The sequence below is a fragment of the Homarus americanus genome, unplaced genomic scaffold (assembly GCF_018991925.1).
Source record: "Homarus americanus isolate GMGI-L3 unplaced genomic scaffold, GMGI_Hamer_2.0 scaffold32871, whole genome shotgun sequence".
NCBI lineage: Eukaryota > Metazoa > Arthropoda > Malacostraca > Decapoda > Nephropidae > Homarus > Homarus americanus.
This window is the reverse complement of record NW_024748870.1, coordinates 3,064,647-3,136,735: the sequence shown is the minus strand read 5'-3', so window position 1 is coordinate 3,136,735 and position 72,089 is coordinate 3,064,647. Positions and strand designations below refer to the sequence as shown.

Below are 72,089 nucleotides of genomic sequence, written 5' to 3'. Positions count from 1 at the left end.
TGCTCAACCAAATCATTTGTTGGTCGAAACAAAACACCCAAACTGATTATTTCCAATTGAACGAGTTGAACTGAAGTTACCTCCCAAGTTACAATATAGATCATATTTATATTACCTCACTAAGCCAGTCTACAATTATAACTTACATCTATTAAAATTCTTACAATAATAGTGTAGCCTTAAAATTAGGATGCAAGAACTATACCACCTACATTAAGAAAATTTGTTAAATTGACAAATTATAGGCAAGTCAAATTTTATATCAGATTTGCCCACTTACCCATTAAGTTTATCACAATCCCAAGTAGGGCAGCAATTTCCGGGCAACTCCTTACAGTGGGGGTGCGGGGGAGGTGGACATGGAATTCTCACGCGGCGACAATTAATTACGCCATTGTCACACCGACACAACTCACAAGCGCTCACAAACCATTCAGAGCCCACAGGATGGATTATTCCATTTGAATCAACGCAGTAGTCGTTCTCTACTTCATTACAGTCTTGATCTGCAAGATAAAGATCAGTACATATTGAAAGAACCGAAATTCTACCTGCTCCGACCTGTCAGGTTCTAACAAGATATTACAAAACCAAACAAGAACTCCTTTATTAAATTATCGTAGTCCCTCGTGTTTCATATATTTTCCAAAGTATTCATTATAATAATTACACAAGTGCAGGGTTTACACGAAGACGCCATTTACAAACGTTAATCAGTTAGAGCACTGACATTTATATTCCAATTGCCCTTTTAATCTAGTATATTAGAGATGCAGCAAGGCTTCTGCCATAAAAGTATAGTAACCTTAAAGCCCTTGCTAGTTTATTGGAGCAACTTGCTAGTAAAATTGCTCAGTTTGAATTCAGACTTAAAGCTGCACGCATTTTGAACGGTTTACGCATTCCTCGAAATCAAATTTCGAAGTACTGCACAAATATAATCAAGACTTATCCAAAGTTAAATTACACCAAGTTTAATTGACATTAACCAAGGATATGCACACAAAACATTAAAGTCGCTTACCATTACTCGTGGGAGGATACTGCACACTGACCACCACAGCCTCAAGGTATGGAGTCGAGTTAGTTACCTTTGCTGCACAAACCAAATCAGTACAGCACTCTGGGAAGGACTCTATTACACTTCCCCATGTGTACATGGCGTGGTTGTAGCAGCAACCTGTTAATACAGAGTAGGTTTTAGAAACGATCTTAAACATCCTATGGTTTGGGTTACTAGCCTTTCTACTTGATTAATTTGTTCATATTACCCACTGTTATCATAAAACAATTACGATGGAAAAACACTACACGACCTTAATGGTCATTCACTCTAGTCGAGTTATACTGCCAATGCAAGTCACCACACAACTCACTTTTAGAGTAACTAATGAAAATAAATTAATCCAGGAAATTAAGGGTAAATGTGGTTAATTTATGAAGCCATGCCTTTTGTGGTTATTAAAACTAGCCTTTTCCTCACTAACCTTTCGCTACATTGCGACACACAGGACAGCATCCATATTTATTACAGCACTCGTTGAAAGAGTCGGAAACGAATGGGTAGATACAGCACTCGTAAGCTCCCAAACAGTCCAACTTAATTTGGAAACTACCAAACCCTGCAAAAATCAACAGCCAGATTAATCTTCAGCAATATGTTAGAAATAATTTAGTAATTTAATGCATTAGTACATAATATAACTCAACATGTAATAGATGGGTCACCTTTGTGGACTAGATATTCGTCGCATTTGGGGCAGCAGCCTTCGATGTTACAACAGTCTAGGAATTCTTCGCTCAACTCCGGAAATCGGCAACACCGGGAGGACGGTACACATCTCTTTTCTATGTTGTGTTCGTCATCCGTAAGCATGTTATGGGGTTCGTCATCTGCAAATACGCAACGCTTTACTGTACAGGGTTTTTAATTTTTAAGTTGTAATAGGGCTTCAAAACCATACGAGCATTGAGTTAATTACAATTATGTCTAATTTATTTGCAAGTTAAAGAAAATGAACTTCACAGCAATTTATAAGTTGAACGGTATCTTATAAAATTAAACATTAAAATTAACATTTAATGTTCAACCACGGAACGGAATCCGATATTGTAGGTTGGACAGATGAGGAAGCCACAAAACCAACTAAAAATTGGCTCGAGTTCAAAGTTATACAGAAAACCCGTCCGGTCACCGTCAGCTTAATAGTTTAGACATACATAGCCAGAAATATAAATGTCTCACCGGAAGAGGGTTGGGCAGAAGTAAAGAACGACCATGTCACCAATAGCAACAATGCCATAGAGACAGCCAAGGTCGTGGCCATCTTCCCTGGCAAGACAATGGCAAATCTGGAAAGAAAAGAGTAAAATGTAAAACAATGGCCAAACTATAAATAAAACCGTAGAATATAAAAACCCAAATTAACAACACACATTAGTAAACAAATTAAATATAACAAATCCAACAAAAACACTTAACCCAGCTGACCGAACAAACCTTGAAACAAGTCTTGTGACCGTGTTGCTGCTGGCTGGACCAACAACTGACTTCCTCATTGCGGCCAGATAAAACGTTGGCTCCGGAACTAATTCGAGCAGCAGTTCATCAATCCGGACACCTGTTCGATCCATAGCGTCCCTCTTAAATTTGTTTCGAAGCAACTGATCTCTCCATTCATCCAGATTTTATAATAATTCATTAACATCTGCGATAACACAAGAATATAAAATGAGTTTTAATTATACGTTAAATTCAAAGAACAAAATTCAATATAAAAGTTCGTACAACAGACCACGTATAAACTTAATCTTATTCGAACCGCTTGAATCACTGACTCACACCTCAGAAACCACTGAACCTTCGTAACCTTCGCTCTGATTGGCTGGCGACAGAAATACTTTTATAAAACAAGCAACCATCTTAACAACCCATAACTACCGTTGGCCTACTCATCTTCCACCCACACACTGCTCTTCGTAATACAAACAGATAACTGTAAATTAGATGTTACATATAGATATTTGGTTCAATAATTTCATCATAATTCTATAAACATAAATATAAGATTATAATTTACCGAGTTAATAAGAGACGATAAAATATACTGACAACTACACGAAATAATGAACAAGGAAGAATCTACGGAAAAAATAGCTATGTGGATTAAATGTTTTTGAATGAATGTGTGAGAGTTTTGATCATGCTGCCTACAAGGTTTAAAGAGTTCACCTCTTTATATCACCCCAGAATTAACTAACATCGTAATGCTAAGCCTAAACTAAACCTAATTTAACATATTCTGACATCATAACATAACTATACCTAACCTTACATAATATAATAAAACTATACCTAACATAATACAATAAAACTAAACCTAACATAATCTAATCTAACCAAACCTAACGGGTAGTAGGCAGCTACCAAACAGGGAGGTACTCTGAATTATTATTATTATTACATTTTCGCCCCCAGGCCCCGATGTGGGCCTGTGACCTGTGCCTGGGTGAACTAATCCCCGCAAAAAAAAAGAATAAATAATCTAACCATACCTAACATAATTTAATAAAACTTAACCTAACATAATCTAGCCAAACCAAACCTAACCTAACCCCTATTTAGCGCTGGAGTGCTTAATCGTCAGGTGAAATAAACGAAGGTTCCTAAGTTTCATGAAGTTTGTCTTGTATATGATTTTTATTTTTATTTGTAAATTAATCGACTTGGTGTCATTGCATTTTTCTTTTTAAGATTTTTGTCCGCATTTGGATTTGCAGAATTTGCCGGGATTTTTTTTTTTATTAAGAAATCATAATTGTCAGTGATCCAAAATTCGCACAGTAGCATTTATGGAACGTGTGTGTGAAGACATATATATTGTCTCTGTAAATACACAAATTATGCTGTGACAATTTCCAAAACACACCTGATTTTTTTTTTGGGGGGAGGCGTATAACCTTCAATAAGTTCTGAGGTTCAAAGTTGGCATGGTTATTTTTCAGGTGTACAGTGACACACACACACACACACACACACACACACACACACACACTATAAAAGTCTTTCTTCACACACACACACACAACCCCCCAGGTAGCGTTAGGGTAGTTAATCTGCAGGTGAAATAAGCTATGTGTGTAATTTTCAAATGATTCCATGACTCAAGTCTACAGTAGATACACGATTTGGCGACGTTTGACGCACAGAGAACGGTGATGACAAGTTACCACTGAACAAGATAGTTATGTTAATGAGTGATTTGATATGAAATGCTGTTCTTGCCGCGACTAGTATGTTAACATTAACGAATCTTATGTTAATGTTGCACCAAGAGCCATTATACGAAGTTAAAATATTTATATAAAAAATGTTTACGACAATGTTATCAGGAATGTGTCGGATGGTAGCTAAGGGTGTGAGTACCTGAAGGGTCATGGATTTTATAGTTGTTACATAATAGTGACAGGATGAGTGTGTGTGTGTGGGGGGGGATTCCCGATACAATATATCTGTTTATGGCAAGGCGTAGTAAGTTCCCTAATAAGTCAAGTGCCAGGCCTGTATGGAGGAGGAGGAGGGAGGGGGGGTGACGGCTGGGGACTGTGCTGTGGTAGGATAGGCACGGTGGGGGTGGAGGGAGGGGGTGTGACGGCTGGGGACTGTGCTGTGGTAGGATAGGCACGGTGGGGGTGGAGGGAGGGGGTGACGGCTGGGGACTGTGCTGTGGTAGGATAGGCACGGTGGGGGGTGGAGGGAGGGGGGGTGACGGCTGGGGACTGTGCTGTGGTAGGATAGGCACGGTGGGGGTGGAGGAGGGGGTGACGGCTGGGGACTGTGCTGTGGTAGGATAGGCATGGTGGGGGTGGAGGGAGGGGGGGTGACGGCTAGGGACTGTGCTGTGGTAGGATAGGCACGGTGGGGATGGAGGGAGGGGGGGTGACCGCTGGGAACTGTGCTGTGGTAGGATAGGCACGGTGGGGGTGGAGGGAGAGGAGGGGTGGCGGCTGGGGACTGTGCTGTGGTAGGATAGGCACGGTGGGGGTGGAGGGAGGCACATATGCATTGTATTGGCAGTGTTAAGAGACAAACCTTTTCGTGGGAGTGGTGTGTGCGTCGAGGAGGAGGTCGGGAGGCTGAGGACAGTACCTAGCTCTGTGTACTGTTGATGTGTGAGTCAGCGTCAAGACAGTTTTTCACATTTTTACTTTAATGTTATTTATATTTATATTTATGTGGGTTATTTCAGCGTGGTTCAATTACCCTACTTAATGTGTTCAGTGTCGGCAGCTTGTCAGTCATAGCGATAGAGCCTTTACTTAAGTTCTCTGGGGTCAAGGTAACAGAGACCAAAGTCGACGAACAGTAAAAGTTGTAGTCTAAAAATATGTCTGGATTTTCGTGGTTTGTGTACGTTCTACAGTCTTCGTCATCCCCAGTTAGGTGTTGGGCGTCCTTGGCAATTCATAATAGCTTTGTTTGTGTGTAATTCTTGACAAAATTCCCTGGACAGTTTTAGAATTTAATTGTGGTTCATGTGGTTAAGGGAATTGGAATTACAACATCTACTTACTCATATACCGCCAAGTGTCCAGGAATTTATTGATGCAACTGTACTGTACATCTATAACAAGTTTATGTGCCGAGTTTAATTTATTCTTGTCTTATTTCTCCATACAATCAATTTATTGCATTTTACTTACCTATGTTATTATATATAAAAAAATATCATTTTCCCTATGAAGGATTGACTTACTGCTATCAATCACATATTTTATTGAGTGTGAATGATGTGGGCCAGCGAGACACACCTGACCGAACATGACAGGTTTTCTGCAAGTATTACCAGCTTCTTGATGTACTAACACTAAACCTGAGGAGGATTACTTTACTGGGAGACCTGTTCGTCGTGAGTGGCAGTAGAGCTTAAGTTAGGTTAATATGTCAACCGGTGATTTCATGCTCTCACTCATCTAGATCTGTTGCTGGGTAATAATAATAATAATAATAATAATAATAATAATAATTAATAGTAACGTTGTTGTTATTACCACCTGAGGACAAAAACATCGTATGCTATGTATACTAACGAAGTTTTGAAAAAAAAAGCCTCTTCAGCACCCCCCCCTCCCCCTAACACGCCCAGTCTATACTTTTACTTTTTACTTTTATCCTTTTCACCACTGATCAAGACTTCTCCATTGAGTAATATATGACTTCCGCATAATAGATAGTGCGGGAGATAAAGTGCAGCAGATATACGCGACTCGTTTGTTTAGTGTAATGGCGGCGTCGGCTGGCTGGCTGCGTCAACCATTCATGTCTTAAAATTTGCTTTACTGTTCGTTGACTTTAAAGTTTAAACCATCAGAGGTACAGCAACAAGAAAAATTAAAAATTAAATGTTGCTGCATACTTGTTACCAATGAAAGGTCAGTCGGTCGAATAAAAAAAAATGCAGAATACTTTCACTGTTGACTCATAAAATTGAAACTCCGTCAAAGATTCACTCATTCTGATCTGATTTTTAAACCGGCGAGTTTTTTACCCATGAGTGAACGTTTCTCTACTCCAAAATTTACCTACCTATATTATGGAAAACTAAACTGCATGTAGTGTACAATATAGTACAGTATAAAGAGAATTTGGATCAACTGAAGAATAGACACCCTAAACTTTCTGGGGGTCAGGTTAGCGTGAGGTAGTTGAATCACCAGGTGAAATAAATAAGCTGAGGTGTCTAATCTTCATGTATAAGAAGCAAGTTTCTAATCTTCAGGTGAAATAATTAGGAGTGTCTAATCTTCAGGTGAAATAATTAGGAGTGTCTAATCTTTAGGTGAAATAATTAGGAGTGTCTAATCTTCAGGTGAAATAATTAGGAGTGTCTAATCTTTAGGTGAAATAATTAGGAGTGTCTAATCTTTAGGTGAAATAATTAGGAGTCTAATCTTCAGGTGAAATAATTAGGAGTGTAATCTTCAGGTGAAATAATTAGGAGTGTCTAATCTTCAGGTGAAATAATTAGGAGTGTCTAATCTTTAGGTGAAATAATTAGGAGTGTCTAATCTTCAGGTGAAATAATTAGGAGTGTCTAATCTTCAGGTGAAATAATTAGGAGTGTAATCTTCAGGTGAAATAATTAGGAGTGTCTAATCTTTAGGTGAAATAATTAGGAGTGTAATCTTCAGGTGAAATAATTAGGAGTGTAATCTTCAGGTGAAATAATTAGGAGTGGTGAAATAATTAGGAGTGTCTAATCTTCAGGTGAAATAATTAGGAGTGTCTAATCTTCAGGTGAAATAATTAGGAGTGTCTAATCTTCAGGTGAAATAATTAGGAGTGTCTAATCTTCAGGTGAAATAATTAGGAGTGTCTAATCTTCAGGTGAAATAATTAGGAGTGTCTAATCTTCAGGTGAAATAATTAGGAGTGTCTAATCTTCAGGTGAAATAATTAGGAGTGTAATCTTCAGGTGAAATAATTAGGAGTGTAATCTTCAGGTGAAATAATTAGGAGTGTCTAATCTTCAGGTGAAATAATTAGGAGTGTCTAATCTTTAGGTGAAATAATTAAGGTCAATCTTGTAAAATAATTAGGAGTGTCTAATCTTCAGGTGAAATAATTAGGAGTGTAATCTTCAGGTGAAATAATTAGGAGTGTAATCTTCAGGTGAAATAATTAGGAGTGTAATCTTCAGGTGAAATAATTAGGAGTGTAATCTTCAGGTGAAATAATTAGGAGTGTCTAATCTTTAGGTGAAATAATTAGGAGTGTCTAATCTTCAGGTGAAATAATTAGGAGTGTAATCTTCAGGTGAAATAATTAGGAGTGTAATCTTCAGGTGAAATAATTAGGAGTGTAATCTTAGGAGTGTAATTCCTTCAGGTGAAATGAATGAGGAGTGTAATCTTCAGGTGAAATAATTAGGAGTGTAATCTTCAGGTGAAATAATTAGGAGTGTAATCTTCAGGTGAAATAATTAGGAGTGTCTAATCTTCAGGTGAAATAATTAGGAGTGTAATCTTCAGGTGAAATAATTAGGAGTGTAATCTTCAGTTGAAATAATTAGGAGTGTAATCTTCAGGTGAAATAATTAGGAGTGTAATCTTCAGGTGAAATAATTAGGAGTGTAATCTTCAGTTGAAATAATTAGGAGTGTAATCTTCAGTTGAAATAATTAGGAGTGTAATCTTCAGGTGAAATAATTAGGAGTGTAATCTTCAGGTGAAATAATTAGGAGTGTAATCTTCAGGTGAAATAATTAGGAGTGTCTAATCTTCAGGTGAAATAATTAGGGAGTGTAATCTCAGGTGAAATAATTAGAGTGTAATCTTCAGGTGAAATAATTAGAGTGTAATCTTCAGGTGAAATAATTAGAGTGTCTAATCTTCAGGTGAAATAATTAGGAGTGTCTAATCTTTAGGTGAAATAATTAGGAGTGTCTAATCTTCAGGTGAAATAATTAGGAGTGTCTAATCTTTAGGTGAAATAATTAGGAGTGTCTAATCTTCAGGTGAAATAATTAGGAGTCTAATCTTCAGGTGAAATAATTAGGAGTGTAATCTTTCAGGTGAAATAATTAGGAGTGTCTAATCTTCAGGTGAAATAATTAGGAGTGTAATCTTCAGGTGAAATAATTAGGAGTGTAATCTTTCAGGTGAAATAATTAGGAGTGTAATCTTCAGGTGAAATAATTAGAGTGTCTAATCTTCAGGTGAAATAATTAGGAGTGTCTAATCTTCAGGTGAAATAATTAGGAGTGTAATCTTCAGGTGAAATAATTAGGAGTGTCTAATCTTTAGGTGAAATAATTAGGAGTGTCTAATCTTCAGGTGAAATAATTAGAGTCTAATCTTCTGTGAAATAATTAGGAGTGTAATCTTCAGGTGAAATAATTAGGAGTGTCTAATCTTTTAGGTGAAATAATTAGGAGTGTCTAATCTTTCAGGTGAAATAATTAGGAGTGTCTAATCTTCAGGTGAAATAATTAGGAGTGTCTAATCTTCAGGTGAAATAATTAGGAGTGTCTAATCTTTCAGGTGAAATAATTAGGAGTGTCTAATCTTCAGGTGAAATAATTAGGAGTGTAATCTTCAGGTGAAATAATTAGGAGTGTCTAATCTTCAGGTGAAATAATTAGGAGTGTCTAATCTTTAGGTGAAATAATTAGGAGTGTCTAATCTTCAGGTGAAATAATTAGGAGTGTCTAATCTTCAGGTGAAATAATTAGGAGTGTCTAATCTTCAGGTGAAATAATTAGGAGTGTCTAATCTTCAGGTGAAATAATTAGGAGTGTCTAATCTTCAGGTGAAATAAGTTGGGGATGTCTAATCAGGTGATATTAGGTGGGGTGTCTAATCTTCAGGTGATTCCATTATTTCTATACTGTACTGAACATCTCGGGAAATTTTTCACATGTAGAAGCGACACGACGACACACAATAATGGAAACCCAACGTATCGCCCTGAGTGTCAGCAGTTTACGAGAGACAGGTGGTGGAAGCAAGGGCCGACACTGCTAAGAGGTCAATTCAGAATATCTTGCGGTTAAAACTTTGCTAATTTGAGGAGACAATTACGTATGCACATGGGAACACTGCTGACGAACTGGGCGTAGCGAGATTGGAAAGTATGGAAACATTTCTCTAAACTTGAGAAGATATATTTGGAAGAAATATTTATCCACTGAATTTAAGTGAATAAATTAATTATGTTAATTTTTTAAATGTTTAAATTAATTCTTTAAGTACGATGCCAACCCTTGGAGTACAATAATTTGATCCAATGAGTACGATGACGTAACCATTATTACTTTGCATACGTTAAGAAATGTACTCAGGGAATTAAGTCGTCATCCTTAAGGTACTAATGTGAGTGAAATTACGGAAAACAAATGTATCACACATATTTTGATGTGGTGTGGAAGGGAATTACATATTAACACCCATAAAACTGGAAACACCGACATTAAAAAAACATAAAATAAAAAATAATCTATTTCATCCGATCATTTGTTGACGTAGAAACTGGTTCGACCCGTAGAAGGGAGAGAATGACGCAATGTGACTTGTACAGCTTTCTCTCTACCAACGTCAGCCGAGACAACCAGAATATTGAAGAACAAACCTGGAACTTGGAGCGGGTAAAGAGACGAAGGAGTAGAAGGAAGGGGAAAAGGAAGGAGAGGAGAAGGGGGGGGGTAGATTTGTGGCTACTCATCCAAATTCTCAAGTAACTACAACTTTCTCCTACGCTCACTGCCTTAAGCGAATATCTTAATATAAAGTTAGAGCTTACTGGTATTCCGTAATTGGGGGGGGGGGGTGTTACCTTACTAACGCACATACACACAAAGTTTCTCTTCTACACTGGCGGGAAGAGGGAGACAGCAGGCTATTTCTTTTTCAAATTTTCAAAAGGTGTTACTTGGTATAGAAACTGACTATAGTGGTCCATGCTTTAACCCCTGAGTACGATAAGTTTACCCCTTGAGTACGAAGTGTTAATCCCTCGAGTACGATGACTTAACCCCTTGAGTACCATGTCCGCACTGAATGAAAAACTATCGTATTCAAAGAGTTAAGACATACATACATGCATACATTGTGTTAGATAATAGTGGAGGTGTGTGAGTGTTTTGACAGGTAGACGTGAGACTAGTGAATGGCTCAGAATAACAGTCACAGTCAATCAGTTTTGCCTCACCAGTATGTAGTCGCAATTGTTCACACGACTGGTGACAAAATCCAGACAATGGACATCCTGGCAGTGACCCTGAGTATTAAAAAAGATTATTACTCTTTATTTAATTTTCCCATTTATTATCACATCATACAATAACATTATTAAAGTTATACAGTATTATGATCCAGACGAAGGAATTACCATCACAGCTGAGATGACGTCACGGTGTTGTTTGGAAACTATTTGAAAGATTAAATTAACAAAATGGTAGATAAGGGGAATTAATAATAAAATGGATATATATATTTATTGTAAAGGGAAAACTTGACAATGAAACTACAGAACAGTAAACCTCTTAAGTACGATGACATAGCGTCTTGAATGTCTTCTCACTTTATATACGACGAACTGCTCTCTTGAGTAAGATGGCAGTGTACTCAAAGCAAGGGCGGATCCAGGGGGGTCCAGATCCCCCCTTCACCAGAAAATTACAATACCCTTTCTTTAATGAAGTATTGTACTCAGGCATTTTTGTATAGTAAAAAGTATTTACTATTGACTTCAGAATATCTCCTAATATCAAGTGCACATGCTTCAAAGTGGCCTCAAAATGCCCGTGATATTGGTCAGATTTTAAAAAAAAATCTTCGTAGGGGGGGGGCTAACAGTGCCCCCCAAAAAAAAACAGCTGGACTCGCTGTGCTCGCCATGTTCCCTCACCCACAACTTCTTGGACCCCCTCCCCCTTTTGATATTCCTGGATCCGTCCCTGCAGGGGTTAGTGGAGTTAGTATATTAGTGGAGACAGTTTTAGTAGTGGAAATAGTATATCAGTGGACGAGAATAACTCCCTCTACTGGGCAAAATGCTGGAGCTGCCAGGCGCTTGCCTCATAGCGGACACACAACCGTACAGTACCTAAAAAAAAAAAAAGACCATTTGTGCGTCTCCTAATCTCCTATGATCTGTTGTTGTAAGGTGTACGATCACATCTGGATAAGACACGCCTTACGAAATCTGCTTCAAATTCACATATTAGATCAGTAGAATGGGCGGTCATCATCGGTTGCGTGGTAGCCTAGCCTAGTTGCAGATCATCATCAGCTCCATAATAGCTATGTTGGGACGGTGGCCAGTAGCCGTCTCATGCTGACTCGACTGCACCTCTTACTGTCACCAACAAGAGCTCTACCTTTCTCTTATCACTCTAAATGACATACAGTCCTGTCGACTTTTAATAATTGAGGTGCATTACAAGATTAACAACTCCTTCACCTTCAAAATAAATTTTCTCCAACATGGGCACTACATCAGGGTTATTTTATGCATTATCTACGGTTCACAAGGTTAAATATCCCGCTATTAACCTCTGAATTTCTTCTATAGACAGTTTTAATCCTTACCTAAAACAAAGTGTTTGGTGCCTTTAACACCTTGTACCGAGAATGATCAGTTGTTAATTTTTAATCTTTGCTAAGATTTTTTTGAAATTTGGTGAGCTATCTGGCAAGTCTTCGCGGTCGAGGATGTGGCACACTTCCCTCTGTAATAATGGTAGTGTTAATGTATCCTGATTCACCAATGTACAATTCAAAGAAGCCACCAAGTTGTTCATTAGTCAATTTACTGAAAGAAAATTCGTATAATTAAGGACAAAACAGGAAACAACAACTCTGGGTATGATTAGAAATTGTAACTGGACTCGTTTGTTACATAATATACAGTATATTGTATTAATGAAATATTTCAGACAGACAGACGGTGTCGCTCCAGCACCTACTGTATTTATAGCATTTCGAAACGTTATAGTTAAGAAATTATCCATTTTCTTTTAAATTCGTTATCCATTGATTATGGCGATGATTGATTCATTCTTTACAAACTGACTGGTTAAACCATGCCGTGTTGGTGTGTTGTGGTGTAGGTGCGACAACTACCACGGTTATTTTTACCTTCCATTTTTGTTTCATAAATTCGATTCAGTGGGTGGGTCGCGATGACCCAGCAAAGTTATGCTTTTAATTTCTTTTTTTTTTATTTAAACTCTCTAGGTCACCGATACACATTGGGAGCCTTCAGCCACTCTACTTATTACTAGTTGTATCTTGTTATTAAATTGCGAGTTAATACAACAATACAATTGGTTTGAAGTTTTTTTTTTATTTGAATCAAAGGGTCGCGATGTTTCCAGATATTCAAAATTGGGTGGCACTCGAAAAAGTTTGTGAACTACTGGGTTAGTGAATAAGGTGGTCGATTGGATATTATGCTCGCCTCCTGTACTAGTAGTCAATGGTTTGAGCCACTACTGTCCCCCATCTAGCTGTATATAGCTTTACAAGTGCCGGCCACGGTACCCCTGTGTACCGACGGCTTAGTACACAGGGCCAATTGCAAGAACGGTTATGGGGTGTACGGCGCCATTTACGATGACCTTCTTGCCCTGGTCTTTCTTCAGCAATATCGCCTTTAACACATGGAATCCTGCACTTTTCGAAGATTTGGAGGAGTCTCGAAACAAGTTTCCTGGTGGGAATTATTAGCTAGTGCTGTACTCAAAATATCGAAACTTCGAGATCTCTCCAGAGCTTCAAAAGGGTGGTATAACTGAAACAAGATCAGGGCAAGAAGGTCATCGTAAATGGCATCGTACACCCCACGACTGTTCTTGCAATTGGCCCTATTATAGTGTTGGGTTAGGTTAGGTTTGGTTGAGGTATTACGATTGTTTTCCCACTATATATCTGATTGAAGAGAAGAAAAAATTGCGTGTCTGGGATGACTGTGATGTGTGTGGAGGTAGTGAAGGTTTGTTACCTGACCCAAGAGATTTTTGGGCACCCGGGGAGTGTGCTGCCACCCACCTGTGCGTGGCTCCGTCTGTGATAGTGTAGGTTGTGAGGTGGCCCAGGAGTTAGCTAAATTATATTCTAATTTGTCTGATACACTCCCGGGGATGAAGATGACGTTATATACGTATATCTACATCACCGATGAAGAAACACTCGAGCCTCACCTCTCCTGGGTTCCTCTCACCCGGCCACCTGAGTTCAATATTGTTTTGTTCAGGAGGTTTTCTTAGGAGAGAACGTGTACCAAACCTACTGCCTTCACTCACGGAGAACAGGACTCGTGTACAGCAATACCAAATGATGAGTGCTGTACTAAATACGTCAATATTACGTGAAATTTTCCTTATAAAGATGTATCCTCTGCACTTGTGGTTTGGACAATCTAGTATTATAGTCCGAGTAATACAAATGTTAGTGAGATATATCTTAAGTATATTTACACATGTTTACTTCACGTCAACCATTTTCACTTAAACACTTGTGACCATTTCTTCCTGATCCCGAGTAACAACCGCCCTTTAGCTGACACAAGTAATTTACCTAATATATGTAGTTATTTTTTTATTCTTGTGTCACTTACGTTACATCGTTCAATTGATAATACACCATAATTCTCCTCCAGTTTGGTTCTAAATTGGTCTGAAATCTTCCTAGACATTTTAGACAAATAAATGTTATTTTATCTCTCTGAGTTACAGCACTCAGTCGCTCAATAATACTGTATCAAGTTCCATGAGAGGCAGAGCAGCACCAGTCTACGCCCGCAACCAGTATAAGATTTGAAATCAGAAGTTAACTTTACTCTTTTTTTTTCTACTACAACTTTCACCAGTCAACTTCCTGTAACTGTTCTTCTTCCATAATGAATTAATATTTGATGATTTTTTCAGCAAAATTGACGAGTGGATTAGTGGATTATCTTTCTCATTCTTTTACCAACAATAAATTTCCCTACAAGATGTGTCACTAAATTATTGATAATGTGTTGAAGTCATAATAATAATAATAACAATATTTTTTTTAGTTCTACTATTCAGTATATACATAATATTTATAATTTAAGATACTATGCAAACAATGATACTGCCCTCACATGTTGTAAGGAACTCCTATCTACTTTGGCATGTTTATTAATACCATTGTTTAACTTACTGATAGCAACTGATGTCGGAAAGAAGCTCGGAAACGTTTTGAAATATCGACGTTGGTTCAAGCATTAATGTTGTTCTTGCTCATCAGTGTCACCATCCCGTGCATCATGCTCACTTGGGTCACATTTTCTTTTGTAACTTAAAGCAGGATTTTCTTTCTGGAGTGGTGGTGAAATTTGATATTATGCGTGAGGAACTGTTACCACATTGGATACGTGCGCCCCACCATCAGTTGTCATGAGTTTAGCATCTTATTTGACACATTTCACCACCCGACCCGCGTCGCAACTGTTATTCTAGTTTTTATCTTACGGTTTATAAATGTAACCTTGAACCATCACTGATGCATTCATGTTGAGTTTTACAGCATCAAGTCATAGTTCATTGTCGTTATCAATTATTTTGATTCACCACTAAGATACTACGCCCGAATTAAACAACATCTCTTGTAGAGGGTCGTCGTGTTTCAACCCAAGTTTTAAACTAAATGAGTCTTGAGGGAAACAGCAGTACAGTACTTAACAGGGTGGTGTGGCGGTAAAATGAACTAATTCCAATAAAATTAATTTATAATATTGGAATTAGTTAATTTTACCGCCACACCACCCCGTTAAGTATTGTACTGCTGTGTCCCTCAGGACTCATTTAGTTTAAAACTCGGGTTGAAACACGACGACCCTCTTCAAGGGAAGATGTTATTTAATAATACGGACGATGCATATACTGCACTACCCGAGCTCTTGGCGGGAACCAAAGTATCCCTGGAACATTTATCACGAGATTGACGTTGATAGGAAGCATTGGTCAGGTTAGGTTAGGGTCACGACCAACATCCTATGAACTTTTGGAGGTAAATTAACACGCTTTGTTACGCCTTAATTCTTCATCTGCGTTTAAGTATATCAACTTTTTCATAATAACCAGTTTTTCGTTATAGTTCATCTTCAATGTCTATCTGCTTTAGCTTGAGTGTCAAGTTTGCCACAACACTGTAGTTAGTTTTTCCATTATACGTAGTTCATCTTCAAGGTTTATACTTTTTAAAATAAAGTTCATCATTGATAATCTTGAGATCATCACACTGGCCGTTCATAATAAGCTAATTTACACTAATACTTAAACCTAAACAATGAAGGCCATCTTTTTGTAAACAAAAGACAACAGGCACCTTGATATCAATATTAAATACTACGTTAACATCAATATACTTCTTAAGTGTAATTATAGGGTGTTTTTTGTGTCGCATTAAACAGTTTTAATCTTGTTTGGTGTTGGTTGAGATACATCCTGCAGCTTGGCTCACCGGGGCCGTCCACTAAACATGATAGGGGCCGGGCTCAGTGCTAAACTGACTTTCTTCACTGAACTCCCGGGAGATGACTTTTTAAAGTAAATGTAGATGACACTTCTTCAGCCTTCACGTTAAAATTGGTTTTCTTTTATCTTCCTGCTAAATTTAATGTTTAATACATCGAAATTAAGTACATATTGGTTGACCAATAAGATGACAGTGTTCACCGAGTGAAACCTATATTATTTCTTTAACAATTACCTGGGAACTAGTTTAGATCTGTTCCTGTAAGTGTACTTTACCGCACAACAATCATTGGTGGCTAACTTACTTAATTGTATTAAATTTATTGTATTATAGAGTGCAATTAACACTTAAAGTAGGTTTTGAAACGCGTAAACGGAGTGGACCAACATTAACCGCCTCAGGCATAGTGCAGTGCAAACAGGTGTGATACTACACAGCCTTGAGAGTACAACTCCAAGTGTTGAAGGAACAATATGGAAAGTTTTCATAACTACCAAACATTTTTTGTGGTTTCTTAATATCAACATTACAGAAGGACACCACCTTGTGCTGCTATAGTTTTATAACTTGGGGGAATTTACACACACACACACACACACACACACACGGGTGATGTGTGTAGGAATTATTTTCTTCATACAGTATGTAATAAGGCCATGTATCTGTATGTGAATTTCATCAGTTGTCACGTGAGTGTGAAAGCCTAGCAACACGTCATCTACCATGATAACGTCTTGGCTCTGATACACGCCTTGTGTGGTGGCTGGCTCATCACAGCCCCAATAAGACAACGTCACGAGATATCACCATCTGTCGGTAAATGCTAATACTGGTGCGTGTGTTTTTTGTGTATTACCGTTTTGTTTTTGTGTTTTTTACAATCTGAGGGATGAACAGAAAATGTGTCGGTTTACAATTTATACGCCATAGAAATCATGGAATTAATAGCTAGAGAACGGAATACGTATACAGTTTACACATTACACTGGTATAGGGTATACAATGTTGGGTAAACGCCATTATTTTCAGGGGATCTTAATAGAAATATTCTAAAGCTGGAGAGGTCGACAGCCGCACCCCACCTGGGAGTTTCTTCACTGAACCTTCCAGAGTTTCTTATATTAAAAGCTGTTTACGAGCCTTAACAGTATAGAGCACTGAACAAACACCACGTACCCTAACACCAGGGTGTGGGCCTGGTGGTGGGGTGTGGGCATTGGTGGTGGGGTCTGGTGGTGGGGTGTGGGTCTGGTGGTGGGGTGTGGGCCTGGTGGTGGGGTGTGGGCCTGATGGTAGGGTGTGGGCCTGATGGTAGGGTGTGGGCCTGATGGTAGGGTGTGGGCCTGTGGACCTGGTGTGGGTCTGGTGGTGGGGTGTGACCTGGTGGTGGGGTGTGGGTCTGGTGGTGGGGTGTGGGCCTGGTGGTGGGGTGTGGGCCTGGTGGTGGGGTGTGGGTCTGGTGGTTGAGACTGACCTGATAACGAGATCTGAGATTGCCGAGTTCCACGACAATTTAAATAACGAGTTACTTAATGCACAAAGGCAGAACATACCATACAAAAAACTCAGATTAGACAACAATGACCCTAAACGGGTAAATAGTTATTTAAAGAACATCATTGGCTAAAGGAAGGCTATAGATAGAAGGATAAATCGTGGCGAAATTTACCTCCGGGATTATTATAAGGTACTGGCGAGTAGGGTTAAAACCGAGATAAGGAAAGCCAAGAGGAATAATGAGGTAAGGATAGCAAGGGAGGCGAAGACAAACCCCAAAGGATTCTACCAAATGTATCAAACTAAAACACGAGAAAAGATTGGACCAATACGGGTAGATACCGGCGAGCTAACTGATAACGACGGAGAAATGAGCAATAATCTGAATAAATATTTTTCAATAGTTTTCACCACCGAAAATTTAAACATGATACCCGAGGCACCGCCTCTATTCAGAGATAGTGAAGAAAACAAATTAAGCGAGATAGTAGTGACTAGTAACGATGTTAGTAAGCAAATAGACAAACTAAAGCCTAATAAGTCACCTGGTCCCAATGAGATATTTGCCAGAGTATTAAAGGAATGTAAGGAAGAGCTTAGTATGCCCTTAGCAAAGTTGTTTAACATGTCCTTAAAAACAGGTGTAATACCAAAATCCTGGAGGATAGTGAATGTAATACCGATTTTCAAGAAGGGGGATAGATCACTATCCTCTAACTGCCGCCCAATCAGTCTAACATCAATAGTAGGCAAATTACTGCAAGAAATCATTTCAAACTCTATTCGAAATCACCTGGAGAAGCACAGATTGATCAATGATTCCCAGCATGGCTTCACAAGCGGGCGTTCTTGTCTAACTAATCTATTAACATTCTTTTCACCAGTTTTCGAATCGGTGGACGAGGGGCACAATTATGATGTGGTATTTCTCGACTTTAGCAAAGCCTTCGACAGAGTCCCCCATGAAAGACTAATTAGAAAGGTAGAAGCGCATGGCATCAAAGGTAATATCCTCAAATGGATTAGGGCGTGGTTACAGGACAGGAAACAGCGAGTGAGCATTAACGGCACTAAATCCCATTGCAGCAACGTCACTAGTGGAGTTCCCCAAGGCTCAGTACTTGGACCATTGTTATTTATTATATACATAAACGACATAGATATCGGCATGGACAGCAACATAAGTAAATTTGCTGATGACACTAAAATAGGACGCGTTATTAAATCTGACGAGGACTCGGCACAACTACAGGAAGATCTAAACTAATTTTTCGAATGGTCTGAAAAATGGCAGATGAAATTCAACGTGGACAACTGTAAAGTACTCAGTATAGGAGATGTAAACAGGGAAACCAGTTACCAGGTGAACAACGATGCCATTGAGAATTCCGACTGCGAGAGAGATTTAGGAGTAATTGTATGATACTCAGGTGGTCCTTGCACTCAGGGGTAAAGGAAACACTCTGATGTCAAGTCCGTAAGTTCTATTCCTGGTACAAACACGAAGGAGTTGAGACAAGGGTAAACAGCGTCCTGTCTTGGAATCTCTCTGGGTATCTCTCTCTGGGCATGTGCGTACAGCGTGCATGTGCCCAAAGCATGAACTAACACTTGGTGACAAAAGGGAGTGTGATTATAAAACATATAATACAGAGACTTGAATCAATAATGGTAAATAGTATAGAGTTACACATTACAGGCATATTCGTCTCATATATCTACACCTTCCTCCCCCCTCACGCTCATAGTGCAATCTCGAGCGGACTCTTTTTCCAGGAGCCTTTGAGAGTGACGTGGGAAAACTGGGGGGTCACTGAATGAGGACTTACTTTTCTCGTCCAAGCAAGGGTTCACAGGGATGTGGGGGAGGGGTTCACCACTAGGGGACGGTACTGAACGAAGGAAGCGGCGATTCCGCCACCATACCCGACCACTAGGGAGACGGACCTCGTAATCCCTGGTCTTGCCGCAGCCCATGACAACCCCGACCTTGTCCCAGCGGTGAGACGTCGGGTCTTGAACCCGAACTGTTTGCCCGATACTCAACCTGGGAAGGGGTCGGGCGTGCTGATCATACTGTGCCTTTACCTGGTCAGCACGGGCGGCTGCACGACGATCGCAGTCCTCGGTCTTGGCCTGCCACTCCCTCGAGAAGGACTCAGGATGGGCAGGGACACATGACCGTAGCGGGTGGCCGTATAACATCTGTGCTGGGGAGCGACCTGTGAAGTTGGGGGTATTCCGCAATTCCAATAAACCCTGGTCAAACTTCTCACAGTCAATGTTGCCTGAGGGTGCCGTCTTGAGGAAGAGATGCTTGACGGACTTTACGGCAGCCTCGGCATGTCCATTGGACTGGGGATAATGTGGCGAGGACACCACATGATGAACTCCCCCACCCCTCCATGCAGTCCCGGAGGTCGTTGCTGGTGAATTGGGGCCCGCCGTCAGTTCTCAGGCGGAGAGGGACACCAACTTCCCGGAAGTAGCGACAGAACATACGTACTGTATGAGAGGCAGTAGTGTTGCCTCCGCAGGGAACTGTATAGATATGTAAATACCAAGATATGTGAATCTAGCCTGACGCCAAGACTCTGTTACCATTCATTGTACCATTTATTCACATGTCTGTATTACTACATATTATTATAGCATGTCTGATGTCTATGCTTATGTCTAATGCCTATGTTCACTTACTATGTCCCGATATACTATGTCTGTACCGCGCTAGTCGAGTAATTAGAAGACCTCATTTATTGTCCTAGTAATGTCTAGCAACTCCCCTTGCCTAGCCAGCTAACTTCCCTCAGATCGGTCTCGGCCTACCTACGGTCCGGGGTCCCTTGTGCTCGCTTCTGTATCGGTCGGCTATCCCGCCAAGTCTTGTACCACTTATTGAATATATCTACTGCTCGTGCTCTGGAGTTTGAAGAACCTTGTCTAGGATTTCATCACACCACATGGCGCAGTTGAGTAGCTCCAACACGACAGTTGACAAGTTGCAAGAGCCGGCCTCGTCTGTTTCCCGGCCTCCTCTGTTTCCCGCCCAGACGATATACTCCACAGTGCCCCTGGATTTAAAGTGCTTTGTGACCTTGTGAAGTGCCCTAAGTGAAGTGCAGTGCCTTTCATGTCTCTTTGCTATGTTTCTGCGGCCCTACAGGTAGCAGAAACGCCTTCAGCCAGTCTCCAAGACAGCACCTCCGGCATACACCCCCCGTCCGCGCAGGCCCGCAAGCCACTGACTCGCCTCCACTGAGTCAGCACCGACATATCGCCCGGGCGCGCGGAGGAGCGGAGGAATACAGGGACCAGCACCACCGCCGCCAGCCGCCAACCGCTTCCTCTCACTTCACAAATATTACAGTCAGTACTCTTTTACTTGCCCGCCAGTTCCTGCACTTAGGCAAGTACATTGACGAAAACATAGCATTTCACTTTATTCTCCTTGTCTTTCCCATCGCAACCATACCAAACACGAGATGTCTGACCACGACGATTTGCTGGGAAATTTATATGAGGATTATGAGGAAGACGAAGCCTCACACGCCGGGCGCGCCAAATTCAAAGGATGGGAGCCAGGATATACGTCAGTTAATCCACTTCCTACAAGTTTCCCAAGAGAAGGAAGCCCAAAGACGTCAATTAGAGGAGGAAAAACGACATCAAGAGGAATTGTCAAGACAGTCAGAGGAATCAGCTTACCGTCTTCAACTTCAACAACAACACCAAGCTGATAACCGCAAATTCCTGGACCTATTGGAATTGCTGGCAACGAGGACGACTTCACCAGCTGCCACAACCAATTCGCCAGCTTCAGCCTCTTCATCTATCCTTCAGACAACGCCTCCTCACACGTCACCTATCCCCCTTGGGTATGCCTCAGTGCCTTCTCAACCACCTGCTCCAGTCTCAACTCTCGTCGACCTCTCCGTGCCTCCTCCATTGCCTGCCGTCTCGAGTACACCCCTGCACAGCAAGTCTTCAGTTCCCAGTCCCCCACCTCTTCAATCTGATGCAACATATCAAGTATACCGTCAATGGCGACGTCGTTTCGAAGACTTTGCTGTTATGTCTGACCTCAACCGAATGCCCCCTCATAAACAACTCATCCAATTAAGATCGTGCATTTCCCTCGATGTTCAACGCCTCCTAGAGCACACGCTAGCCATCCCCCCTGACTCCCCCAGGTCAGTGACAGAGGTTTTAAACGCCTTGCAGAGTCATTTCCGTGGCCTCCGCAATGAAGCTTTGCGTCGTAGGGAACTGCTATCCTGCAAACAAGCTTCTGGGGAATCATTCTCAGACTTCTATGCACGACTTAAGGACCTAGCAGCCGAGGTGGACCTATGTACAGGCGATCCTGTAACCTGTGCTGAGATCCAGCTCAAGATGATCTTGCTGATGGGTGTACGTGACGAGGACCTGCTTCAGAAACTCCTCACCCTCGACGCCGCCTCTTCCCTCACCGACTTCGTCACCTGTTGCAGGTCGTATGAGGCCACAAGAGAGGCTGCCTCAGCTATACACTCATCACCATCTCAAGTTCACGCCGTCTCCACCTACAAGAGGAATCAACGCCAGATGCAGACGGCGTCCTCTCCACAGCCCCCGTCACAGTCACCAGTTTCTTCTCCCGAATCCTGCAGAAACTGTCAGCGCCAGCATGGTCCAGGAAAGTGCCCTGCAGCTGATAGTACATGTCGAAACTGCGGGTTTCAAGGCCATTGGCCCCGCACAAGTCGATGTCCTGCCAACAAGGTCTCATGCAACGCTTGCAACAAGCAAGGACACTTCGCCAAGTGTTGCAGGTCCACCAAGAAGCCTCCATCTCCAGGTCAAAACGTCTCTTTACAGCCCGACAGAACGTCCACACCACCGTCTCCCAAGAACAACAAAGGATGCCGACGCGTGGATGATGCCTCGAGTGACAGGTCCCCCAAGCCCGTCAATGTTCGTCTGTCCTACGGTACCAACTCTTCCAACCTCCTGATGATACCTGACACAGGCGTGGACATCACGGTGATTGGACCAACACACCTGGACGCCCTCAACATTCCCAGGAGTAGCCTGTCACCCACAGCCATGAACGACGTGCTCACAGCGGATGGGTCCCCGATGTCTCCACCTTTGGGTTGCTTCAAGGCAACACTACAGCTCGGTCCCAAGTCTTGCCTTGCCACAGTTCACGTCCATGAGGGCATCCAAACCCCTCTCTTGTCATGTGGCCATTGTCAGGAATTGGCCATCGTCTCATCCGAGTTCCCAAAGCCCATCCTCGCCGTGACACACCTCAACAGGTGTGCAGAGATACCTGTTTCAGCCATGACCACACCTGCTGCCGCCCGGGAGTTCTTTTTTCGTCAGTTCAGCGACGTCCTTGTCTCCAAGTCCGACCTCCAGAAGACGCCGCTCAAGAAGATGACAGGCCCCCCGATGAGAATCCACCTCAAGCCCGGCGCGACGCCTTTCGCCATCCACACACCCAGGCCTATCCCCTTTGCCATACGGGACAAGGTGAAGGCGGAGCTCGATTCTCTGGTGCAGCAGGGGATCATCAGACACGAGGGTGAGGAGCCCTCCGAGTGGTGCCACCCTATGGTCTTGGCACCCAAGCCTGTAGGTGTTCGCATCACAGTGGACCTCACCCATCTCAACTCGCAGGTCTCCCGTCCCGCCCATCCATCGCCTACGCCCATCCAAGCAGTCCGCAGCGTCACCCCGTCTGCAAAGTTCTTCACCACGGCCGCTTCCAACACTGCCGCGGACCCATGGGCTTCGCAGCAACGGGGGATGCGTACTGCCTCCGTGGGGATATGGCTCTGCAGGGTGTCACCAACTGCGTGAAGGTCGTAGATGACATCCTGCTCTTCGACGATGATCTCCCGGCCCACTTGAACCGAGTTCATCTGATGCTCACAAGATGTCGTGCCCATGGTATCACCCTGAACAAAGATAAATTTGTGGTCGCCACCTCCCAAGTTAACTACTGCAGCTACGACATCTCGCCAGAGGGGATCTCAGCTGATGAGGAGAAGGTCAAGGCCATTAGGGACTTCCCTACTCCAGCGAACCTGACCGACCTTCGCTCATTTATGGGCCTGGTAAATCAGCTGGCCGACTTCTCCCCTAAAATCGCCACATCAGCCAAACCTCTACGCCCCCTCATGAGCCCCAAGCGCTCTTTCCTCTGGACTCCTGACCACGACCTAGCGTTCAGGAATGTTAAGAAGGCGTTGCTGTCACCACCAGTCTTGGCACCCTTCGACCCGTCCTTACCAGTGGTCCTCCAGACCGACGCCTCCCGTCTATACGGCCTCGGATATGCCCTCCTTCAAGATCACGGCCAGGGTAGACTGCACCTAGTTCAGTGTGGCTCCAGGTTTTTGACCGACACGGAGACCAGATACGCCACCATCGAACTAGAGATGCTGGCAGTCGCCTGGGCTATGGCCAAGTGCCGCCTTTACCTGTTCGGCCTTGGGCATTTCACCCTCACGACGGACCATCGCCCGCTCATATCCATCCTCAATCACTACACGTTGGACGCCATCGAAAATCCTCGCCTCCAACGCCTCAAAGAGAAGACCGCCCCTTACGTCTTTACAGCTGTGTGGCGCGCCGGGAAGCTTCTGTGCATACCAGACGCCCTCTCCCGAGCCCCTGTTAGTCGCCCCACACCTGAAGATGAAGTCGACTGTACCACGGCCGCTGCTCACGTTCGGTCTTTAGTGACACACACAGCCACTTCTCTTGCTGACAAGACGACGACGACGCCCTCCATCGAAGACGATAGGACTCTCCAGGAGCTTCGCATCGCCGCCGCTCAAGACCCGGCATACGTCCAACTCCTCGACTACGTCTCCGCTGGATTCCCCACCAACCGCTACGACATTCACGCCTCCGCCCTCCCCTTCTGGAAGCTAAGGGATAGCCTCTATGCGGACGGAGAGCTGGTGTTGTACGGCCCCAGGATCGTCGTTCCCGCTGCCCTCCGCCGGCGCACCTTATCCCGCCTCCATGACAGCCACCGCGGCGTTGAAGCCACCAGGCGCAGAGCCCGTCAGACCGTCTTCTGGCCTGGTATTGACGCCGATATTAAGAGCACGGTTGAGGCCTGTGAGCCTTGCCAGCAACTCCAGCCCAGCCAGCAACAAGAGCCGTACCTGTGCAATGACCTCCCGAAGCGGCCCTTTGAGTCCGTGTCCGCCGACTTCTTTAATGTGGCCGGAAAGTCTTTCCTGGTGGTCGCCGACAGGCTCTCTGGATGGCCCGTGGTAGTTCCCTGTGGTCGGGACACCACCTCTTCCAGGGTCATCCGGATGTTTTGTTGCTTCTTCCGGGAAGTCGGAGTGCCTCTCCGCCTCCGAACCGACGGTGGGCCCCCGTTCAATAGCCACGAGTTCAAGAGCTTCGCCGAACGCTGGGGCGTCCACCACATCGTCACCTCCCCTCATTACCCGCAGGCGAATGGCCACGCCGAGGCAGCGGTAAAGTCCGTAAAATACCTCATCCTCAAGACAGCACCGACGGGGAACCTGGACTGCGAGGAGTTCGACAGGGGCCTACTGGAACTCCGTAACACCCCTACCCCTGCCGGACGCTCTCCTGCCCAGGTGTTGTATGGCCGCCCCCTTCGTACTTGTGTGCCTGCCCACCCCCAGTCCTTCTTAGATGAATGGCAGATCAAGGCGGACGAGTGTGACCGCCGTGAGGCTGCCCGGATGGCCCAAGTGACAAGCCACTATGACGCCCAAGCCCGCCCCCTTCCCAGGTTGGCCGTCGGCCAGCAAGTACGAATCCAGGACCCGACGTCACACCGCTGGGACAAGGTCGGGGTCGTCATGGGCCGTGGCGAGTCTCGTTCGTACCAAGTCCGCCTCCCCAGTGGTCGTGTGTGGTGGCGAAACAGACGCCATCTCCGCCCAGTGCCATCCTCTAGTGACGAACCTTCCTCCCCGTCCCCTGTGTCCCCTTGCCCAGACCAGGAACGAAGGTCGTCAGTTGATCCTCCCATTGTCCCTCGCCGCTCCCCCCGACTCATGGAAAAAGAGTCCGTAGCCACTCGAGATTGCACTACGAGCGTAAAGGGGGAGGGAGGTGTATAGATATGTAAATACCAAGATATGTGAACACGCCTGACGCCAAGACTCTGTTACCATTCATTGTACCATTTATTCACTACATATTACTACATATTATTATAGCATGTCTGATGTCTATGCTTATGTCTAATGCCTATGTTCACTTACTATGTCCCGATATACTATGTCTGTACCGCGCTAGTCGAGTAATTAGAAGACCTCATTTATTGTCCTAGTAATGTCTAGCAACTCCCCTTGCCTAGCCAGCTAACTTCCCTCAGATCGGTCTCGGCCTACCTACGGTCCGGGGTCCCTTGTGCTCGCTTCTGTATCGGTCGGCTATCCCGCCGAGTCTTGTACCACTTATTGAATATATCTACTGCTCGTGCTCTGGAGTTTGAAGAACCTTGTCTAGGATTTCATCACACCACAGGAACGACAACAGGCCACCCTGAGAGCCGGTCGGCGATGACGAGAAAGGACTTTCCCGCCACAACGAAGAAATCCACAGAGACGGACTCAAAGGGCCTCGTAGGGTTGTCGTTGTTCATGAGGGGTTCCTGCTGCTGACTAGGCTGCAGCACCTGGCATGGCTCGCAGACTTGAACGGAACTTGCGATGTCGGAGTCGATGCCTGGCCAAAAAACAGCTTGTCTCGCCCGGCGCTTCGTAGCTTCCACACCCCTGTGGCTGTCGTGCAGGTGGGCTAGGGTGCGGCGGCGGAGGGCGGCAGGAACACAACTCTTGCTCCATACAAGACGAGGTCGCCATCAGCATAGAGGTCGTCCCGCATCTTCCAGTATGGGAGTAAAGAGCTGTGTAAGTCGTACCGGTTGGAGGGAAATCCCGAGGTCACGCAGTTCAGTAGACGGATGTACAAAGGGTCCGCTCTTGCCGCGGCTCGGAGTTCCTGAAGAGTCCTGTCGGCGTCCTGCGGTGGAGACTCTTCTGAGATGACGGCGTTCACGGTCACTACGGTCCTGAGGTGTGCAGCAGCATCAGCACATGCGATCTCGTCCTCTGGTGTGGGGTGGCTGACTGGGGCTCGTGACAAAGCATCAGGGATGCAGAGCAGCTTGCCAGCACGCCACACAGCTGTAAAGAGGTAGGGCGAGATCTTCTCCTTAAGGCGTTGGAGGCGGGGATTCTCGACTGCATCCAAGGAGTAGTGGTTCAGGATCGGGATGAGTGGCCAATGATCCGTCATGAGGTTGAAGTGTTGTAGGCCGATCAGATACAACCTACATTTGGACATAGCCCAGACGGCGGCTAATAGCTCCAGTTCGATGGTGGCGTAGCGAGTCTCGGCGTCAGTGAGAAACCGAGAGCCACACTGAACCAGACGAAGGCGTCCATTGCCGTGGTCCTGTAGCAGAGCGTATCCAATCCCGTAGAGGCGAGAGGCATCAGTCTGGAGGACAACTGGCAGGGCCGGGTCGAAGGAAGCGAGAACAGGTGGGCTAAGGAGAGCTGTCTTGACGCGACGGAATGCTTCATCATGGTCAGCTGTCCAGGTGAATGTTCTCTTGGGGCTCATCAGGGGGCGTAGAGGCTGTGGTGCAGCGGCGATGCCGGAGGTGAACTCAGCCAACTGGTTTACCAGGCCCATGAACGAGCGGAGGTCGGTCAGGTTGGCAGGAGTTGGGAAGTCCCGGATCGCGCTGACCTTTCCAGGATCAGCCGAGATGCCCTTGCCTGAGAGGGTGTACCCACAGAAGTTCACACTAGGTGCGGTGACCACAAACTTATCCTTGTTGAGGGTGATCCTGTACTTGCGGCACCTGGTGAGCATCTGGTGAATACGCTCAAGATGCGTGGAGTAATCCTCGTCATATAAGAGCACGTCGTCGATGACCTTGACACAGTTCGCCACACCCTGAAGGGCCATGTCACCACGGAGACAGAAAGCATCGCCAGTAGCCGCGAAACCCATAGGTCCTCTGCAGTGCTGAAATCGGCCGTACGGTGTGATGAACGTCGTGAGGTGCTGATCTTCTTCCGCAAGTTCCATCTGCCAGTACCCACATAAGGCATCTGCTGTAGTAAAGTATCTTGCCTTCGGGTCCACACTGCGTATAGCGGCGAAGGATGTCGGTGAAGGGTGGGTCGGGCGGGAAACTTGGCTATTCAGCTTGGTGAGGTCGACGGTGATACGAACTCCAGTAATGTTCTTGGCGACTGTTACCATGGGGTGACACCAATCCGAGGGGTCGTCACCAGCAGGCTTAATGATCCCCTGGGCTACCATAAAGTCGAGTTCCTTCTTAACTTGGCTCTGGAAAGCGAAGGGTATCTGTCTCGGTGTGTGGATGGCGAAAGGTACTGCGTCATCCTTCAGGTGAATTCTCATGTGGGAGCCAGCCATTGGCTTGAGTGGAGCCGTCTTGAGGTCCTCCTTTGAAACCAGCATGTCCTTGAATTGCAGTAGGAAGAACTCCCTGGCTGCAGGTGACGTATTGGGTGGGAGGGGCAGCTCCTTGCACCTGTTGACATGTTTTATTTCCAGAATTGGCTTAGGGAAGTCTGAAGATATTATGGCCAACTCTTGACAGTGGCCATAAGACAGTAGTGGCATCTGAACACCTTTGTGGACCTGAATCCTGGCAGAACATGACTGCTTACCTAGGGTGAGGATAGGCTGAAATGTACCCAGAGCAGGTGCCATTGTAAAACCGTCTGCGGTGAGCGTTATAGAAGTTGACGGTGGTTGCAAGCTGCTCCTAGGAATCCGCAGAATGTCGAGGTGTCTTGTGCCGATGACTGTGACGTCCGCACCTGTGTCAGGAAGCATCTGGATACGGGATGTAACGTCGCCGTATGACAGGTGAACACAGATGGGCTGAGGTGTCTTGCTGACAGGGGAAGAAGAGGATCCCACGCGACGACAGCGCTTGTTCTTCGCCGCCTGAGACTTGCAAGTAGTATTATTCTTCTTCTTTGACTGACAGCATTTGTCATAGTGTCCAATGCGGCTACAGGAGCGGCACTGAGCGTTGTTGGCAGGGCACTTCAGTGTCCTAGCCCAATGACCACGACGGCCACAGTTATTGCAGGTGCTGTCAGCGGCAGGGCATTCAGAACCATGCCGACGAGCACAATACTGGCAGGAATGACCTGGCGTCGAAGTCTGAAGTGATGCTGAAGAGTGATGCGAAGCTGAAGTCGGATGTGAAGCTGAAGTCGGATGTGAAGCTGAAGTCAGATGTGAAGCTGAAGTCGGATGTGAAGCTGAAGTCGGATGTGAAGCTGAAGTCGGATGTGAAGCTGAAGTCGGATGTGAAGCTGAAGTCGGATGTGAAGCTGAAGTCGGATGTGAGGCTGAAGTCGGATGTGAAGCTGAAGTCGGATGTGAAGCTGAAGTCGGATGAAAGTCGGATGAGGCTGACGTCGATGAAGCTGAAGTCGGATGAGGCTGAAGTCGGATGTGAAGCTGAAGTCGGATCGGATGAAGCTGAAGTCGGATGTGAAGCTGAAGTCGGATGAAGCTGAAGTCTGAAGTCGGATGAAGCTGAAGTCGGATGAAGCTGAAGTCTGAAGTCGATGTGAGGCTGAAGTCCGGATGTGAAGCTGAAGTCGGACTGAAGTCGGATGCTGAAGTCGGCTGAAGTCGGATGTGAGGCTGAAGTCGGTGTGAAGCTGAAGTCGGATGTGAAGCTGAAGTCGGATGTGAAGCTGAAGTCCGGTCACGTCCTTTGTTCTTCTTATATGCGGAGATGGCACACAGCTGGTTAGATGGAGCACGAATGGCAGAAGTCGCACTTCTGGTGGCTTCGTAAGAGCGGCAGGTGGTGACAACATCCTGTAGAGAAGAGGCAGTGTCGAGGGAGATAAGCTTCTGAATTAGCTCTTCGTCCCGCACGCCCATGAGGATAATCATCTTCAGCTGTGTTTCCTCACAAGTCGACGAGTTCCCAGGACAAACGTCAACCTCCTCAGTGATGCGTCGGAGTCGTACGTAAAAATCGGCAAACGACTCACCCTCCAGCTGCTTACAACTGAGAAGTTCTCTCCTACGGAGAGCTTCGTTGCGGAGGCCCTTGATATGCGTCTGTAAAGCATCCAAGACGTCCTTCACAGTCTTGTCTGTGCCGTGGGGATTTTGCAGGGTGTGCTCCAGGATACGTTGCGTCTCTAGGGTGAGACACATCCTCATCTGGATCAGCTGTTTCTCCCTAGGCAACCTTGATAAATCGACCATCATCGAATAATCGTCCCACCACCGACGCCATTCACGGAATACCTGGAACGAGGCATCAGCTTGGAGTGGCGGTGGACTCTGAGCGAGTGCTTTCTGTGGAGGGGAAAAGAAGTTGAAGAGGGCCCTACAGGTGCACCTGTGGACGAAGAGGCAGGTGTAGTAGCTGCTTGAAGGTTAACAGGTGCCAACAACTCGATAATAGCACTGAACCTGGCATTTTCTTGTTGACGTCTGTGATTCTCTTCACGCCTTCGTTCATCGTCTTCTTGTCGCCTCCTGATGTCGTCTTGTCGTCGGTTTTCTTCCAAAAACTGAATTAAATGAAGGAAGTCGACACCTGTGGCAGATTGCGGACGTGTGTAGTGAGGGCTAAAGGTGGGTGGGGCCGCTTGATCCACTTCCCGATCCACTTGGAGTCCACTTACTGCACCGACATCCGTCTGAAGTAGGGCTTGTTGGGTATCTGAAGAAAACCCAATAAATTCCTGATCTTCCATATGGCCTGGTTTATTTCTCTCACAATTACTGTAATTAATAAGTGAGCAGAAGAGCAATCGTCTTTAAATGGAAGATATCTGCGAGCGTCTGTGTGTGTGTGTGTGTGTGTGTGTGTGTGTGTGTGTGTGTGTGTGCGTTCGTTCGTGCGTGTACTCGGGGCAGCCTGATGGTAGGGTGTGGGCCTGATGGTAGGGTGTGGGCCTGGTGGTGGGGTGTGGGCCTGGTGGTAGGGTGTGGGCCTGGTGGTAGGGTGTGGGCCTGGTGGTGGGGTGTGGGCCAAGTGGTGGTGGAGTGGGGTGTCAGAGTAGGGAGAGAGGTTAGGGTGTGGCGGGAACCAGGGAAGGAGGAGGGCAAGTAAATGTGCCGCTCAGTTGGAGACCAAGAATGAGTGCGCTTCGTGGGCGTGTACGAGGGAGGAGCGAGTAAAATAATGCGAGTAAGTCTGGAGGTATAAAAGGCAAGCGAAACCTTTGGCCAGTCAGTCTTAACCACGCCTTCCTCCTGTGAGCATTTACAACAAGATCCCGGTGTCCAACTTTCCTATATGTGACACCAGTTAATACTTCCATCACCTGTAGACCTATAATAGTTAACCTGCTCGTGGTACTGTGGCTCTGGTGGTCACCCCGATACTGCCACGTCCGGACTCTTGATTGTGTTAAGGCCGCCGAGATGAGGTAGGTACTAGGTCACCAGGATCACACCCACCACATGCGTTGCAGCCAAATGATATGTAAAGGGAACTTAGAGTAAAGATGCTAACTCAAAGGTGTATATTACCAGTATATCCTACCTCAGTAACAATGATGAAATTGGGGTCCATTGGGGCGTCATTAAACAAATTAAGTCACAATGATCACAAACTAATATACGTAAATAAAAACTACTTATAACCAGTACACTAATGTACAAAAATAAACACGACTTATAACCAGTAAACTAATGTACAAAAATAAACACGACTTTTGCCAGTAAACTAATGTACAAAAATAAACACGACTTATAGCCAGTAAACTAATGTACAAAAATAAACACGACTTATAGCCAGTAAACTAATGTACAAAAATAAACACGACTTATAGCCAGGAAACTAAAGTACAAAAATAAACACGACTTATAGCCAGGAAACTAATGTACAAAAATAAACACGACATAAATTTTCTACTAATGTTTGAACTGAAGACGAAACAAAAATTGAAAAAAGAAGACTACAGTCAATCATAGCATTCACCAGGTCGCTTGGTTAAACCAGGAAACACGAGCTATCGGCATAAAGTAACTGGATATCTTAATTAACGTCTGTGTCTTAGATAACAACAATGATATTCTCCCTGCAACAACTTAATTCACTGTATTATAGAATTTGATATAAGAAACTATTCTCTCATATAAAGATATAGTCAGATATTATGTGATGGCAACACAAGGCGGAGTTTTTCACGTGTTGAGGTGTGTTGCTGTAGAAATGTGTTGTGTGTTGAGGTGTGCTGCTGTAGAAATGTGTTGTGTGTTGAGGTGTGTTGCTGTAGAAATGTGTTGTGTGTTGAGGTGTGTTGCTGTAGAAATGTGTGATATGTTGAGGTGTGTTGCTGTAGAAATGTGTTGTGTGTTGAGGTGTGTTGCTGTAGAAATGTGTTATATGTTGAGGTGTGTTGTTGTAGAAATGTGTTGTGTGTTGAGGTGTGTTGCTGTAGAAATGTGTTGTGTGTTGAGGTGTGTTGCTATAGAAATGTGTTGTGTGTTGAGGTGTGCTGCTGTAGAAATGTGTTGTGTGTTGAGGTGTGTTGCGTAGAAATGTGTTATATGTTGAGTAGTGTGTTGCTGTAGAAATGTGTTAGGTGTGTTGTTGTAGAAATGTGTTGTGTGTTGAGGTGTGTTGCTGTAGAAATGTGTTATATGTTGAGGTGTGTTGCTGGTGTGTTGCTGTGCAGAAATGTGTTGTGTTGGGGTGTGTTGCTGTAGAAATGTTGTGTTGAGGTGTGTTGCTGTAGAAATGTGTTGTGTTGAGGTGTGTTGCTGTAGAATGTTTGTGTGTGTGTTGCAGAAATGTGTTGTGTGTTGAGGTGTGTTGCTGTAGAAATGTGTTGTGTTGAGGTGTGTTGCTGTAGAAATGTGTTGTGTTGAGGTGTGTTGCTGTTGTTGAGGTGTGTTGCTGTAGAAATGTGTTGTGTTGAGGTGTGTTGTGTAGAAACGTGTTATATGTTGAGGTGTGTTGTAGAAATGTGTTGTGTGTTGAGGTGTGTTGCTGTAGAAATGTGTTGTGTGTTGAGGTGTGTTGCTGTAGAAATGTGTTGTGTGTTGAGGTGTGTTGCTGTAGAAATGTTGTGTGTTGAGGTGTGCTGCTGTAGAAATGTGTTGTGTTGAGGTGTGTTGCTGTAGAAATGTGTTATATGTTGAGGTGTGTTGCTGTAGAAATGTGTTGTGTTGAGGTGTGCTGCTGTAGAAATGTGTTGTGTGTTGAGGTGTGTTGCTGTAGAAATATTTCGAAGTATTTTGCTCTATTTTGGCTCCATTAATTATACTTTTTTTTGTCTGATCAAGAATTAAAAAAAACAAAAAAAAAACACTATCATTATGGTTCCAGCGCCAGGCCAACATCCACCTATTGTCCTCTGATCAAACCTACCAAGAGTAGTTAGGATTGTCTTAATTACCAATATGCGGGAATTTAATTATTATGATAAATTTAATAAATAAAAGGATCACTTGAAGAATTTGGATCATCAGTTTATTTCGCCAAAAGATTAACTAAACTTATACGAATTGTAACAATTATATAGAGATGTAATTCCGTTATATGAGGGTCCGTTATATATGAAACCCTCCACCTAACTGATTATATTGAGCTAGAAGTCCGTCATATGAAGGCTTACACAACAAAACTAAAAAAAACGACTAAGCTTCAGTATTCACGACCATGATTCAAAAAATTCGTACACGATGTATAAAATAAATTCCTTGACTCTCATGACTAATAAGACCCTGACCCACAATTGGATCCAAGTAACAAAATAAACATTGTCACACTAAGATCGTTTCCGTATAACAGATAAAAGATAAACTGAAAAAACTCAAGGTGGAATGATTATTATCTTTAGGGAATGGTTCTCTGGCGTGTTGAGGAATGGTTCTCTGGCGTATTGAGGAATGGTTCTCTAGCGTGTTGAGGAATGGTTCTCTGGCGTGTTGAGGAATGGTTCTCTGGCGTGTTGGGGAATGGTTCTCTGGCGTGTTGAGGAATGGTTCTCTGGAGTGTTGAGGAATGGTTCTCTGGCGTGTTGAGGAATGCTTTCTGGCGTGTTGGGGAATGGTTCTCTGGCGTGTTGAGGAATGGTTTTCTGGCGTGTTGGGGAATGGTTCTCTGGCGTGTTGAGGAATGGTTCTCTGGAGTGTTGGGGAATGGTTCTCTGGAGTGTTGGGGAATGGTTCTCTGGAGTGTTGAGGAATGGTTCTCTGGCGTGTTGAGGAATGGTTCTCTGGCGTGTTGAGGAATGGTTCTCTGGAGTGTTGAGGAATGGTTCTCTGGAGTGTTGGGGAATGGTTCTCTGGAGTGTTGGGGAATGGTTCTCTGGAGTGTTGAGGAATGGTTCTCTGGCGTGTTGAGGAATGGTTCTCTGGCGTGCGTATATCTCTCTCAATGGCTGCTAACTACTACCTAGGAGAGGAACCGCTATTCATGATGGTAAAAGTGTTAGACAGGTCGAGGCTGTGATGTTCGGGTCGTAGAAACCAGTTGTCGGGAGCTTGATTTCCTGACGAGGTGGAAGAGGTGGAAGATAGGGCAGATAAGAAGAAGGAGGAAGCTAAGGAGGACGAAGACGAGGAGAAAGAGGAATGAAGACGGCGAGGAGGAAGCCAAGGAGGAAGATGGAGATAAGGAAGATAAGCAGGAGGCCTAATAAAGAGGACGAAGAAGAAACCAAGGAGGAGGAGGAGGAGGAAGCCAAGGAAGAAGGAGGAGCAAGAGACGGAGAAAGCCAAGGAAGAAAGAACAGGAGGAAGAAGAGGAGGAGGGCCATCCCCCTGGACTCCCCGCCCACCTGGTACGATGTCCTCCGTAAACTTCCTGACCCCTCGTACGTCTATGGGAAAGGGTCGCGGAAAGTGGACGTGATTGCTGCCCGTATCATCATTGGGTATGACTTTGCTTGGGAGATTGGTATCCCCTCATCCCCTGAGCAACGCTCTTGTGCATTATGCAGAAGACCCGACAGCCGCACCCTTATCCACTACCTCCTAAGATGTCCCCACACACAACGCTTCCGTGACGCCTGCTGGACCACCACTCCACGACCCCCTGACGGAGACACGATGATCCTCCCCATACTGGCCAGATACTATGTAAATAACATTGATTATGTGTTAAAGGAATATCTTTCCTTCCTTAAGCTTTAGTAAGCCCCTTTATAATATTCATACTGTATTTACTTGTGACACTTGCCAGATGCTTCTGGTGTTATTGTACAGGGGTAACTAGTGATAGCACTAGGATCCCGCTTCCTCTATCAAGGAATAAACAATTGAAATTGAAAAAGTGAATTGAGGAGGAGGGAGGAGAGGAGGTAAACATGCTTGCATGTGGCAACCTTTCTCAACCAGAAGTAGTACAGACTAGAACCTGCCTGACACTTTCACTCTCAACCTTGACTGAGGTACAGAGAGAGAGAGAGAGAAAGAGAGTATCGTCATCACCCTTGGTCTCTTGTCCCCTTCAGTATAAAGCTAGAACCGGAACAAGAGTGACGGAGGCGGGGTTGAGGTGAGGTGAGGTGAAGACGTGACCTCCACCCATGCACCGAGAGGAGGTAGAGGCCGGTGTGAAGTATACTGTGAACACTCTCCAACTCCTCAGGTACAGTATGTTATCAACTCAAACAGCAGAGAGACAGAGAGTGAGGAAGTTTGTGCTCAGTTGTGATAAATATAAGTGCCAGAACAATTTTGTTTTACGTGTAAAGTATAAGTGCCAGAACTATTTTGTTTTACGTGTAAAGTATAAGTGCCAGAACTACTGTATTTTGTTTTACATAAGAACATAAGAAAATAAGGAGTCTGCAATAGGCCGGTTGGCCTGTGCATGGCAGCTCCTGTCGAGAGTTACTACCACTCTCTATCATCCATGAATCTATCTAGCCTCCTTTTGAAACTTTCCAGAGTTCCCGCATTTACTACATAGTTGCTAAGCTTGTTCCACTCGTCCACCACCCTATTTGTGAACCAGTTTCTTCCTATCTCCCTCCTAAACCTAAACTTATCCAACTTGAATCCGTTGCTCCGAGTCCTATCCTGCTCGGATAGTATAAGAACTTTATCTATATCCCCTTTATTGATTCCTTTCACCCACTTAAATACTTCTATCACATCTCCCCGCACTCTTCGTCTTTCTAGGGAATGCAAGTTAAGTTTCTTTAACCTATCCTGATATGGAAGGTTTCTAAGTCCCGGAATCATTTTTGTCATTCTTCGCTGCACCGACTCTAGTGAATTTATATCCATTCTATAATAGGGGCACCACAACTGAACCGCATAATCGAGGTGCGACCTGACTAGCGCAAGATATAGTTGCAATAAGACCTCTGCACTCTTGTTACTTACACTTCTAGATATAAAACCCAATACTCTGTTTGCCTTATTTCGAACATTAACGCACTGTTTTCTAGGCCGTAGGTCCGGGCTTACAAGTACCCCTAGGTCTCTTTCACAAGTCGACTTCTCTAGGTTGATGTTGTTAAGGCTGTATACATTATAAGTATTTGTTCTTCCAATATTAAGTACGCTGCACTTGCTGGTGTTGAATTTCATTTGCCATTTTTCAGACCACCCCTGCAGTTTATTTAGATCCTCCTGTAATGCATTTGCATCCTGCCCTGAATTAATCTGCCGCCCTATTTTGGTGTCATCCGCAAACTTGCTTATGTCACTGCTGATCCCAGTATCTAGATCGTTTATGTAGATTATGAACAAGAGTGGGCCTAGTACTGACCCCTGGGGAACCCCACTGGTTACACGGCCCCACTCAGATTTAACACCATCTACGCTGACCCTCTGCGTTCTATCGGTGAGCCATGATTTTATCCAATTTAAAACTTTCCCTCGATACCATGAGCCTTAATTTTTCTCAAAGCCTCTGATGCGGTACTCTGTCAAATGCTTTGCTAAAGTCTAAGTAAATAACATCGTAATTTTCGTCATTATCTACTACCTCGAAGACTTTCCTAAAAACGTTAGCAGATTTGTTAGACAAGATTTTCCCTTTGTAAACCCATGTTGAGAGTCGTAGATTAATTTGCTTTTCTCTAGATGCGATCGGATGCTATCTGCTATAATTGATTCAAGAAATTTCCCCACTACTGACGTCAAACTGATCGGCCGGTAATTTGACGCTGATGCTCTGTCTCCCTTTTTGAATATGGGTACTACATTTGCCTGTTTCCACAAGTCTGGCACAACTCCAGTGTCTAATGATTTTGTAAATAAGTTTACGAGGGGTCCGCTAATCTGTTCCCTACACTCTTTCAAGACTCGAGGGAAAATTTTATCCGGCCCTGGGGATTTTGTTTTCTTTAGTTTATTTATCTTCTTAAGAACATGCTCTTTTCTGAGTGATATTCTTTAATTTCTCTTCTTCCTTTCCCTTAAATATCAGTTCCACCTCTGGAATTTCATAGAAAATTTCTTCTGTGAAAACTGATAAGAAGTAGCTGTTCAATGCTTTGCTTATTTCTTCACTGCCATTTATCACTTCTCCCCTCCCTGACTTTAAAAGCCCAACTTTTTCCTTGACCTTTGTCCTATATACCTGGAAAAATCCCTTGGGATTCGCCTTGGATTCTCTTGCTATTTTGATTTCATAGTCTCTCTTTGCTTTCCTTACATTTTTCTTAACATTCCTAGCTGCTCCTCCCCTCCCTTTAATTTCTTATATATTCCTTTCTTTATTCCTATGTCATGTTTAAGTTTTCTGGTCATCCACCTTGGCTCATTCTTATTTGACCTAATTTTTCTGTATGGTATATTTTCTTCTTGTGCTTTATGTAGTATACTAGTGAATATATTATAGTCATGATCAATTGTTGTGTCATCTATGACCTCGCCCCTTCCTACTGGGAACTGACGTGACTGTTCCCAGGTGACCTCACCTAGGTACCTTCTTAACCCCTGATAATCCACCAACCGAAAGTTTGGGACTCTGACCATATTGTCATTGTTTTTCGTTTCCCAATTTAGGGTGAACCTGATTTCTCTGTGATCACTGTTACCTAGTTCTTCCCCTACTGTGATATCTCTGATAATATTTTCTTTATTTGTTAATACTAGGTCTAATATATTGTCACCTCTAGTAGGTTCTGTAATTAGTTGTTTCAAAAAATTGTCCTGTACTGCGTCTAGGAAGTCTTCAGATTCATAGTCGCCTACAATGTTGTCCCAGTCAATATTTCTGAAGTTGAAATCCCCCATAATGCATAGGTTGTTATATTTTGCTGCCCTACTCATTTCCTGCCATATGGGCTGAGCTGCTTCTTTGCCAAGACTTGGGGGCCTGTAAATCACTCCCATAATTAGTTTTTCTCTTCCTTCCGTGATTTCTACCCACACAGACTCGGTTCCTATTTCACCCTTTATTGAATTATTAATACAACATTTTAATGTATCCTTGACGAAGAGTGCGACCCCTCCCCCCTTCCTACCTTCCCTGTCCTTGTGAAAAAGGTTGTACCCTTCTATGTGGTACTCTGATAAAAAAATTTTGCTCGCCAGATTCATCCAAGTTTCGGTGATTGCTATGAAGTCTACATTCTCGGTACATACAACCGCTCTCAGCAAGTCTATTTTATTTCTAACGCTCCTACTGTTTGTATAGTATACATTTAAACCTACCCTTCCCTGGTCCTGTTTTACCCCTTGTCCTGAGCAACTAATTTTACTTCCCAGGACCTGCTTGTTTTTTTACTCCCACTTTTTTGACTCCCACTTACGTGTAAAGTATAAGTGCCAGAACTAGTACAAGGAGATTAGATGTTCATCCACCTAATATTTCACACCTTGAGGAAGTTGATAAGGCGGTTGTGGTATAGCTTAATGCTCTTGTTATTTTTAGCAACAGAAATAAAAAAATATCGTTTTTCAAATCCTGGTCGACGAGGTTTGTGGTGAGGTACAGTGTGTGTGTGTGTGTGGTTTGTTTGTCCCCATAGCTCACGTGTTTCTTTCCCGCCCACTCACTTACCCACCCACTAAACCACCCACCCACGCTCCAGGTATTGGTACTTGCCCTCATAGCTCAGGTGTTCCTTCCCCTCCCACCCACCCAACCACCCACACACCCACTGAACCACCCACCCACGCGCGAGGTATTGTTACAGTAAGGTTTTTTTTATGGATCACCTGAAGTTTAGGCACCCCAGATTATTTCACCTGATGATTAACCACGCCAACCTAACCTAACCTAACCTTGCACGACAACAACGTGCTGAAGAAATATTATGAACGAGAGAACACGACCACTTGGAGGTAAAAAGAGTGTGTGTGTGTGTGTGTGTGTGTGTGTGTGTGTGTGTGTGTGGCAACTTTTACTTCATCTATTTATATAAAGATGTAAAAAGAAAAGAAAAAAAATGAAGAATAAACCAGACAGTGAGAGAGAGTGAGCGTTGAGATGTAACACAGAAAGTTCAGGTGTGTCGTGTGGTTAGGTTAGGTTAGGTTAGCAGTGAGTCAGTCAATGTTTCTATTGTAACACGTGACCACCATAACACGCGGTATACATTTCTTAGGACAAATTTATTTTACGTTTTATTTTTTTTATTTCACTTATATTTATTTATTTTTAGTAAAGGTTGATGAATGGCGGGGCTGGGTAGTAGGCATAACCCACAACTTCCTGGGCGTGGTGTGTGTGTGTGTGTGTGTCACCCTACCTGCCTGAGAACATCATATTGCCAGTCATGAGAGACAGTGAGATGTCAGGGATAAATTTTGATTAATCGACCACATACAGAGAGAGAGAGAGAGAGAGAGAGAGAGAGAGAGAGAGAGAGATTCTTTGACCTTTAAAGAAAATAAGTCAACAGTCACTGGAATCGAGTATATATATATATATATATATATATATATATATATATATATATATATATATATATATATATATATTGATAAAATCACACCGTTCTTTCCTTCGTGTGATTTTATCAAGATTTATCTTGTCCACGTTTTCTTGATATATATATATATATATATATATATATATATATATATATATATATATATATATATATATATATATATATATATATATATATATATACTGTATATATGTACAGTAAACACACACCAGTTTATATAATTAATATACTAAAGAAATAAACAAAACAGTGCTAAAAATAACCAGAGAAGAGTTATCTTTACAATCACTATTTAAAGTTGGTAAAGTTCAAGACTGACCTGCGTTATTAACCTTTTTATGGAACTTTCTGGAACTTTTTTTCTCGTCTTTCATAACAAATGAAACTTTAACACCAAAATAATGTAAATACTTTCACTGTTAAGATAACCTGTTAAGAAAAGTGATGAAATCGATCAGTTATTAACACCTACAGCTCGAGAACCCCCCGGACGATCTGTTTAAAGGCGTAAAACTCGTTGTGGTTTTTGTGTTCTTGTGAGGTGAATGACTGGCTACTAATATATACCTGTTTTGGGGAGATAGTTTGATTATACCCTTTATCATTAACAGGTTACTGTTTTATGTGTATAGTGGTGTGTGCGTGTTTTATAGACTGGTATATAATAAAAATAATAATAAACCTCACATACACTTTAGCATAATTAAAAGCAGACGTTAAATAGTACAATGTCTCAACCCTGAAACACGTCACGGGCACTCCTTCCCCCTGCCGCCCTCCTCCTTCCCTGCCGCCCTCCCTCCTTCCTTCCTGTCGCCCTCCCTCCTTCCTTCCCTGCCGCCCTCCCTCCTTCCTTCCCTGCCGCCCTTCCTCCTTCCTTCCCCTCGCCCTTCCTCCTTCCTTCCCTGCCGCCCTCCTTCCTTCCCTGCCGCCCTCCCTCCTTCCTTCCCTGTCGACTTCCCTCCTTCCTTCCCTGCCGCCCTCCTCCCCTTCCCCTGTCGACTTCCCTCCTTCCTTCCCTGTCGCCCTCCCTCCTTCCTTCCTTCCTGCCGCCCTCCCTTCCTTCCCTGTCCTTCCTTCCCCTGCCGCCCTCCCTCCTTCCTTCCCTGCCGCCCTCCCTCCTTCCTTCCTGCCGCTCTCCCTCCTTCCTTCCCCTGTCGCCCTCCCTCCTTCCTTCCCTGTCGCCCTCCCTCCTTCCTTCCCTGCCTGTCGCCCTCCCTCCTTCCTTCCTGTCTCCTCCCTCCTTCCTTCCCTGCCGCCCTCCTTCCCTTCCCTGTCGCCCTCCTTTCCTTCCCTGTCGCCCTCCCTCCTTCCTTCCCTGTCGCCCTCCCTCCTTCCTTCCCTGTCGCCCCCCTCCTTCCTTCCCTGTCGCCCTCCCTCCTTCCTTCCCTGTCGCCCTCCCTCCTTCCTTCCCTCCCTCCCTCTTTCCTTCCCCTGACTCCCTCCCTCTCCTTTCCTTCTTTCCTTCCTCCCTCCCTTCCCTCGCCCTTTCCCTGATTGTGGCAGTGGTGGTTTTGTGGTGGTGATGACTGTGATAGTGCTGATGATGGTGGTTGTGATGATGGTTGTTGTGATAGTGGTGGTAGTGGTCACAGGGGAGACAGCGTTCCCAGGAAATCGTGACATGAAAACGGGGGAAATTGTTTAAGCTTCCGCGTTGAGTCCTGAAAATTATATATATAATTTTTTAATGGTGCGTAGGAATGTGTGTGTGTGGGGAGGGTGGGGGAGGTTGCAGCCAGCCACACCCTATAAGAGAGGTGTTCACGACCTCCCTTATCAATGACCAGTATGAGGGTAAACTGTCAATAGAGAGAGACAGATAGAGGCTCTAACTACCAGGTTCAATTATAACTAACGATGTAATTACGAAGGTGTCTAGAGGTGTATAGCAGCTGAGCGTTACGTAAGACCGTCAGCCCCGCCAACACTCTGAGCTTTTGTTTCCCGCCGTCATTGTTTCCTTTCAGTGTTTCCCGCCCATTAGTGGCTACCTCACCCCCTCACCCCCCTTTCTCTCCTTTACATACACACAAACTTTTGTTGAAAAATCGTTGTAGTACATTGAGAACTGTGATTGTGCACAATTTTACGCTGACAATCGAAAGTATGGAAGGAAAATATCCGTATCATTGAGAAAGTAAAAGTGGAGTACAATAGTTCCTGATTCGTCTACTAATCATTTACTAAAGTGTCATTCCCTGGGGAAAATAAATTCAAATTAGAATATCATGCAGTGACGTCACTCATTTACTGACGTCACTGACAGTAAACATTAATGAGGTGACATTAACAAGAGAAATATACCGTAAATTATTTTGTTTGTGTAAATGACTGACTGGAGTGCTCCAATTTGTGAGCTAAACACTTTCACTTGAGGTCTTGCACTCGACACGTGACGGGACTCTTGTTATCACCAAATGAATTACTCTTTTGTTCAGCTGTCTTGTTACGTGATACAGAATGATTTACTAATGTTATTTAAGACTATACTGTAAATATTCCCTACTAAGAGACCTAAAGAACTCAAGGTAAAATGTTTCTGCAAGTCATATTTTTTTATTATTTCAACGGGTACGGGTATGACGTCACAGGGTCCAACAGGAGAAAGTCGGGAAGCGTAACTGAAATGCAGAAAAATATTCACAACCAACTCCCACTCATTGGTCCTCGTGTTCTGGTCAAATCACGGCCAGTGTGAGCCAGCGACCACACCCACACACACGCACCAGTAAACAAAAGGATAGTTAGTATTTATCCATGATTTTCCTTTTCAACTTACACAGAGGGAATGCTAGAAGGTGTCTCGAAGTATTGTCACTTAATAGGTGAAGGAGCAACACTTCCTCACTCAAGTCAAAATATTAGCGTCATTGATCGTTGTGTAGGTCACTTCATCTCTCACTTAAACATTGTGATGTGTTACTCGTGGTGCTGTCATGAGGTAAGTTACGTGAGCTGTAGAAGAAGAAATCATAGCCTCAGGTAAACAGTGTACAATTAGTGCTACCTGGAGAAATATGCCAACAGATGTTTCAGCCTGACTCATAGTGTGTGTGTGTGTGTTATGACTAAAAAGTAAATATCATGGAAACGTTGAACACCTGATCCTCAATTAAACTCCAGGTGTGTGTTAAAGGGATACATCTTACCTCCTCCAGCACACCTGACTCTATACATGCATAACTTCAGGAACTCACAGGTGGCATCTCACAAAACTCATTAAATCTCTAAACCTTTTATGGTAAATATTACAAAGAAAACAGATTATCAGTCTAAAACGATAACAGAACGGATATATACCTGACAGGAATAAGAGACTCACTGCTAGGGTGAAATTCAAGTATGGAAGAATGTACTTAGGTGAGGTGTTGTGACCCCTGCTTGCTGTGGTCAGCCTCCGGGCACACACACACACCTTCACTAATGACCCTCGGGGGAGACACGCACACACCTACGTTCTTAAAAAAATATACATCAATGTGCCAAGTCTTGCAACATCAGGTTCTCGGTCCAGAGCAATTGATGACACGAGACACAAGAGCCAGTCAGTCAGTCTTCCTAAACTCAGCGTCCACTACTCACGATGTTTTGAGTACTGATGACTATACGTGCAGGGTGTCCCAGAAAAAGTCCCCGCCTGCTCCCTCCCTCCAACTCACAATGCCTCAGGGAGGGACATGTTACCATGTCGCCAACTTCCATCGCCTTCCCAAGTTGCAAGTCGCTAAATAAGAGACTTTCATCACCACTAGAAAGTTGGCGCGTAGGAGAACCTGCAGTGGTGGTAGTTACGAAAGTGGTCATGTGTCGCTTTCCGAATGTCGTCGTTGTCTTGTTGGCCAAATTCTGGCAGATATTCCCTAACACACCTATAGTCGATGTTATGTTATTACTACTCTTCAACACATAAGGTCTCGAAGCGTGTGATTGGATAAGTAATTACACTTGTTCAGCAACAATTATAGATTATAGGATTGTTCACACACACACACATCCCAGGTGTTGAGTGACGTCATCGTCTGACCTGTGAACCTTTACGGTGACCCCAAGTCTAATACACATACTGTATAAAAGTTTATCTAGGGGAAGTAGGGGGGAATACTAGTCTCTCTTAACAAAATATATAAACTAAAATAAATTGCAACACTAATTATGGCAATCAAGTCGTATATATATAATATTTTTTTAACAAATTATGCGGTTCTTTGATGATAAAATGCTACTGTTTGGGGAATGATAAAGTTTTGTTATTACTGTGATGATAACGTACAAATAACTTATATGGCTTGACGTGTTACAAGTGAACGTAAGATTATATAGATCGATGAACTCTCACGTCGGGTCCACTAATGTTCACACACGTTAATATTTATCCAGTCATCTCCCAGTATTTACAGTGTAAGTACTGGAAGCCGCACGAGCCTAGAGGTGATAATGGGTGAAATGTCCACTGATTGGTAGATAAGTGTTTGTCTCGTAAAATATCCACTCTGCAGTGAGTAAGTCGAGATGATCTAGTAAAATGACCACTGATTGGTAGGTAAGAGGTGAATGCCTCAAAGATGCCCACTGATTGGAAGGTATAGGTAAAGGGTGAATGCCTCGTAAAATGACCACTGATCGGTAGACACGTTATAGTGGATGGGTGAAATGCCCAGTGACTGAGCAGGAAATACACACCGGACCCAGAGATGACAATTAATATCAGCTTTCTCTCGCAGTACAAAAAGTTGGCTACAGGAGTGTCAGGTAAGACTTGGTCAACAGCGGCCAGGTAAAGTCCCGCCGGACACACCACGTAAGGTGTTGAGGGTGAGAACAGTGATCCTCCACGTCACACAACACCACAAAACATGTCACCAATTACAATCCAGTTTTTTTACTTCAGTTAGTGACGTCACGGCTTATAAGTGAATTAGATCAATATATTTCAGTTTAGACTAAGTTATGACAGCTATAGTTTTGGTTAGGTTAGGTTAGCATTGCAATGGTTAATCATTAGGTGTAATAAGCTGGGGAAACTAATATTCAGGTTATCTACAAAAAAAAAATAGAATGCTAATAAGAACCGAGACTTAAGTAGTGAACGTCAAATATATTTTTTTTTTACGGACATGTTTAGTTCAGGTCAGTTATGTTGTCACACCGGTTCACTGTTACCTGTTGGACGCCTTCTGTTCATCTCAGGTAGACGATTCATGCAATTACGCTTTTTATTTTATTTTATTTATAGGGAAGTGAAAATGACCTCACCTGCCGGAGCCAATCTAAGTTCATTGAACGGACACACACACACACACAACTTTGAACCCGAAATAACCTAACCTAACCACATGAGTTCATCACCGGGATCAGTAATAGTGAACATAATCCTCTATGCTGTTGACTTGTTTATGCCGGAAGTATACACGTAAGGAACAAGACCTGTACCTGACCAACCAACCAGCCAATCACGACCTGCCATGTTGCACGTAAACAAATGACTAAAAACAGCGTAATATTTCTTCCCCCAACCCAACCTAACCTAATTTAACATAACAAAGCCTAATATAACCTAACATAACCCCACCCAATCCAACCTAACCTAACATAACCTACCCAATCCAGTCTAACCTAACCTAACCTAACCCAGTGCAACTTAACCAAATGCAGACTAACTTAACCTAACCCTAACCGCTTCATATGGTGGTAGGGGATAACGTTACAATAATCGGAATATTAAGAGGAGGAGGATCAGGCAGGCTGTTGAGGCTGACTTACTCACCCGAGAGATGGCGCCAGGAAGACTATGACGAGTGTGTGTGTTTACCTTTTCTCTATGTCCTTATTTACTTTACATTATCCTCTTCGTTAACTTTATCCTTATCGTCACAAGTTAGCGGATTTAGTTGATTTTACACGCTCTATTTCCTGTGAACTGTCACTGAGCAAGAGACCAACCAAAAAAAAGTATTAGTCATGACGCGACAAGAAGGCAGCAACATATTTTCTTTTGGCGTTGCTCGGTCAATCGCTTTTTTTTTTCTTTTCTTTTTCCTTTTCATCTTTAAAGACCAGTTTTTGTGGCCGCCTTCCCCCCCACAGGGAGTCATCACCACCAGTATGGTTTTTACCTAATCCCCTCCCCTCTCTCTCCCTCACCTCTCACCCACCACAAATGAGTGCTTTTCGTAACTCAAATGCCCTCGAAGCAACGAAAGTGCTCGAGTCATCCAAAAACTATTACCAGTAGACAGTACCCATGATCTGCCAGCTGTGACCTCAATGTTGCTGAGGTAGTGAGGTGTACTGTACTCAGAATATAAGACGGTTAATAAAAATCCATTTTCTCTACCATGTTGAACGTAAATGTGTCGTTCCAGCTCAGCTAACACACTTGAATGCGTTCTTTGACATGAATCCCCACAGGAAGCGATCTGAATGCCCTGTTTTCTCTCTCACTAAACCGTGGGTAGTTTTTAAAGGAATCTGTTGAAATATTTAGTTCAGAGCAGACACCCAGACAGACACACTGTATTTGTCTGTTGCAATACGGAGTAACACTGCACAGTAGAAATTAAATTATGATCTTTATATTTTTCCAATAAAGAATACATATATTTATACATGCATACATACATTTATATACTGTACATACATTATTACAAACAACATAATCCCTAATTTGAACAAAAAATATCAGTTTTAAGGTTTAATGTGATACAGTGTTGACTAACGGTAGATGTGAAAGTCTGAGTGTGAACTGTTGGCGACAAATACCGTCTCTATGTAGTTGACGTTGGAGGCATTTGTCTCAGCCTCTTTACAGTAATTAATGTATATTCCTTCCAGTAATGTTGTTGAGTATAGCTTATATTTGTCTAAAGCTATATAGACGAGCTTCCCGTGATCGTCCTCTCATCTCACGAAGCCTAGTTATAAGCGGTATCCTTTCAACCAGTCAAAATTCTCTAGGTTAAGCCTCCTGAAATGCGAAAACGAACCATACAATCTAAACCAACAAGACGAACTGTATTAACAACACTTGAGGTTATTGAAGATTCCCAATCAATTTCATTTTTATCCCTTTTTAATGTATAACAAAATACAGGTACAAAAGCTGACAGTAGGAACACGTTATGCGACACACTTGTACCTGCCCAGTCGACCAGTGAGTGTTTATGGCTGTGAGGAATGACTCGACAACCCTGAGATTATTTAGTATCGTGAAGTATATTGCATTTCTCACCTCCATTGTCTATATACATATTGAATTGCATACCTTTACATACAGTATAAGCTGAATCACTGTAAACTTGTATAAGGATTTTACTGAATATATCTCCCTTTCTATATCTCTATCCATTCATCTATCTATCTATCACAAGTTACAACATAACACAGCTAAAGAACTCGGCTCCCTTCATCACCACCAAAGGCTCATCTTAACGTTCTATTTAGGTATAAGTAGACATGGCATTGTTTACAAAAAATAAATCCCTCGTAAAGTTCATCCACCCGAGTCTCCGAACTGCTTTACTTCCTACAGCTGGTATTGTGGTGTCTGGTTTTGTTTCGTTACAGTTCTGAACAGGAGGATGGTGGAGCTCGTGTTTGTGACTACCTTCTGGAGTCAGTGGTGATGGGCAGGGCTTGAGGACCAACTTCTGTACGTTCCGACTGATTATTTATTTCTGCCAACACGTAGTCCTCATTACAATATGGTTAAGGAGACTGAACTACCCGAGACAATTAAAAACAGGTCCCCTACAGCAGCCTCCAGTCGTCCTAACTCTCAGTTACAAACTTTCCAGGAAAACCTTTCACCTTTTAACCTGTTGTTGGCAGCGGCACTAAGGAAGAGTTTGAACCTTTGCATAAAAAAAAATGGTCTTGGCAGCTAGTTCGCCGGTACAGTACTAAGACAACCTACCCTGCACACACACACACACACACAGACGAAGATATTACGAAAAAATAATAAATAGTTCCCTGAGAGCCGTCATGCAGGCCCAGACGTGGTGTGGGCGCGGTGATCCATGGGGAAATTATTTATTCCTGGGCGAGGCTTGAGGGCAGGCGGGTTGACCTGATTTGTTGATATAATTCATAGCCTAACCTGACCAGTGTATTTGTCAAGGTAATTCCGTAATATCTCTTCCACATACACTCGAATACTGACTCAAGTTTTCGCTATGTTCGTGGAGCATAATGGTTGGTCACGAGTAGGTTACTCAACTCTTGTTTTGTTTACCTCAATGAAGGCGGAAGGTGAGGGCTCGGGGTTCTTAGCCGCCTCACGTCTCAACATAACTGCTAAATTTATACAACCAGAAAAAAATACATTATTAGTTTACTTCTTGTATGTTTAAGACTGTGAGTTGCTGGAGTACCGACACCAGCAAGAGTACCACAGGCGTCGGGGTGCATAGGTCGCTTAACTCTGCCTTGGGGAGCGCTGGCTACATTATTTATAGATGAAGTGTTCAGTTCAGACGTCCCCCTCCGCCTAACCCCGGTTCTGGCGTTCATGGGTACAGGAAATGAGTCAACTATGGACAGTGTTATAACGTGGTGACTGTAGACCCGACCTGTTCTGAAATGTCTTGTCTGAAATTAACTCAAATAAAATTTTCTCGGGAGGAAACAGCTGGAGTAGAGAGAGAGGGTGACTTACCTAACCGTGTGTAACAGGGTGGTGACGGTGCGCAGCCTCGCCATGACCCCCACCTGGTGTGTGTGTGTGTGTCTCAAGGCCACACTTACCTCCTGCCACCCTCATTACCTAGGTTGGGTTAGTTTAAGTTATGTTAGGTTAGGTTAGGATTAAGGTGGTTAATCTTTAGGTGAAATAATCTAGGGTATGAAATTAATACTCACTTATCATGTTTCTTCTAAGTTACCATTAAATATTATAATCATATCCAAGCATAACTATCACCTAAGTGTTTCCATAGTCAGTTTGTTATACACCTCACAGCAATTTTTACACTCGTCAAATACTGGAAGGATATTACAGGAATTATATTGGTCTAAGTGCCATATTGGTCTAAGTCCCACATTGTTTTAAGTGCCATATTGGTATTTTTTTCCGTGTAATATTCAGCTGTCATGTGCGAACGCCTCGTGTAGGTGTAGCATAATAATTACTCAGCAATATTCGGTAACAATTGAGCGAGGTGCGCCAGACATATTGCTGTTGTTATTTTTGTTGTCCTACATAATTTGGTATTCTAAAGTTTCTTGTTTTGCTTTACTTTTATACAATAATTTTGGGTCTACGGTAGTCAGAGTAAGTAACACTATCGAGGGCAGTATACCCCCGACGAGGACAATAAACCCCCGAGGACAGTATACCACTACGAGGACAGTATACCCCTACGAGGACAGCATACCCCTACGAGGACAGTATACCCCCACGAGGACAGCATACCCCCCTCCCCCATGAGGACAATGTTCAGAAAAAGACACCCGCACAGTCCGCCAGGTGGGAGCCGGCCCGCTGAGCCACACACACTAACCGCAGAACCTTAGTGTGAAGGATCCTCGCTTTATCAAATCGAATAACCGTGGCGACAGTGACAGTCAGTATAAATGTTTGTAATGTATTGAGGAATTTCACCATATTTATCTCGAAGAACATAATTGGACAACCCACATATTGCAAAATTCCGGGGGGAAATATTAAAGATTTGTATTTAACAAGTCATGGTTAATCCTTGAAAAATTTATTATATTGTATGTGGATTATGGTAATTAGTGAATAAAAAAATATATACAGTACTGTATATGATAAAACAGGACTTCGTTACCTTTACAACATGCGGTCGTGAAAATTCTTTTGCTTGATTTAGCAGGACAAGTAAAAGCAGTAATAACTATATGTGCTATGCCGAGGCTCTGGAATGGAGGTAAATTAAACTAATTTATTGACAGTGACAGTAGACATCCAGTTTGGTTTTAAGTCGATGGTATGTGTCAGAAATTTCTTAAACTGCGACAGGTTAAAGGAAATCGAGGGTTAAACTAGACACGAAGAGGGCTCGAGGTATGTTTTCCTTCAAGTTTCTTTACGTTTTCCTCCCCAGGATTGTGTCAGCCATGATCCACCACGCCCTGCTCCTGGCGTCTATGTGGACGTGGGCGTATGCGGCCAAGGTGGACTCTTGCGCCCTCCAAATAGTACGTGGAGTCAAGCGGCACACCTCCCACCGTCAGGCGCTCTTCACTAACGTGGTCAACGTCCCGTGAGTGTTATAAACATTGACTTATAACGTGTGTGCCACGGACGTTTGATTTGGGCCAGGGTAGTTAGGACCTGACCTGACCTGACCTAACCAGACTGGCTGTGACGGTGTGTTGGCGAGATATTCACTATCCTCAGTACAGTACTTGATAACATGGACGCTCCCTTAGAAGCTAACCCAATAGAAATCACGTGATTAATTTATTTTGGTTTTAACAGGTTGCCGGGCACGGTGTGTATAACCTACGCCGATGTTGAAGCTGCTCTGTTCACCGCTTCTTCACGAATAGGTAAACGATCCATTAAAACTGTCAAAGTCACATGTAAGAGTGATTTAATTTTACATTATTAACATGTATGCAGGCATGAACTGTTTGTTTATATTTGATAGTGAGAGTTGCAATAGTTTGATCCGACTTTACAGAATTTCTGCTTTAGTTAACCCTAAAATAATAATGACTAAAACATTAAATCAAGATTCGAGTTATATTCATTGACCTTCATTCAGCAGTACAGTACACACTCCAAAAAGTATCTTAACGGTTCAGTGTGAGACAATATGACAACGGACGAAGGTTTTTGACAACCCTACCGAGACAACAGGAGTCATAGTGTTCATTATGGAAGTCATCGAACCTTTCCGTAAAGATACTTTTCTGGAGAGAGTGAATATAAAAATACAAGTCAGAAAAATTTCATCTGATGTACTAAATTACTTTGTTATGACTTAAAGTTTTTCAATGTCTGTCTGTCTGTCAGCTGTGAATCCCTCCAAGGGAGAAATCATGCCGGAAGAGATAGCCCCCATTGGAGAGATGCTCCTCGAAGCCTCTAGCATCCTCGCCACCCAGTAAGTCCTCCTTGACTCTTGTTGCTACCATGCATATCACTGGTCTGTGTAGAACGTCTGCAGCCAATCACAGCCTTCCTTATATGACCTGCCGTTCAGTTGACGTCTAAATGTATACAATAAGTTAAGGCGAACAGAGTTAAATTACGAAGTGGTTCAACTTACAGTATATACGGTGAAACTTCGATAAAACGCACTTCTCTCTCCATATACAGTAGTCCGTTAAATAGAAGTTTCGCTGTATTTTTTTCTGGCAATACTCTTTTCCCCATAAGGTTTTCAAGTTGTACACAAGTGACCTTATCATACACCACAAGAGGATCGTATGTGAGGTGCAAAATGAACTGGTGACCATGGTAGTGTTTTCACAAGCTCTGTATGACTATTATTTTGTGTATTTTTTAAGATTATTACGGGTATTTTAAGTTGTAATATATCCTCTAAATACTGTAGAATTTTGACACTGAAGATTATAGAAAGGATAGTTAGGCTTTATAGTGAAGCTTCCTGTGAGATGTTGCCGAGCTCAAGTGACGTCACGTAATGGACCCAGATCTTTTTGTTTATTTCTAGAGAAAAACTTTCTTCTGCTAAAAACTTTATTATGAATAAGATTTTTATTGTTTCATCTAGTCTGTGGAACATAACAACAGCACTACAAAGTTATGACGGGACTGCAGTTGACGTTGAAGTCCGGAGGAATGACGCTTCACGGAAATTGACCTAAAACCAAATATTTCCTTTGTCTGAGAGAATCTTAGACGAGTCAAGCACCTGACAGTCACCTTAACATAGCTCACCACAATGAACTCTTTTATTTATATCACTGGAGGAAGGGAGTGGAGATGTGTGGCAAGCTGTGCTTTGCAAGAATTTAAGTAACTAACACGATAAGCCTCCACCACTACACACCAACTAAGTGATACCTACTGCCGTTAATGTATCTTTATGTTACTATAAAAACCTTTAGCCTCAGTGTGTTCTTAGACAATGGCATAAAATGTGTTACTCGGTGGCTAAGCACACAAGCAGGCACGTCATAAAATGTGGGTTTTTTTGTGAGCGCTATCTGTCGCTTACTTAGCTCAAATGCGCTAGAAGTATGTTGCTGTGGCCTTGAGTCTAAGGGTTATCTCACTAGTGTGCTATTAGCTATGTTCTCTGTGTTGTTCAAGTACATCTTCATCCTCCATCAACCCTGTTCATCTGCATTACTCTACCGTTTTTTACATTACCGTAACTTTAAGAAGTCATAAGGCGGGTTTAAATTTAAAACTATAGTATTTGGAAGACCTGTGTGTGTGTGTGTGTGTGTGTGTGTGTGTGTGTGTGTGTGTGTGTAAATAAGACGTTTTCAGTGTGTTTGGGGTTGAAAGTCAGTGCCAAGACAAATTTGAAATCCTGAACTTACACAGGAACACACATACACTATCACACAGGTTAAAAAACATTATAGTTTTAGCCTAGCCTAACCTACAACATGCAGCTCTACATTTTGAAAGTATACAAAGACACTCGCAACACAAAATGACTCGCTCATTCTCTCTCACAATGGCTCAGTGTGAAAAGCCTAACAGCGTCACATTACAAAAGTTAGTTGTTGCTGCACTTCGTCTTGTGTCGCCAGGGGGTGTTGGGTGGGGGAGGCTGAGGCTGGCTGCTGTGTGAACGACCTTGTTACCACGAGCACCCACACATACCTCACCTGTGGTTATTGCCGTGGTTACTCTCTCTCTCTCTCTCTCTCTTATACACACGGAAGTACTGACACCTTGACACCACAACACGTGTGGATGAGTTGTCAAGTATGTGATGAATTGTACAGTGTCTGGGTCACAACTTAAGTGCATGTCATTGTTGTCAATATGCATGACGGGGTGTATGTATATATCAATCAATAAATCAACAAATCCATCAACATATCTATCTATCTATCTATCTATCTATCAATCGACTGACAGAAACAGTTACAAGAACAAAACGGCCCAGAAACAATACAATGGGCCATTACCTGATCACAAAATGGTCTTTTTTTACACGAATGTCACACTTGATTTTTTCCTCAGTTCTTGCTATACTCGCTGTAGTGTTTAGTAAGTAAATGCGTGCAGGGGGGGGCTGTAGTGTGTGTGTGTGTGTGTGTGGACGATCGGAATGTCTGCTACCATAACTAAAGCGTCCACTATATGTATGTATGCATGTATGTATGTACCGAAAAGGACAGACAGTCACTCAACTCGGTGACCAGTGTAAACAGGACATCAGTTTAGAGCTGAAGACACAATAACTAATGTTTTGGCTTGGCAATAAAACTAACATAGTGTATGCTTGTTATTTCTGATGCTCTGGATATAACGCACAAGGTGAGTACGTGAGTCACCTTCGTTCTGCCGTTAGAAATGTTTGTGTGTGTGTTAGTGATTAGAGAGAGAGAGAGAGAGAGAGAGAGAGTGAGAGAGAGGTTATGTTCCAACTACAGATCCGTACAATAAACAACAAATGAACAATGACACAAACAGCTTCGCATCAGAACAGTTGACACGATAAAACCTAACCTAACCTAACTGGTGATGGGTGTCCATTTCTATTACCCTGCGATAAATTTTATAATACTTGTGGGGAAAATTCTATACGAGAACACAGAGACACACGGCTTTAGTGTAACAAGACATTGGGAGATAATGTCTTACCTAAGTTCGTAATGGAAACACGAGGATCAAGTCACGTATAAACCTCATAATGACAGATAATGAGTAATTGGCATCACAACTAGAGCAATAATAATCTCCCTTGAGCAAGTGTTCATTGCATCAATACACCTTTTGTTTTACAGTCGTGAGAAGTATGTGCCAAAACATTACGTCTTAACCTAATTTATGTACTGTACATTCCAAATATCGCAATTATCGCAGAATAAAGCCATCATTACATTATTTATTGGTTTTGTTGTAAATAATTGCATTTTTCACCGACGCTGTTATTATCGGTTCCAAGCGACGACACGGGCGACTACCGTAGAAATATCTAGCGTTCTTTGTACACAGATCTGTTATGGTTCTTAATGAAGCTAAACGAGAATTTCATTGATTCAGAAAAAAAAGTTTAAGAAGAAACATTTCTAATCAGAAATAATGGCAAACTTTCTGTCCTGGCCAGGTACGGACTGACGGCGTCGGAACTGTTTCACAACCTTCCCCTGGTGGACATGACTAAGACATCAGCAACCAAAGTGTGTCCTCGCTTCGCCTTGCCCATGACCTGCACCCCAGGCAAGTTCCGGCGGTACGACGGCCTCTGCAACAACCTCCACAGTCCCACCTGGGGCGCCATCAATTCTGTCTTCTCCAGGTAAATTGCATTTTAACTTGTTTATTCAGTTCTTGTTTTCGCGTGTCTTCACTGTACATCACTCGCCCTCCCCGGGTCGCCAGTAAACTACCAAGGTCATGTCCTAATATCACCAGCCGACTCTGCTCCTTCCGGCAGGTTCCTCCCGCCAGACTACAGTGACGGTATCGGCAGCCCGCGACTGGCTCGGGACGGTCACCAGCTGCCCAACCCGCGAATCGTGTCTTCTATGATCCACCGCGACGACGGCTTCCACGACCACGCCGCCACCCTCTTGCTGGTGTCTTGGGGGCAGCTGATGGACCACGACTTTACTCTCACCGCTACCCCTCTAGGTACACCCATCCCCCCTCTTCTAGGCACTTCCCTCACTCCTACACCTTTTATGTAAGTACCCCATACACACTCATTAAATAACTCACAATTAACTTATAGTGTATAAGGCACCTCACTGACACACGTAAGGCAAAACTCACTGGAGGCCTCCAAGCTCACCTTCCTTCCAGGGCCGGGTTAAGACTTTCGTAGGCCTTAGGCACCTCCAAGATATGGGGCCCCATTTGACAGCATATTCACTAATAACACAAGCTAGTACCTAATTATAAAATGTGATGTCGAAAGAATAAGATTCAGTGATGTTTGCCATGAATTGAGTAAAAGAAAATGGGTGTGATCAGGTGTTCTTGTACAGTACAGAAAAAGTTTTGTTTACAAGAAGCACAGCTAGCTGGCGGACACTAATAGGATTAAGTAATAAATAAATGGAAAAAAGTACCTCAGTATCAATTTAATAATAACCTGTAGAAAAAGGGAAAGAAAAGTTCTCGTTATATTTTCGTAGGCCCTAGGCACTGTGCCTACTGCGCCTAATGGATAATCCGGGCCTGCTTCCTTCACCCCTCACAGAATATCACTTCAACTACCTCGCTGTTACCTAACTTTCTGCTCTACCATAAACAGTTTTCTTCTACCCTGGCTGTTGTTAATGTAAGGTTCATATAACATACCCAAAGTTCTGCAAGATTAATGGAAATATGTTTTTAGCCAGTAGTCATTTAGACATTCCGTATGGTGTAGCCAGCTAGTAAGGTCTGATCCATCAATCTCAACCATTAACCACCACTAACCTGGGTGCTGTGTGTCCACCTCAACAGACCCGCGGAACAAGAACGAAATTGAGGAGTGTTGCAACCGACCCCCGGCCCTCAAGAACCCTTACTGCTTCGAGATCAACATCCCCCATGACGACCCCTTCTATAGGCTCTTCAAGTTCACCTGTATCGACTTCGCCAGAGGCTTCCCAGGCGTCCAACAGAACTGTAGACTGGGTGAGAAAGTAAACATGCTGGGTTTTTCTACCTTCCGGTGTACCTTAGTGAGATTATCTAATGTCAAAATATAAGCATTAAAAGGCTGCAGAATCTGTTAGGGGTTCAAAGACAGTAAACTATGTTTATAAAGGACATTTTGAGGTCAGTATATTTCTTACCTGTTAGCGTCTGGAGGCTGAAACTGTTCACATGAACAAGATACGAGTATATCATCTCCTGCAGGTCCGCGCACACAGTTCAATTTGCTGACCAGCGTCATCGACGGCAACACAGTGTATGGCGGCAACGAGAGAGCAGCCAGGTGAATCCACAAGTTTTCATCCTTACCACTTCCAGAGTCACCTAAAAGTGGTGCTTTCATTGTTTACAGAAGCATTTTAACACTATATCAACATACAGTATTCATAAAATAAAAACTCCTTTGTAATCAACTATCAAAAAATAATCAGGTTCATTTTCTTCAAGGAAATTAAAAATAATTAAGTCCCACAGGTCTCCAGGAGTTACCAAGGGTCAGGGAAACTAGTTCTGGACCTTAACTTAGTCCTGAGGCCCCATAACGTCTGTATTAACCGTGTGTATGTGTGTGTATTGGTCAGAGAGCTGAGGTCTGGTGTAGGGGGCCTCATGCGTACACACGACGGTTTCCCCGGAATGCCTCTCAAGTCGCTCCTCCCCCTCAAGACGGACATACCCGACGAAGGCTGCATACGAGGCTCAGGCTCCCAGAGGTGTTTCCTGGCAGGTGAGTGGCGGGTCATGATGGTGGTGGTGCTGACAGTTGTAATGCTAATGGTAGTGATGATGATGGTGGTTTATAATAAGAGTTGATAGTGGTGTGGTGTTGGTGCTGACAGTTGTAATGCTAATGGTAGTGATGATGATGGTGGTTTATAATAAGAGTTGATAGTGGTGTGGTGTTGGTGCTGACAGTTGTAATGCTAATGGTAGTGATGATGATGGTGGTTTATAATAAGAGTTGATAGTGGTGTGGTGTTGGTGCTGACAGTTGTAATGCTAATGGTAGTGATAATGATGGTGGTTTATAATAAGAGTTGATAGTGGTGTGGTGTTGGTGCTGACAGTTGTAATGCTAATGGTAGTGATGATGATGGTGGTTTATAATAAGAGTTGATAGTGGTGTGGTGTTGGTGCTGACAGTTGTAATGCTAATGGTAGTGATAATGATGGTGGTTTATAATAAGAGTTGATAGTGGTGTGGTGTTGGTGCTGACAGTTGTAATGCTAATGGTAGTGATAATGATGGTGGTTTATAATAAGAGTTGATAGTGGTGTGGTGTTGGTGCTGTTACGAGTTGGGGATTTAGAATATAGTTATACGTCTACCCAGATCCCAACAGGTAACAACAACAACAAAAACAAAGACAATCGGACTATAAAAGGGTAGACAAAGGATGCGAGTTTTCGTTGCGTATAATAAAGTACCATAAATCCCTTAACAAAATATTCAGCTTATAAATTACCCTTAACCAAACTTAACCTAAACATTAACAGTATATACATATTAATACAACATAAACAATTTTGAAGCAAGTGGACGTGGGGGAGGCAATACAAGATACAAGTACTTAAGTGAGGAGCTGAGATGGCTGACGAGTAAGGCTGAGTATTGTAGAAGACGGTAGGTAGTCACTGTCCGTAGGTTTAGAGGATAGATGATCCTGTGGTCACTTCCCAGAGCCAAGTCCTCTCTCCTCGAATTGGAGCTGACAAATAAGACTTTGAGGAGGTGACGCAACAACCAGGATATGGAGAAGGGAAACCCCGGAGTGGTAACTAAGACGAGTCATACTCGTGTCTCGTCCCTAGATGGCGTTGCTTGTGGTGCTGGGTAGGTAGATCAGGACAATAGATGGCGTGGTTCGTAGTGCTGGGTGGAGGGGTTCGTAACAGTGCTGACAGTTGTAATGCTAATGGTAGTGATGATGATGGTGGTTTATAATAAGAGTTGATAGTGGTGTGGTGTTGGTGCTGACAGTTGTAATGCTAATGGTAGTGATGATGATGGTGGTTTATAATAAGAGTTGATAGTGGTGTGGTGGTGGTGCTGACAGTTGTAATGCTAATGGTAGTGATGATGATGGTGGTTTATAATAAGAGTTGATAGTGGTGTGGTGTTGGTGCTGACAGTTGTAATGCTAATGGTAGTGATAATGATGGTGGTTTATAATAAGAGTTGATAGTGGTGTGGTGTTGGTGCTGACAGTTGTAATGCTAATGGTAGTGATGATGATGGTGGTGGTTTATAATAAGAGTTGATAGTGGTGTGGTGTTGGTGGTGGTTGTTGTGGCGCCAATGGTAGTGATGAATATAACTGACGATTCTAATGGCTGCTGTTAATGGTTTCACTGAGGATATACTGCTTGTATTTGGGTGCCACTGTGGTGCCCATGGATACTAACAATTGCGTCAGTGGAAGGGTAGAAGGAGGTTGAACCATTAAGTAAAGGTGAAATGATTGGTATTGTTTGTTTTTTTTCAGGCGAGATCCGGGTTAATGAGCAACTGATCCTCACCTGCTCCCACATCTTGTTAATGAGAGAACACAACCGCTTGGCCATGGATCTTGGCTCTCTCAACCCGCACTGGGATGACGAGAGGTTATACCAGGTAGGTGTGTGTGTGTGGTGGGTAGTGATATAAATGATATGCTTAAACTTGCTATACCACACACACCCGATAACCGAGCTTCCCGTCTCCCTCGCTAAACCTCCTCCATCACACAGTTAAGGGCCTCACAACACACCCGATAACCTAACTTCCCGTCTCCCTCGTTAAACCTCCATCACACAGTTAAGGGCCTCACAACACACCCGATAACCTAGCTTCCCATCTCCCCTCTAAACCTCCTCCATCACACAGTTAAGGGCCTCACAACACACCCGATAACCTAACTTCCCGTCTCCCTCGCTAAACCTCCTCCATCACACAGTTAAGGGCCTCACAACACACCCGATAACCTAGCTTCCCATCTCCCTCGCTAAACCTCCTCCATCACACAGTTAAGGGCCTCACAACACACCCGATAACCTAACTTCCCGTCTCCCTCGCTAAACCTCCTCCATCACACAGTTAAGGGCCTCGCATGTAATCAACTCTGGGAATTCACAATAACACTTCCCATCTTGCATTTCATATAGAGTTGACTACCTAACCTAATCTAACCTAAACATGGAAAGGGTGGTATTAATTACATCTCTGATCTCTGTGTTTAGGAAGTTCGTAGGATAATCGCTGCTCAGATTCAGCATATCACCTACAATGAGTTCCTGCCACAGCTGTTGGGTCGAGAAGTGATGGAGCAATTCGGTCTCCTGTTGCAGAAAGAGGTAATTAGGTGCCTTGACGTACATGTTGAAGCTGCTTGTAAGAAAATAAACAGTAATAAAAATAACACGCTCATGGGTTAGTCCTATATATTAACCTAAAACAGTAAACGTAAACTGTTCTTAATCAACAGTCAAAGCTAATAGAATAAAAGAAAGTTGTTATACCATGTTACTACTCGTATGGTGAAATATTTCCTTTTTTATACAGGTAATTTAATATTCTTTTGATGATCCAGATATGTTGATAACCGAGATATTTTACTTCTCTCTAATATTTATCTTTTTTTCTTCTGGTGCTCCTCCCATTCTCCTTCCTGTCTGTTTTCTGTCTTCTTCCTCATCTCATAAAATTTCTTCCTCTCGTCTCTCCTTTGGTATTTTTTTTCTCCCATTTTCTTTATAATTTCTTTCTCTACATCTCATTCTACCTCCTCTTCTTGTTTTCTTTCATATAAATATTTTCCTTTCGCCTCCTACATCCGATCCTCTGCCCGTGTTTTGCTTTATCTTGTTCCTCCTCCTCCTCCACCTTATCACAGGGTTACTGGGACGGCTATGACCCTAAGGTGGACCCAGGCATCTCTTCCTCCTTCTCTGCCGCCGCCTTTAGGTTCGGTCATTCCCTCCTGCCGTCCTCCGTAGAGCGCTGGAGCCCCTCTCATAAGTTCATAGGTGAGTATCCTGTCCTACCAGTTTTTCTCCCAAGGTAGGCACTGTACACTCAAGTAAACGCCTAATAAACTGGTTGGACTGAGCCACGGATGAAAGTGAAAATAATGCAGTTATTAAGTATCTAATTTGCAGAACTAAATGGACTGCAGCTTTTGTCGAGATAAGACCATCACCTCTGCTCCAAGTTGGGAGAAAATCAGAGGAACAATGGATATGTAACATGATAACGATCCTTAAACAAGAAAATAGAAATTATGCAAATTAGGTAGCTAATTTGTATACTGTAACAGCAATAACGTGGCAGATTTAGTTCTAGTTGACTGCCATCCGTGAACCAAATTTGACCAAAATCAATTCAACGATGGCTGAGTCATTGCACTAATGAGCCTGGACACACACACACACACACACACACCAGCCCACAAAATATGCGCTAATTAGAAAACTACAGCGAGAAAACATATTTAAAATAGTTACTCAGTTTGAATGGAGTCTGACGAATATTTCAAATGACATGAAAGAACTTACTCTTCTGGCAGTATGAAAAAACAAGTCACGTTACATCATAAACTCACTCCTAAAGCCTAGTAACATCCCATAAACACAAAGGTTTGGAATTCAAAGTGGCCAAACCCTTTTGACTGGTTAGCATTGATAGGAAATACCGAGATTTTGCATATGTTAATATCCAAGTACTACAGTAACTTAAATTCAAAATTGGACTCAAGCAAACACAAACACCAGATATAATATCCTCAGCGGCGGTCTAAACACAGAAGCGAAAAATAGATACATACAATTCCACAATAACGAGAAGAAAATATCCCCCCCAACCACACACACACACACGACACCAAATACTGTAATATATTCACATGTTTAAACAAAGTAACAAGATCATATATAATATTCTGAAAGATCTACTTACCAGAAACAGTCTCACTTCACTTATTCCAGCAACATTAAAAAGTAACTTGTCGTTACTTGTCGAAAGACTAGATAAACTATTTCTTGAGTCAGATTATGGCGGTCAATGTGTTTGTTTTCGTTATCATGTCACGGCAGGGAGCTACAGCAAACTACTACTTCCTCAAGTAATTGTAAAAAAAAAAATCGCATCACTATTGTACATAAATTCTCTTCTGTGGCTCATATCATTTCTCGTTCGTTTTCGTTATTATTAAGAGAAAATACATTTGCAGAAAATTACAATATATAATTTGCTTGCTTGATTCAGTCTCAGTATTACCAATATCGTCACTTTGGACTGACTCAAAAATAAAAATAAATAATTCAGATATTGCTGACCTCATAATTATGTCTTAGTCGGTCCTAACAGAGGGTATTGTACACACGGCCATGTTTTGGGAACCTATGTATGTGTGTGTGTGTGTGTGTAAACTAGACATTTATAGTGTCCTGGCATTAGTGTTGAGGATTTGTACCCTGTATATCTCCCCCAACACAATACCTATACACACTAATTAGAAACCCTCTTTATGCATTCACAATTTCTAAAAAAAAAATCATCGTTCCAAAAGTAAACCTCTGATATAAACGTTTAACTTGGAATGATAAATAAAAGCCGACTTTTATCCTACAGCTTCGCGACGTCTGCACGAATTGATCCGCCAGCCATACGACTTGCACCGTCCCGGGGTGTTGGACGAGTACATTATGGGCATGTTGAACCAGCCAAGCCAGGCCATGGACGACGGCATCACCCAGGAGGTAAGTGTTGCCACGACTCAACATCATTACTTTCTGTGATCACAATACAGTAGACTTACTGATTCACGTGACCTAATTTAACCTACGACTTATGTGAGATAACCTAATTTAACTTAACCTTTACTAATTCACGTGACCAGTTTTAACCTATGACTTATGTGATAACCTAAATTAATTAATCTTTACAAATTCTCATGACCTCATTTAACATAAGAATTATATGAGTTACGCTAATATAACCTTAACCTAATTCACATGACCAGTTTTCTATTTATGGCTTGTATAAGCTAACCTAACCAGTGTGAGCTTTGTTACTCAGTTGACCAGTGTAAACCCTGTGACTCACACCCCGTGCATCTTGTGCCCCAGGTCACTAATCATCTGTTTCGAGAGGAACATGAGAAGTTTGGCTTTGACCTGGTGGCCTTCAACATCCAGCGTGGTCGAGAGTTTGGAGTCCCGGGCTACGGTGCCTGGAGGTGAGTGAGACCCCCCCCCCCCTTAAAATAATCACAAGTTCTGTACTTATAAATTATAAAGTGAATAACTAGAAAAATTTTATGTCAGGCATTTTGTCTCATTACCTCACAGCTTAAAGATCAAATATTTTATCTGCATAATGTAGCGGTTGTATTTATAGTGTAATTATGATAGTTCTATAGCGGTATTTGTGTCGTGGCTGTCATATTGTGATTTAGTGGTAGTCTGAGTGGTGACGATTGAAGTGCTAATCACGGTAAGTTACTGTATTCTAATGATCTCGTCACCATCACAAGCTTCTTCCCTACAGGAGATACTGCGGCCTAGAACCCATCCTCTCCTTCCAAGCTCTCACCCACCTCATGTCCAACAACACTGCCTCCCTGTACGCTAGCATCTACAGGTATGGCGCCCTCGTGTACTGTCTATACGCTTCTGGGGTTATGATTCCCACTTGGCCAGTAAGTTACAATATTTCCTTTCAGTGGTTCTCGACCTCAGAAGTTGTGATCTTTCGGGTTTGTGGCCTTAAGTAGTTCTGGTCTTCAGGTTCAAGGGTTATAGGCTAAAGGAATTATGGATCTCAAAAGTTGTGCCCTTCAGGGAGAATAAAATTCAGGTTGTATCCTATAAAAGTTGTGGCCTTCAGGAGTTGTGACTCTCAGGTACCTTTAGGGGTTATAACCTGTAAAATTTGCGGCCTTCGGTGTTTGTAGCTTCAGAGTTGTGATCGTCAGTAGTTAAGTCTCTCGTCAGACGGGTCCGAGTAGCCTATTACTAAGGTGCTATTCTCTTTCGGTAATAGTATAGAGTAGATCCTCGTCTTAACGTTTTGCCTCATATAAATATAACTATTTCACGTCTAAAAATTGAGTTTGGAGGATTATTTTTACACAGCTTTATCCACAACAAAGTTATCGATGCTACTTGTGATCAGAATTTCAAAATACACCCTTTAAATTTTACCTCAGCGAATATGAAAAAAAAATAGAATCGATGACAGTAAGCACCTGATATTATGTGGGATATTATTATTATTATTATTATTATTAGTTATTATTATTATTATTATTATTATTCTGTGGTTCAGGTCGGTGGACGATATTGACTTGTGGAGTGCTGGGGTATCAGAACGGCCCCTACCCGGCTCCCTACTGGGTCCCATCTTCTCCTGCATTATTGCTACCCAGATGCAGCGACTCAGACAAGGCGACCGATACTGGTACGAGTTACCTGGTCAACCTTCCTCCTTCACCCTGGGTAAGTCCTCCACCAATCATCACCCCAGACAGGTCCTCCACCAATCACCACCCCAGACAGGTCCTCCACCAATCACCACCCCAGGCAGGTCCTCCACCAATCACCACCCTAGACAGGTCCTCCACCAATCACCACCCCAGCCAGGTCCAGGTCACCACCCCAGACCCTAGACAGGTCCTCCACCAATCACCACCCCAGGCAGGTCCTCCACCAATCACCACCCTAGACAGGTCCTCCACCAATCACCACCCCAGGCAGGTCCTCCACCAATCACCACCCTAGACAGGTCCTCCACCAATCACCACCCCGGCAGGTCCTCCACCAATCACCACCCCAGACCCTCCACCACCCCAGGCAGGTCCTCCACCAATCACCACCCTAGACAGGTCCTCCACCAATCACCACCCCAGGCAGGTCCTCCTCCAATCACCACCCTAGACAGGTCCTCCACCAATCACCACCCCGGACAGGTCCTCCACCAAGCACCACCTCACATAAAACTTCAACTAACCTTCGCCAGCGCATATTTATAACAACTTTCGTGAGTCATTCCCAATAATTCCTATTTCTGTTTCGACAATATAATCTAAACATTATGAAATATTTAATTGTACTCTTATCTCATCGAAATTGCGTCTGGTGTCAAGGTATTTATTTGTTTGACTGTACACAAATATCTTGCCAATGTCAAGTCAGGGGTTCAAAGTACACATGATACTGTATTGGAGTGTGTGTGTGTGTGTGTGTGTGTGTAAGAAACCGTTCATAAGTTTGTCTGTGAGCCTATAAATCACTCATGGTAACTTAGAATCCCTGAAGCGAACATTCAGGTGTGCTAAAGATACATACATGATGTATGGGTAATATGTATCCACCTAACACACCTGATTTCCTTAAAATAATCTTAGCTGCTAAACAAATCCATGACTGACTTGACTCTGGTTGTTTTCATATAGCTGCCATACCACCAAGAACCACACACCAAACACTACTACAGCTTTCCTCTTCTTGATTCTGGCTCATATTATTTTACAACTAAAACTAACAAACGTCAGCCTGAACACACACGACTGTCATCTACAGATCAGGGTCCTGTTACAGATTATGTATCCTATAAATGCTACGTAATTAACAAACACACGACAAGTTACACAAGTTCAGCTTCCCACTCCCTCATGAAAGCCACAAAAGTAACAAATGGCATCAGGCAAAACAATCACAGACCTCACATGTGTTACGTGCGCGTTAACTTCTTAATATAACCCTGTCGTGTCCCGTTACCCACAGCCCAGTTGGAGTCTCTAAGGAAGGTGCGTCTGGCGAGGCTTATCTGTGACAACGCTGACAACATAGAGACCCTACAGGTGTATCCTATGGTGCTGCAAGACCCGCGCATGTGAGTACAGTACACCTGCCACTACTACTACCGTACCCATTCAGACACACGTGAACTAAAATTAAACTTCTAACCTTGTGGGTTACCATGCCGGAGGGGTAAGAAAATTTGATACTTTCACTCTTCAGGAGATAAGCAAGAACTATAACGTTTATTCCCTTGCTGTGAGAGTATCAGGTACTTACACTATCTTACTCTTCTTTTAGCATTTTCGGGAAGGTCAAGACAACTCTCATCGTGTTCTTTTAAGACTGACAGGAATTTTATATACAATAATCTTATCGTGTAGATGCAAGTTTGGCAATAACTTACACTATACATCTTTGAAAAAAACATTGTTACTCTATAATATACCCTGCAATATAATATCTAAAAGAACGGTATTAACGTGTCAACTGATATGCTTACAATTAAATTAAGAATCTCATAAAAAATACCAGTGACAAATAAATTGTAGTGAATTACTTCAAAATCACTGCAGTGAAGAAATTTAAAGAAGAGTATCAGTAGTGAAGAAGAATTAAGATAGCATAAAACTGTATGAAAGTCAGATCGGTACAGATTTATTAACACGTCGTCCCAGCGAGGTGGAGATACCGGACTTGACCATTACTCGGTCATGGAAACTTGATGGGTCATCAGGGGGTTCAAAGTCGGCACGATGCCGTTTTAGGAACTAGTGTGTGTGTGAATAAAACCTTTATATAGGGGCGGATACAGGGTTTTCAAAAGGGGAGGTCCAAAAATGCGGGCATGTGTATTAAGTAGAAATAACTACGTCACACTGAAGTTGACATAAACTACTAAAAATATAAATTATAACCGAGAACAGAATATGTTGGTCTGGATCTGCTCTTGTTTAGTATGTCTATATAAATGTGTATACAGTATTGAACACGAATGGATCTTTTGTACGGAGGGGGTGCCACACATAAGATACTTTAAGATAATTTGTTGCAAGTTAATAAGAAAGGTGACTAACACGAGTTATATAAGAGTACGGATGAGATTGAGACAGAGATGGCATCACAGCCATGGGGGAGAGGGGGGGGGGTATTGGAGGGGAAAGTCTTGCCAGATTTAAAATATGGAGTCATGGCGGTGAACCAGACAGTCAAGGTTCTTATGATCAGTCAGTCCACTCGCCATTACTCACTCATTATAGAGGAACCAAGATCTCGTGTTCCTGTGTACTGTAATTGTGGATGGTGATGACAGGTGATGGTGTTGACTGGTGGTAGTGATGGTGTTGACTGGTGGTGGTAATGATGGTGTTGACTGATGGTAGTGGTGATAGTGTTGACTGGTGGTAGTGGTGTTGACTGGTGGTGGTGACGACTACAGGTGGTGGTTGTGATTGTGTTGACTGGTGGATGTGGTAGTGATGGTGACTTGTGACGTCATTTATGGTGCACGTGTGGTGGGGCCAAGTAACCTTTATTCACGGGTCAGGGAAGCAGAATATTATGAAGTATTTCATATTATTTAGGTCAGGAGGAAATTATGAAGTATTTTGATGTTAATTAGTATAGAAGAGACTTACAATAATTAATTAATGGCGGATGTGTTCATTATGCAGTGATTTTTTTTTAATGTTAGAGAATATATTATATAAATTACAGACTTGTGAGATGGAAAAGTGAAACCGTCTGAAAGTAAAAGTTGAAGACCGGTATTTGGATAAATATCTGACCAGGAATCGAGGCAAGATTTATGAGGCTAATGAGGATGGCGCCTGGTGCTTCTTATGATTCCTGGCCCCCTTGTCCGTTCTTTCTTTCCTCCTGTTGTTGTTGTTGTTGTTTTCTTTTTTCAGATGATGACTTTATTGGCAGCCCTTCTGTGATTTTGTTGTTGTTGGAATACCGGAAGTAACATTTTGAGGACTTGATATTGTTATGTACAGTACAACACAGTATTTAAAGGGGTACAAAATTAATGTACAGAAATTTGTTTATGCACAGTATTTCTCTATTAATGAAAATGAGTTGGGTATCATTTGGAGATAACAGAAGAACAAGTAGATATAAAGACAGAATAACTAATACTGTAGTGGTGGAGTCAATGCCTTCTACAGTACGAGACCTGATAAAGCCCATAACTACTGAAAATTTCAATTCTTTGCAACTATGAGCATGCTGGGTTATTACACTAAACTGAATTTGCTATAGTTTTTTTATCACTGTACTAACTCGAGCCTTTCCCCCCTCTGTTGCTGGTATGTGAAGTAACCCGCGGGTGTCGTGTAAGAGCGGTGTTATCCCCCGCATGGATCTGAGACCCTGGGCTGAACATCCTAAGTCCTCCATCCCACGACAACATGTTAGTATTCTGATATTGTTGCATATAATTCTAAAGGGTCTTTTTTCAGAGAAACCTACAGTGAAACTTCTTTAATTGACTACAGGAAAGGAAAGTCCGTTATATTGAGGGGTCCTTTAGATATGACCCCCACCCTATCTGCCAGATTATACGGAGAGAGAAGTCCGTTATATGACCCCCCACCCTACCCTATCTGGAAAGGAAAGTCCGATTATACCCCATCTGCCAGACGGAGAGAAGTCCGTTATATGAACCCCCCCACCCTACCCCATCTGCCAGATTATACGGAGAGAGAATATGACACCCTACCCTATCTGCCAGATTATACGGAGAGAGAAATCCGTTATATGGAGGTTTCACTGTAAATTATATATTTTAGTAAGTCCATATAAACAGTAATCATTTAGGGTTCTTGAATAGAAAAATGACCCCTGTATGACAAATGGTCTTTTTACTATATCCAGCAATGGGATTTGTATTCAGAGCAAGATTCCAGCTCTCTACTATAATGTTTCATTCATTCACAGTTGCACAATCTTCACACATGAAAGCTTTAACATACTGAACATATAATTTACTGAAGACTATTACTTGTTGAGGGTCTGGCCAACACATCTTGACACAGGCACCAACTTCCATTTTCTGTTTCAAGTAATGAAGTGTAAAGACAATATATAAACATGAAAGTACTGTAAAAAGAATAGTGAACAAGTGAAATTACAAAACACTACTATACCTGTACCCGAAAAATAGAAAAATTATGTAATTTTACTTTTTGTTTTGGTTACAGGTTATTATTAAATGCTCTTTTGAATGCTTACAATATACAATATTGATCGGTGTTTGATGATATATAAGACTACAGGGTACTGTTATTTTCTTATGTTTCCACACAGTAACACTAGTTAATAACATGTAGGTATTGATCATATTTTGTTAACTCTCCTAATAGTGTAATGTATTGTCCAATTTCTCTCATAGGTGTTGGCGAGGAACAGTGTGGTGCCCGGCATTCCCAGATCAGCCCAATCATTTTTCAGCGCAATTGGCCTTTTACACTGAACACATCTACCCCATACTATCCAGTGTTGTTAATATATCAAATATTTTATGATAAAAACATTCACTTTGGCTGATAACGTCCTGAAAACCATCAGCCAGTGGTAATGAACTCCAAAGATAAAAAACAACTGTTGGTTTTAGTCACTGAATCTCCAACATTATTTACCATGATACATGTGCATCTGTTCCCTACCTCCACCACATACCATTCATAACATAAGCAAAGTTCCAGGCATAGAATCTTTACTTTTAGTATTATTGTGACCATGAACAACAACTAAGAAGTATTGTACTGTACAGTATTAAGAATGGCTAAAGCAACAGAAGAAATACAAGAAAGTTTACAAAATAAGAATAATTAAATACATTGGCCATATTATTAGGGAGGGGGGGGGGATAATGGAAGGGATATTAATTGGTACAAGGGCAGGAGGGTCGGGGGAATATTGCATAAAAAGTTGGAGCAGCCGAGATACAATACAGTACAGTATCTAGAAAAGTCGTTTAACGTTTGGAATAGGCGGCCAAGGTCGCCAACCCACAGACATGAGTATGGCACTTTAGTTGATTGAGTGTAATGAACTGATACCAAAATAGTGATGTATTTGTTAGAATAAAGACAATATTTTCTCCTTTGTAGTATCTTTCATAAATTCTGTGCCTTGGTCAGTGTGTTAAATAGTCTCTCATCAAGTTTTAATGTTCCCTCTCACCAACAGATTAATTCATTAACCAACGAAAGTGATTTTCCAACCTTTGAATTTACAATGATTCAAGCTTTGATAGAGAGATTTTTAAAACTTGTTTAGAAGTTGTGACAAATTGAAACAGGCATCATACACATTACTGTCAGTCATCTTGTCTCTCACCTATCTTCAACTCTTATTAATACTATATATATATATATATATATATATATATATATATATATATATATATATATATATATATATATATATATATATATATACATATATATATATATATATATATATATATATATATATATATATATATATATATATATATATATATATATGCAAGTAAATCTGTATATATATGCTAGTGAGTACAGACTAGGTTAGTCTGTACTCACCCCTGAAGATGTGAATTACACGAAAGCGCTTGGGAACTTCGTGTTTTCTTCTTTCCTTGTGGTTATCAGCATATATATATATATATATATATATATATATATATATATATATATATATATATATATATATATATATATATATAATGTGTTGCGGTTGTGTAAATTTTCCAAATCTGAAGCAATTTCTGTAACCTCACTTTTAAATATATACAAGTTTATAACATTATTTACATCAGTGTAATGTTTCTTTTTTATTATAATTTCAAAATATATATTTAAAGTAATATTACTTTTAATACTCCTTTCACTATATGGACACGACACATAGCCTTGCAAAAGGATAATTTACCTGTGTTTCTGCTACTGAACTAAGCAGTTGACTTGTTATGTCCTGAGATTGGTGTCATCAACATCTTTCATTTTCTAAATAAAGAAAACTAAAGACATCAAGAACAGTTCAATACACGTACATCATCTTAACACGTTAAATGCTTCTCAGCATAACATGGAAAACATACAAAGATAAGTACAAATGTAGACCAGCAAGACAAAACAATAATAGAGTGGAAGAGTACAATGTCTATATGATTATCATGTACAGTACATACTCACATAAGATGCTTAAACACATCTGCCAGGCAATGCAAAAAGTAGAAAAATTTGGTGAATGGTGCTTAAAACTTTCAGGAATTGTTTAGTTTTGAAAAACATTTCTTTAAAATGAAACTGGGCTATTTGGATAATCTCTTGCTAAAAGATGATAATGAAACTTTTGCCATTTGTGAGATGATCAAGCTTCTCTAAAAACAGTACATAAACTTAAAAAGTGAAAAAGGTGTCCTATTATGCACAAGACATTCATTGGACATGTGAGAACCTGAGGTTTGCCAAAGGATTTTTGATAAGGCCAAATGTAAACAATGGTGATGACATTCTCCCGGTTGTGTGGTAGAGCCGGAGTCTTATTAAACATGCGTGTCAACTAAAGTCGTTAACTTTCTTCTTTTGCTGAAGGACAAATATCAATCATTAGCTATTTAAGTCTTATTGTAGTACATCAACAGACAATGAACATGTATTAGTTTTTGATCATTACAAACTTCCAAGAAACAGTTCATAGTTTTATTGGGATAAGGCACCAACTCCACGTGGGACAAAGTAAAGATTTATAAAGTAGACCCCTTACCATTCCTAAAGCTGTCATGCTTCTATACAATGGTCGTGTGTTTCAAGAACCTCAAGTATTATGAGGTAAATTCCATGAAGGTCTCTCTTCCATTATTTTTTCTTTGCAAGTCCTAGAAATGCTGAAAGCAAAGTTACTCTTACCTGCACCCTTAGATACTGTACTGCTGTCTCAGACACTTTGCTCTCTGCTAAATCAGCCTTTAATACCATAGCCTATACCTTTACTTGGTAACACCTGAAGCCCCCAGGCCATTCACAGCACCACTCATAAAACTAGTTACTGGATAACCTGGGAGTGATTGCTTATCCATACACTATCACCTGTACTTCCAAAGAGCATATACTTTTTCATCACAATGCTAAGTGTGTGTGTGTGTGAGCATACGTTCACACCAGGTACAGTAGCAGCAAGATCAAAAGGAATCCAACCTTGGCTTGTCAACCCCACCCCATCACTGACACGGAAGGGAGGTTTTTAGTTCTCTGCCAGTATAAACAGAGACAATGCTTGAAGTTCATAGGATGTGAACATATAAACTAATTTAATAAGATATCTTTAATTTTACCCAAGAATGTAACCAATGGGGTTGCCACAAGAGATTCATAGTAACCAATGCAGAGTTTACCATATCATTTCTTTATTTCACTGCCTGACATCACTTAAGTTATTGTGCTACAAACCCATGTCTCACTAGTTTTATTAAGCTTGAGTTGCAATATTCTATCAAACATGCTGCTCAAAACTTGGTAACTTGTAATATTTTCTCCCGAGTTTAAGCAATACTCCATTTCTTATGTATGGTATCTCAGCACAGTCCACTGTTCTTGAATATATCTATCTTCCATCTATCAAAGACAGTCCACTCCTAACTGAAACAGAAGTGGAATAAGTGCAACACCTCTCCAGGCATCACAATGTATCTATTCATCTCCAAATGTGAAGAAAAAAAGTCAGCCAAGCCTTCTACATTGTTTGGTTGGTTTACTACATCTGTATATTATGCACATTGATTACTAAACTCAATTCACCACACTCTTGTCTCCATTCAGTCTTCCACTTTCATATACAACTGTCTGTTCTGCATATTCTTGTCATACAACAGTGACAGTCCACCATTCCTTCCTATCTTTGTAATATAAATTTTCATTAAAATATTCACTCTCACACTGTACACCCATCCTCGAATCTTTTACAACACCTCTTGCACAACATGAATCTTAATACTGTATATAAATTACTGTCTTCCTCTACCTCTTCTGGCATCAAACAAATGTTCCTTACATAATCCTAAATCTTAAAATACTGGACTTCCCTAAAACTAACTGCGTTTTGTTAATGGCTATTTGTGATTTACCCCTTTAAGAAATATGACCATATACAGTATAATACAGCAACAGAAAATGTACACCAGGTATTGCCACAGAAGGCAAGCCCTGGTGAATATAAAATTTCCTGAGCCACTTCAGAACATACTGTGGATAATTTATTTCCTAACCGATAAATTTAGTTGCACCAGAAGAGGAACAGAATAAAAATTTCTTGGCATGTTTGTGCTGAACTAACCCAATACAGTACTGTACTCTATTTACTTGGTACTGATGTCATCACAAATTGTTGCAGGTATCAGATGTACTGTACACACACCGTATACTGTATAAATATAGGATGTAAAAGGCATCTCAGAGAAGTGGTAGATTAAAAACTGATTAAGACGGTTGGCTTGAAAAACATTACTGGAATATGGATAACTGATAGAACAGGTAGTGAAAATGTAAAAAGAATGTATGTACGAGTCTGGAGAGTCCCTGGGCACAAAATGAATCAAAGGTGTGAGACTGGTAAGAATAATTCATAATGGCATGAGTGTGTGAAGAAGACTGAGAAAGTGATGATCATATTACATAGTGAACAGTGGGAGAGGGTCTAGAGTCATCACATTACTGTAGATAATCTTGAAAAATGATGGTGGATAATGTACAATGTTGACTCGAATGATGAAAAGAGATAACATGAATGAACCTAACCACTCAATGATGCATACAGTGAATTGTTTTGAAGTATTATGAATTGATGTGGATACTCTTAGGATTCATTTTGTATTCAGTACTGCATATGCAAGTTGATGATATGACCTAGGAGGTTTGGATACTGTATTGTTTATCGACTCTTAATACTTTGTTTTATATATCACTCAACCCTATATATTACACCCTTCGTTGAGGTTTCTGCACCCTTTACTTACACCCCACACTAAACTAGAAGTGGACAAAAGATAATGGGAAGATATTGGACTTTTCACCATTGGTATTCCTAGTGGTTCAATTGGGCCACATACATACTGTACTGCAGCTGTTAAAATATACGCA

At 42.4% G+C, this 72,089-nt stretch overlaps 2 protein-coding genes across 3 annotated transcripts in view; one reads left to right on the top strand and one right to left on the bottom strand.

The window, feature by feature from the left end:
* The window catches only part of LOC121853131 (kielin/chordin-like protein), a 33,873-nt gene extending 31,314 nt beyond the window's left edge, over positions 1-2,559 (bottom strand). Inside the window, exons 1-6 of the mRNA XM_042347073.1 lie at positions 2,501-2,559; positions 2,246-2,352; positions 1,729-1,893; positions 1,488-1,622; positions 1,025-1,180; positions 281-506 (exon numbers count right to left, since the gene is read on the bottom strand). Coding sequence (XP_042203007.1) covers positions 281-506; positions 1,025-1,180; positions 1,488-1,622; positions 1,729-1,893; positions 2,246-2,352; positions 2,501-2,559 — 848 coding nt within the window. The remainder of the gene's footprint in view (positions 1-280; positions 507-1,024; positions 1,181-1,487; positions 1,623-1,728; positions 1,894-2,245; positions 2,353-2,500) is intronic.
* A 28,220-nt stretch (positions 2,560-30,779) lies between these two features.
* Positions 30,780-68,070, top strand: LOC121853192 (lactoperoxidase-like). 2 transcript variants are annotated; one of them, XM_042347173.1, is made up of 19 exons: positions 30,780-30,962; positions 49,478-49,636; positions 49,855-49,925; positions 50,395-50,485; positions 53,642-53,833; positions 53,972-54,168; positions 54,988-55,161; positions 55,387-55,465; positions 55,764-55,909; positions 57,669-57,796; positions 58,402-58,515; positions 59,055-59,187; positions 60,791-60,918; positions 61,288-61,397; positions 61,709-61,801; positions 62,489-62,658; positions 63,946-64,054; positions 66,283-66,376; positions 67,358-68,070. In XM_042347173.1, exons 1-19 carry the CDS (start codon positions 30,958-30,960, stop codon positions 67,436-67,438), a joined length of 2,274 nt encoding a protein of 757 aa, XP_042203107.1. In that variant the 5' UTR covers positions 30,780-30,957; the 3' UTR covers positions 67,439-68,070. The 2 variants fall into 2 exon arrangements, with proteins under 2 accessions (XP_042203107.1, XP_042203106.1); XM_042347172.1 differs by lacking the exon at positions 30,780-30,962 and adding an exon at positions 35,033-35,137.
* The last annotated feature ends 4,019 nt before the right edge of the window (positions 68,071-72,089 follow it).

Coding starts and splice junctions, on each gene's coding strand:
- LOC121853192 (XM_042347172.1), top strand. CDS start 35,076: ATGCACCGAGAGGAGGTAGAGGCCGGTGTGAAGTATACTGTGAACACT. Junction 55,910..57,668: donor CCAGAGGTGTTTCCTGGCAG/GTGAGTGGCGGG, acceptor GTTTTTTTTCAG/GCGAGATCCGGGTTAATGAG. Junction 66,377..67,357: donor CCTCCATCCCACGACAACAT/GTTAGTATTCTG, acceptor TTTCTCTCATAG/GTGTTGGCGAGGAACAGTGT.